The sequence below is a fragment of the Meles meles genome, chromosome 7, assembly GCF_922984935.1.
Source record: "Meles meles chromosome 7, mMelMel3.1 paternal haplotype, whole genome shotgun sequence".
Taxonomy (NCBI): Eukaryota; Metazoa; Chordata; class Mammalia; order Carnivora; family Mustelidae; genus Meles; species Meles meles.
In genome coordinates this window covers 53908829-53980917 of record NC_060072.1, presented here as the reverse complement: position 1 = coordinate 53980917, position 72089 = coordinate 53908829, and the positions used below count along the sequence as shown (strand labels likewise).

Sequence of the window (72089 nt, the reverse complement as noted above, 5' to 3'; positions counted from 1 at the left end):
TGGACAACATACACTTTCAAATGTTTTTAGTTAAATAATTTATATTGTCTTTTGTAAGTAGAATCCACAGTGGGAACTTATCTGTGAATGAAAACTTCTGGAAGTACTATTACCACATCATATCAAAATATAAGAAGCAAAAAAAACAAAAACAAAAACAAACGAACAAACAAAACAAAAAACAAACAAACATATAACCTCTCCACCTAAAAACATATTGAGTTTTGGGACTTGAATTAACAACATATATTAGTTCATCTTTAGGGGGATGGAAAAAAAATGGTATCAAACACCTATAATTGCCCCCCATTCTTTCCTTCTTTGGTTAATTCAAATCACTTTAAAGTTGTATGTGTAGTCAACAAAGAATATGGCTCTTCGTTGTAACAACTAACATTAATTTTCCACTCACTTTGTTCCAATCAAATATTTCAGTACCTTTACACATATTGACTTATTTTTTCTCACAATAACACTACAAATCAGAAGCTATTTGTATCCCAACTTTATAAGGATAGAAATGAGGCCCAGAGAAATTAATTAACTTGCCTATACTGATAATATGTGTCAGCATTGGAAATAAAATCTAAGAAGCCTCACTTAAAAACATATGTTCTTGAGGTGCCTGGCTGGCTTATTTGGTTAAAGATCCACCTCTTGATTTTAGCTCATGTCATGATCTCAGGGTTATGGGACTGAGCCTCACATAGAACTCCATGCTCAGTTCTGACCCTCCCCCACTTGTGAGTGCTTTCTCTCTCTCTTTCAAATGAATGAATAAATATTAAAAAAAAAAAAGAGGGCTAGCATTTAGAACATAGGATCAATCTTCAACAGCTGAAAAGTGGACCTTCTACTAAGAAGGGAAACAGGATACTGAAAAAAATGTGTCCTTCATGAGAGAACCCCAATACATTTATAAAATATCACTACAGCAGCTTGTGATTCAATCATTAATTTCATTATATACTTGTATTTCAAAAAAAAAAGATGTTCTTAGAACTCATGAATATTTCATTTTAAACCCATTTGGCACCTAGCAGATATGATGCATAAATGAAACATCCTTATTTGAGATAAGGGAAAAAAGAAAGAGAAATAGCAAGCTATTTTTAGTTTCAGCTTCATGTCAGTACTGGCTAATCTATGACAGGTGCCTAAACCACAAGACTCATGAACTTAAAATATTTTAGAAAAAAATCTTTCCTTAAGAATTTAATTGAGGGGGAACCTGGGGGCTCAGTAGGTTGAACCTCCAACTCTTGACTTTGACTCAGGTGGTGATCTCATGGGTCGTGGGATCAAGTCTTGTGTTGGGCTCTGTGCTCAGCATGGTGGGGTCTGCTTAAAGATTTTCTCTCTCTTCCCCTCTAAGAAAAGGATTTAATGGAAGAAGAGACATTAGCAGGATGGCAGAATAGGAGGTTTTTTGTCCCTTCACAGAAACACTAATTTGACCACTATCCACATATAAAAACACCTTCACAAAAGTTATAGAATCCAGGTGAGAGATTACAGCAACTGGAGGAAGCATGGAAATAAGAAATGGTGCACTAATGGGAGTAAGAAGGACATTCTCACTTTGTACATATCAGCCCTCTCCATGCCCAGGAGGTGTATACCCAGAGAGACCCTCTTTACTTGGGAGCTCTTCCATGGAGAAAGGAGAGGGGAGAGCGTCTGACTTTGTCATGAACACTGGTGTCAGGCTGGCTCCATTCCAAAGCAGACCCCTATGGATGCAGACTTCTGACCTACTTCCACAGACCCAGGCTCCAGCCAGCTGTCATAAACCCATGTGCCAGGCTCAACCAAGTAGTAGTAAGGAGAGCATTGATGATCCATGATGTGATATGGCAATAGCTATGCAAAATTTCACCCTTGTGTACTCATAATCAATCACTTAAAAAAGCAAGAACCATAAGAGACTCTTAACAATAGGGAACAAACCCAGGGTTGCTGAAGTGAGTGGGAAGATGGGGTAAATGGATGGTGGGCATTAAGGAGGCACTTATTGTAATGAGCACTGTGTGTTATATGCAAGTGATGAATCACTAAATTCTACCCCGGAAACTATACACTACACTATATGTTAACTAACTAGAATTTAAATAAAATCTTGAAAGAAAAAACAAAAACAAAAACAAGAAGCTGGGTGATTACTTTCAAACATTTGTGAGAAACTAACAGATAACAATGACACTGGCTGGTTGTTTCTACTGGACAAAGTTGGGAAAGAAAAGGATGACCTCAAGGATTTAAACTCCCAGCTCAAGTGTTGAATAAATGATCTAAAAACTTGATGTATGCCATGAAAGACACCCTAATATTCCCTACCTATAGGGTTGGGATTGCTGAAAATCAAACCTAGAATCTCATCCTATGATCATTTGAATTACTACAGAAATTGAACTTCCGGTCTCAGAAATCTACTAGTAATGTGAGAGCAATTGACTGGGAAGGAATGGCTCCTGAAAGTTGAAATGGGGACATGTGGGAAGATCCTGATGAAGCTGGGGATATTGAGACTCTAAATTCTGATGAGTCTTTTTTGAGACTGGAAGGAATCTCCCCATTCCCAAAAGAAGAAGCCTTTGACCCCCAGTGGAAGTAGCCCCTTTATCCCCTTCTAAGGAAATTAACCCTGCAATGCTGAGGAAACTGCATGGACTCCCTGTCTTGCTCGGCAAGACAATCTGAATAACTTCAGGACTTCACTTTTGTTTCCCTTTCCTTCTAAACTTATAACAAGACTCAAATCTGAGAAGGCCCCAAAAGGTAGATGTACAAAATGTGACCCATGAAGAGGTGAGCTCTACTTCAAAAGAACTACTTGAGTTTTCTGATTTATACAGACAGAAATCTGGGGAGCATGTGTGGGAATGAATACGAAGGATGTGGGATTTCACCATTAGGTGAAAGGAATGTGAATTTCAGTCAGGCCAAGTTTGTTAATATGAGTTCACTAAGTAGAGATTATGCATCTAATACTGTAGTCTGGGGTGTTAGGAAGGGCTCTAACAATTTGTTTACTATTTCCTAGGTACTTCTAGTAATTTCCATTTGGGTTCTCCCACCATAATAGCACTCACTCCACAAGTCTGGGAACTTATGTGAGGAGTCTGCTTCCCCCTCTCTCTCTGCCTGCCTTTCTGCCTACTTGTGATCTCTCTCTCTGTGTCAAATAAATAAATAAATAAATTTAAATTAAAAAAATAAAGCTTGACAAAGGGAGGAGAGATTCACAGATTGATTAATAACACTTTATAAAATTAGGTACGTGTACTGCTGACACCAATAGACATGGCCAATCTGGAAATCATTGATGCCATTTGAAAGCACAGTTGCAGTCTAGTGATAAAGGCTGAATTCAAAAATTGGTATGCAAATGAGTAAAATAATATTGAGAAGTAGAGACAGCAATAAAGTGCTTTCCAGGTTCTTGCCTATAAGACTTTACCTACCTTTCATTGGAAATATCCCTGAAACTAATCTTATATCCCCATGTAATGCACTTATGTTATTACTGAGGTTTTAGTCTACGTTAACCTCTATTCCTTCTAGGTTAAACTCTATTCCTTCTAGTAAGCACAGACATTTCAGAGCCAATAACAAAAAAGCCTGGAGACACAAGATCATTTTTTTTTTGACACAGGATCATTTTACTGAGTTCATATTTCAACTGAGTGAGTCCTAGAAATTTCTAAACAAATACTTTCCTAACAGACTTTTTTTTTCCTTTATAGCCATCCTTACTTCTATTGAATAAATGGAATCTTGGAATGATATGTAGCTATTATGCTCCAGTAACTCCCATTTTGTAAATTCTATAGTAATGTAGTAAAGTAGGGAAAAGACAGAACATTGAATCATAAGACTTATCTTGGCCTAATCATGTATTAAACACAATTTAGGCATAAAACCTAAATTGTGAAACTCAATTTCTTCTCTTCAACTGTGAGAATGATTATGTTAATCTATACAAATCATAAGAGTCATGTAAGCCTTATAAGAAGAAAATATCTAAAACTCCATTTTTAATGTCATGGGCTATACAAATAAAATCTTTTCCTTAACATCACCTGCTGCTCCACCCTTTACCGTAATGCTTAAAAATTACAACATGCATAGAATTCCCGTAAAAAAGTGTAAAATTAGAGGTAGTTCTTGGTGCATGAGGTAGTTCATTATACATGAAGCTAAACTTTACATTCTAAATGTAAAGCTAAACTTTACAGTCTAAATGAGAAAATTAAAATATTAGAGAAGATGCAACATTAAGCATATTTTTTCAAAGAACATCATAGAAAATAATTAATACATGATTGATAAACTGGGAGAATGTATGTTTAATGTTTAAAGATACAGAGCATGGTAATTTTTGTCCATTTAATTTACTATTGTAAATTTCTTATCTTTTCAGGTCTTCAGCAAAGTTCAGAAACTTCACTTCTTATGCTTCCATCCTTAGTTGCGATTTAAATTTCAGGTTGTAATCACCTTTCTCATCAGTAATTCTTCGCACCTTGTCTTCTTCCACCTTTTCCTTTTATTCTATTCTTTATGAAGATAGGAAGGATAGTCTTGATTTAAGGACAAAGGCTAAGATCTAAAATGAAAGCTGATCATGGGAAACACATTTTTCTACTTTCTCTGAGATCAGTTTGTTCTACCACTTCACTAAAACTTAGTATCATTAAAAAATTCTATCATCACCCAACTCCTTAGAAAAAAAATATTATTTCTTAATGCTGAAAAAGTTTTCCAAACTCTGCTAAAGCTGTCATGAATAAGATAGAATTCTTAGATTTTATATCTATGTGAAGCCCATGACTCTTCACATAGGACTAAAGAATGTACAGCACAAGATGCTATTTAAGAAATGTAGAGTAAAATGTATGAATTCCAATAGTTGTAAAGGAAGAAATGAAGATTATAAGTATAGCTTTTAAAGAACAGCTGTGAGAAAGTTTTCTGTGAAATATATCTATAATAGAATATTTGACCTACTGAGAATATGTTAGATAGAAAACTAATATAAATAACTCTAATCTGTAAAAAAAAGAAAACTGTTCTTTCCAATCTTTTATATTAAAATCTTGCATTTTTAATACCCCAAAGAAAATTTGTTCACTTACTTTACTTGAAAGCAATATAAATTCATTTGCAAAAATTTATTTTCATACTTATCTTTAGCCTTAAATATTCATTCTTCTCTCTGCTTATTCTAAATTGTATGCATACTGTAAGGGAATTTCCTCAGACAAAATGAAGGTATTGGTGTAAGAAAAAGATTAAGTCATCAAAGACATCCTCTGTGCTAATTTCAAATTTCGTAATACCTTGAGTTAGTGTCTGTCTTCTGTCTTCAAAACCATTCTTTGAGAAACAAGAGAAACAAGTATTTCTAAAGGACTCTACTAGATCTGACTAAGGCAAACATATAGCAAAGGTTTTCTGGACTGAACTTAAATGCATGTTCTATTTTTCCCATTCTTAAGAATTCAAGTAATAGCAACAAAATTGTATCTATATTTTTTTTGTTTTGTTTTTAAAAGATTTTATTTATGTATTTGACAGACAGAGAGCACAAGTAGGCAGAGAGGCAGGCAGAGAGAGAGAGGAGGAAGCAGGCTGTCCGCAGAGCAGAGAGCCCGATGCGGGGCTCGATCCCAGACATGACCTGAGCCGAAGGCAGAGGCCTTAACCCACTGAGCCACCCAGGCGCCCCTGCATCTATATATTTGTTTGTAATCAACAAAGAGCTTGCCTGAATTGGGATGGTTGGAAGGTAGATAGGTAAAATTAAAATAATTCAAAAGTCTTCTTTATTTAAAATTAAAAATGAAGTAAAGTTTTTTTTTCTTTCTGTTGCTGTTGCAAGAGATCATCACTCTATCTTTTCTCAAGCATTAATTATTAATTGACTTGTTTATTTTGATTGGCCACATGATTTTGACATGTTCCACTAACATTAAATCACCTTCACTAGATTTGGAAGGATGATTAAGAATTAATCAGGCAAATATATAGTATTAAAGTTGCAAGGAGCAGCATAAGCAAGGGCTTATTGGAGGCGAGATATCTATTTGGTAGACTTTAGGAAAGTAAGCATGATAAGAACTTACTTTATGAAGCAGTGTGATACATAAGAACACTGGGAATTTGTTTCTTTCCCATATAATTGAGAGCTTTATATACCAGATATACAGAATGTGCACTCCTTATAAAAATTGCTAAAAATTAAGCTATATCTAATGAAATATCTCAATTAGAGATTTTAAATTTTCTGATTTTTAAAAAAAGGATTAATAAATGGGAGTTAGGATAGAGTAGACATGCAGAGCTGCATTATTAATGGCGAGAGATGATTAGGACTTAGAATAAGCTAAAGTGGAGAATGTTATAAGATACACAAAGATAGAATAAACTTCCTAAATTAGATAGTATTTGGCTTGCTACAAGAGGAGGTAAAAGTGAGGTAGGACTTCTCATATTTTTACACTGAAAAAATAGGAGTTGGTATAATAAACTTGTCTTTATTTAGTTTGGTGTTCCTTTGGATTAATCAGAGAAAACGTTTAATTGGGTAGATAAAAATCTTGCTTTGGATGTTAGGAGAGAGGACTGCTTGAGATAATGAAGTGAGCTTTATCCACATTTAAATAAATGTTTATATACTAGGCATATTAAGAAAATAGCATTTGTAAAAAGAAAAAAGTCTAAATAGAACTTCAAGGAAAGACTGGAGAGAGAGAGAGGGAGGGAGAAGTCCAACGAGACAGAAAAGTAGTGAGTAAAGCAATATGACTACCATGAGTGAGGTTAAAAAGGAGAATTTCAAAGGGGCATGAGTTATCTGTTGTTATCTAAGTGTGAAATGCTCTAGGACTGAAAATTGCTTACTTCATTGGCAATTTTATGACCAATGGTGATCTTAAGTATGACTGAAGTTCCCTTACTGTTACTTTAAAGAATTTTACAACTTTTAGTTAGCTTTTAATATTTTTCAGATTTTTATGACTAGAGCAGCCAGTTATTACTAGAAACTGGAAGTATCCTTAGAAACTTTCAGTTTTTTAGTTTTTAATTAATTAATTTATTTTTAAAATGTGTTGTTTGACCATTTTTGCCCCCAGTTTTGTTTTTTTGTTTTTTAAGATTTTATTTATTTGTCAGAGAGAGAGAGAGAAGAGCACAAACAGGGAGAGCAGCAGCAGAGGGAGAAGCAGGCCCCTCGTGGAGCAGGGAGCCAGATCATGACCCCAGCAAAGGCAGACACTTAATTGACTGAAACATCCAGGTGCCCCAAACTTTGTTTTTTTAAAGTACATTTTTCATGAATATTATTTTCAAATGTGATACTGTGGTTTATAATAAATATATATTTTGGTCTTCCATCTAATAGTTCCTGCTTTACAGCTCCTAAATTCCTTGGAATTTCTTAAGTGATAAATGCAATGGGAACATCCAAAACATGTGGTCTCTCTTCCCCATTTCCTGAAATCAAGTGACCTTAGAGCCGAAAGGTGAAATGGGTGTTTGTTATTCATAACAAGTCTCTTTCAACCAGGACTTGCAAGACAGAATTTATGTTACTGAAGTGAGTTTTGGAAATCCCCCAGGCTAGGGTTGGGGGTGGGCGGAGGTTGCCAGGGGAACCAACCGGTGAAATTCGGTTAGAACTTTCAGTCCCACCCCAGATTTCCGGGGCGGGTGACAGGCTGGAGGTGGAATCTACCTATGGTCAATGATTTAATCAAGCATGTCTAAGCAGTGAAGTCTCTGTGAAAACTCAAAAGGAAGGAGTTCCAGAACTTCCGGGTTGGTAAATCGGTAAGCTTCCACCTGGCACTATGCCTGGCCCTAAACACCAAATGCCACAGGAATAGAAGCTCATTTGTTCCAGATCTCGCCATATGTATCTCTTCATCTGGCTGTTGACCTGTATCTTTTAATATCCTTTGTCATAAATCGGTATCTTGTAAGTAAACTGATTTCCTGAGTTCTGTGAACCGCTCTAACAAGTTAATGGAACCCAAGAAGGGGATCAAGGTAACCTTTGATTTACAGCAAGTCAATGAGAAACATAGGTAACAACCCAGGCCTGTGATTAGCATCTGGAGTGGAGACAACCTTATGGGACTGAGCCCTTAACTTGTGGGATCTGAGAGTCTCTCAGGCACAAGGTGTCAGAATTGAGTCAGGTTGTAGGACATCTGCCTGGTGTCCAATCACTTGGTGGTATGGGGAAAACCCCACCACATTATAATTGGTGAGCACAATTGCAATGAATATGTTGTATTTTTTTATGGTTATTGCTATTCTGAAGGACACTTCAGTAGTTCTGAAGACAATAAAGTGTTTTATTCTATCCCAAGTCTTGGAGTAGAATCATTTCTATGAACATATTTCCTATTAAGAAATTATCCTAGCAGGACTGGAAGAAGCACTTGTGGTAATATTGTCTTAGTCTTTCATGATTCTGAAGGATTACATTTGCAAATGCAGCAGAATCAAATTTTCATGAGAAAAAAATGAAATGTGTGAAAACATCTTTCTATAATTTAACTTAACTTTCAAGCTCCGATTCCCCTAAAATACCCAGAAAATCCAATCATGCAAATTTTCCAGATAAATCAAAATATATCTGGGCTTTTCTCATCTTACCTCTCATTGGTAAATATTCAGTAAATTCACAGTTTTCTCATTTTTTTCCTTATGATCTATCTCACCAGGGAGTTACAGCCAAATACTCTACTTTAATAAAACTTAAATTCTTGTCTGGGTGCTTATGCTGCAAAACTGGTATACGTTTAAGATTATTTACTTCAATTGGTCCTTTTTTTTAGGAATTGTCTTTTTAATTTTGACATATAGAACATTTATAGGTCTAAAATCAAAACTATAATGCAAATCTAGCTTTCATGATATTCCCTTATCCTTTCCTTGATTTTTATTAGTTGTGGTTTATCCTATAATTTTTTTTTCATTTTATTTTTTTCAGCGTAACAGTATTCATTGTTTTTGCACAACACCCAGTGCTCCATGCAAAACGTGCCCTCCCTATTACCCACCACCTGTTCCCCCAACCTCCCACCCCTGACCCTTCAAAACCCTCAGGTTGTTTTTCAGAGTCCATAGTCTCTTATGGTTCGCCTCCCCTCCCCAATGTCCATAGCCCCCTCCCCCTCTCCCAATCCCACCTCCCCCCAGCAAACCCCAGTTTGTTTTGTGAGATTAAGAGTCATTTATGGTTTGTCTCCCTCCCAATCCCATCTTGTTTCATTTATTCTTCTCCTATAAAAAAATCTAAGAAAGTACCCATATGTATGAGTGTATGTATATCTGTATTTAAGTTGTAGTCCTCCCCACATTTTCCTAAGCAAAAGGTTGCACACTATAAATATCGTCCTCCTTCTTGCTGCTTTCATTTAATGATATCTCTTGAAGGTAACCGATAACCACGTAAGCAAAGGGCTTTTCTTCATTTCTTTTAAGTAGCATATTACTTCATTGTATGAATTTACAAAGTAGAGTTACTGCTACTTTTCTTTTATATATATATGTGTGTGTGTGTGTGTGTGTGTGTGTGTGTGTATTTTATTTTATTTTATTGTAATTTTTTTCAGTGTTTCCAGATTCATTGTTTATGCACCATACCCAGTGCTCCATGCAATATATGCCCTCCTTAATACCCACCACCAGGCTCACCCCACCCCACACCCCTCCCTTCCAAAACCCTCTGTTTGTTTCTCAGAGTCCACAGTCGCTCATGGTTTGTTTCCCCCTCCGATTTCCCCTGACTCACTTCTCCTCTCCATCTCTCAATGTCCTCTGCATTGTTCCTTATGCTCCACAAGTAAGTGAAGCCTTATGACAATTGTTACTTTTCTTATTGCGAAGAACCAACAACGCTCTTAGGAACAGCCTTATGCATACAGTCTCTTTCTTTCTTTCTCTCTCTCTCTCTCTTTCTCTCCCCCCCCCTTTATTTTTTTTTCTGTTTGTCACTCTACTTTAAGTATAGTTTCCTAAAAGTAGAATTTCGGGCTCAAAGAGTAAATTCATATGTCATTTTACAAAATTCTCATCAGCAATTTCACCATCTTTCAGTTCCTCTAGCCATGCATGAGTTCCCTGTTACCCCACAATCTCACCAGTGGAATATTTGCCACACTCAAAATATTTGTTATATACATTTTTTCTTATTAAGTGTGTGATTGAATTTTTTCATATGGAAAACTTAATTTTAGTGAATGAGTGAGGATATTTTTACCATAAGAGTAATAAGAAATAGGATTAGGGCTAGATCATGAATTCCTTAAGTATCAACCTTATTATCTTGAGAAAGCCTTCATAAATTTCTCATTGATGAAAATATGTAATGGTCTGGAGAAAGAGGATGACATGATTACAAAACAGAGCACATTTCAGATGTTGACTTTTATTTATTATTTGAACTTATTTTTAAATGTCAGAAATAGCATGTGTTTACTCTAGAAAACTGTAGGATATACATGTGATGTTGATGAAACTAGTCTGCTTCCTAGCCAGAATCAGCTTGGAATTACATCTGAAAAGAATTAAATTTTCTTAGTTTTTTTTTAATAGTTTAACTATTAAATAATAATAGTTTTTTAATAGTTTAACTATTAAATATTAAATAATAGTTTTTTAATAGTTTAACTATTAATAGCAAACTTACAGGAACAGCACAGGAGACAGACACCATTAAAAACATGTACTTGCATGTAGGACAAGTCAGTTAGAAATGTATACTGAATGTTTGGAATCTACTGCATGATAGAAATGTCTCAAACACCATTTAGTTGCTGCCCATACCAAATTTACTTGTTTTAAAAAAATTAAAAAAAAAATTCCAATGCTGGCATTATCCAGAAAAATTTAACAGGTTTATTTATAATTGTTATAAAGTTGAACTGCTGAAACGTGTTGACTAAAACATTTTGACTTGCATTAACTCTTTATGTTCCCACATTTATATTAAAAATTCACACACAAATAAAAATGGGAAAACTGCCAATACCTGATTTCTGTCCACTATATTTCCTCTTTTTTTAAAAAAAGATTTTATTTATTTATTTGACAGACAGAGATCACAAGTAGGAAGAGAGACAGGCAGAGAGAGAGGAGGAAGCAGGCTCCCTGCTGAGCAGAGAGCCCGATGCAGGGCTTGATCCCAGGACCCTGGGATCATGAGCTGAGCTGAAGACAGAGGCTTAACCCACTGAGCCACCCAGGCGCTCCCACTATATTTCCTCTTGTAATCATATACTTGGGTAGCTTTTGACCCCATGGGGAAAAAAAAATCTAATGTTCAGAACTACTAGTAAGAGGAAGAAGAGGAAAAAAAAATTTTTTTTTTTTAATATTTTATTTATTTGACAGAGAGAAATCACAACTAGGCAGAGAGGCAGACAGAGAGAGAGGAAGAAGCAGGCTCCCCACAGAACAGAGAGCCCGATGCGGGGCTCGATCCCAGGACCCTGGGATCATGACCTGAGCTGAAGGCAGAGGCTTTAACCAACTGAGCCACCCAGGCGCCCCGGAAAAAAAATTTTTTTAAAGAATGAAATGTTTTCCATCATAGTGGATTCTTAAGCATGTTCTCCAGTAAAAAACTGAAAAAGTAATATTAATTTTATGGATGTTTTCCAAAATATATATTTTGATTGCACTTCATTTATTGATGAATCTGAGAGGAGTAATACATTTAGAAATTTAAAATTTCTGTCCAAGAATAAGTTATATTACATCTTTTTGTTCAAGTCATCTTGTTTCTTTTACTACAGTTTTAAATCTTTATCACTTCATATTCACTATTAATTTTTTCATATGAGTGTTATATATTAGTTGTTATGTTGGTCAATGCCTTTTCTCTTATTAGAATAATTTGCTATTCTGACAGCTTTTTATTTATATATAATAAAGAATATGTCTTGGACATTTGTCATGAGAGTGGCCAATTCAATAATTTTATGTCATAACTTTCAGCTATTTTTTTTCAACAGTACATTTTCTATGAATCCACAATTAATATTTGATCATTTATACTCAGTTGTGACTACTCTTTTAATTTTTTTCTCTTTCAATTACTAGATTTCCAGGGCAATGTTAGATAATAATGGTGATAAACTCATTTTGATGATTACAAAATACACAGAATCACTATTTTGTTTCACATTGGTGACCAATAAATATATGATCATTAGCATATTAAGGAAATAGTCTACCATCCTAATTCACTTAGAATTTTTTCCTTTTTCTCTTCTTCCACCACTTTTTCTTGCTTCTTCTTAAATCAGAAGTAGTTATTTAAGTATATCAATTTTTTTCCTTATCCATGACGATACCAGATATAATTATTCAGAAAGATACACTTAGGAAATGAACAGGTGCTAGTACAGTAAGACAGGGAGATGAAGTATGATTATGTAGTAAATGTTAGAAGTCCTCAGTGTCATGAATTGTTTGCCTAAGTTCCCAGGAACATGAATTTCTGAAATTTATATGAAGTTTACAGTAGCACAAAGAATGAATACTAGTAAAAGAGAGACTGAAAAGAAATCAAATAGTTTTTAAACAAACACTGAAGCATTTTTAACTGAGTTGCATAATATCTGAGTTAAAGGTAAATAAGAAATTATTTTTTTTATTATATCTTATAGGTGTATACTGAGAAGCTTGTGGGAAAATACAAAGTCATTACTTCTATATCCGGTATTCCATAGAAACATTATAGTGAGATTAAGGTAGACATTAATTGAATTTAAAAATTGCTATAATATACAGGAGTCAATGGAGGTATTCAGATTATGCAGTAACAGATTGTATTGGAAACACAGATAGTTCTTGCTTTACATGGTTCCCATATACAGATTTCAGTGGTCATGGTTCATTCAAATAACACTAGCTCCCCAACAACACAGTTCAGTTTTCATTTATTACAACATATGGTGAGTAATTGCATAAAGTACAACATGCTGCTACATAAGTAATAGATGCTCATTATGATAAATGACCACTCTTGTCACTTTCTTCAAGGTCTGTCCATGATTGGTCACCGAGAATCTCTTATTTCATTTACATATTGATAGTAAAGCATACAGTTGTTTTCCCTCTTTGCTTCTCAGTTGTAGAGATACTTTAGGAAGATCATTTTTTCAAAACACTTCTACTGTTACATAATACTCTAGATCAACCTGATTTATATAAGATCTTGGGAAAAAATGAAAATTTGCTTTCTATCAGCAATACAGCTTCATTAATCTAAGGAGTTTTTAAGCTTTTAAAATGCAGACTATTGACCCTGTAACTGGAACTCATGCAATTTCTTTAGCCGAGTTTTAGAAGAAATAGTATTTAAAAAGCATGCAGCTGAAAATATTCAAACATCTTGTCAGAAGGTAACAGAATATCCTTATAATAGACAAGATCTTTTTCCACACCATGTGACTGTCTTTGCAGAATGTGAGTTAAATAAAAAACAGAGTTAAAGAAAAAACAACTGTCAATGATACTTCAATAACAAAAAAAATTTAAATAATGGGTAATAATAAGAAAAAATAGCTGACCATGAAAATATTGATACTGCCATCATTTCAGAGTCTGAGAGGACTCTGTAATTCCTGAAGAATGGAAGAGCCTGCTGAAGAAAATTTCTTGGCAAAAATGAGGAAGGGAGACATGTTGGAGGAAGTGAAACTGCCTACAGGAAACTTCACATTAAAGGAACTGTTGGAAATCTTTCATGTCTTTGACATCACAAAAGCTAAAATGTTAAAAGCTGATCCCAAACTTAGAAAGGAATATGATATATGTGCTATGGTGAATGCTGTGAAGTGTGTAAACCTGGCAATTCACAGACCTGTACACCTGGAGCTAATAATACATTATATGTTTATAAAGAATTTAAAAAAAGTTAAAAAAAAGAAAGAAAGGACTATGGCAAATTGCCAAGGAATGGATAAAAAGTTCAATCTGTAGAGTAAGTTGTATCACAAAAAGGAGTTATACCATTCCTCTTGCTTCCCCTAATAATTGGGAGAAACCACTTTAATACTTAATGTTTCTAATATTTGGAATTACAACATATTAAGTAGTATTGTTTTACTTTTTTCCACTTCCCTACACATTTATAACCAATAGTAAGACATTTTTAATGATTTGACCAAAAAAGTTTTTAAAGTCACAAAACAATCAAAAAATTTTCTCTTGGATTCTGAGATCAAACTTTTCCAAAGTTTCAGCTTACATGGTCACCTTTATCTTGCACACTAATACAGTAAACTAGGAAAGTTTGCATTTAGCTACAATTGAAAATTTGATATAGCTACTTTATTTTCACAAATATGATAACTACTAAAGGTATTAAATTTTCCAATCATTTCATTTCTTTTGAATGTCATATACTTCACTTTTTTTTATTTAAATTCAATTAGCCAACATATAGTACATCATTAGTTTTTGATATAATATTCAATGATTCATCACTTGTGTAAAATACCCAGTGCTCATCACATCACATCCCCACCTCTGGGCCTCTGGTTACTTTCTGTAACCCTGCTTGTTTCCAGGAGTTGAGTTGTATTTGGTGTGTGTTCCATTGTCGTGTTTTTTACTTCACTGTTTTCAGCAAGTGTCAAACCTGTGACCAGAAAAAAAAAAAAGTTATGTGCTTTAGTTTGAAAAATAAACAGTTACCTCATGAATCTAATCTATTATTGCCAAAGTTTATTATTTTCTTATCAGATTATTTTAGTTAAACAAGACCAAAGTGATAATAACTATGGTGATTTCTTACACTACTGCAAGAATTTAATAGAATTCAACTGTCTATGGCCCAAGGCTACCTCTGGGTCTTTCATTGACAATTTCACCCAAGAAGCCATTGAAAAATCTGGGTATGCCCAGGGCACTTCAGATTCATGCTTGATGTTGTAGTGCAATTATTGATATTGATTTCTTTTATTCTCAAAGTGTTCAGGTTTGGAAAATAAATCATATGGTTACCCTGATTCCCATTCTATTTTATATTGCACAAGGTATTATCCTTGACCTTGATTTGACTTTATCTTTGTAACTTCTGTCCATTCCTTAGGGGCTTAGGAAAGCACAGGGGTGTATAAAGAAGGACAGGGAAGCATAACAGTTTCTGAATTTCTATCTTCTATGTTCTCAATTCTATGAACTCCTTCTATATAGAACAGATTTTTTGCTGAAAAAAGTATTGCCTGAGCTACAGGCAAAGGCTCCCAGAAATTTTTTACCTTTCTTGATACATTTTGGCCACATGTGGAGGGTGGCTTCAAAATTAACAAACTAGATTTCCTTTATTATTGACAATAAGCAAGTGGCAGATTAACTCACAGGTCACAATGCAAAATTTTAAAACCATTCCTTCTTCCCAATTTGCCTTCTTGAAAGGAGAATCCAGATCCACCCAGGGGATAGGTAATGGAAAACATCTAAAGAACACCTATAAACAACAATTAAAAAAATCAGTTACTGCTCCTTTGTACCACTGGGAGCTAATTCAAGTGCCACAGAATCAGATTAGTATCATCAAAATTCCATTCAATAATCCTTTCATTTCTTGTTTCCTTGTCCCCTTTCCCTCAATGGAATTTTAAAATCTTTATTCTTCTCAAGCTTTCTCTTAACACCACTCCACTCTAACACTGAGCAGATGATAGGCAAAAAGAGAAGCCATCAGATGAGCTAAATCCCCATTCCTCCAGACACCACCATGGCTGTATTGACAGAAGTTCTGCATTGACTGTGAGTGGGATCCCATTCATTTGGGACTAGCCTTTCCAATGAGGCCCTTCACTCTTTTCCAATTTACCTATTTCTAACCTACTCTTTAAATCTTTCCCTCTTCTTTGGGCACTGCCCTGAAGTGAATAATAATGTCTTGAAAACCCTTCCTAGTTCTGTAAATTTTTTCTTAAGATATCAAAGATAGCTTATCTTCCATTAACATTCAAGATGCTTAAGAGAAAATCTTGAGTTTAAACTTAATTTTATCGTTTCTTTATCCTTTGGATTTTAAGCCATTTCTAACTATCTCCTTTGAGCACTGTCTTTTCATTTTTTTGTATATGTAACAGTTTAATAATTTGCTAATTACTGATTTATTGTCTTGATTCACCTTAGATTATAAGCTTCTCTAAGATTTATAAGGGTATAGATTTTTGTTATGTCCTCAGTATATACTCCATGCTGTAGACTTGAGTAAAAACTTAAGAAATATTTTTTTTAAATAATAATGTTATCAGCATGTACCCCATATTACTTCATTTGTAATACTCTTGACAGGGTCATTTTTTAGTTGTCAACTGACTCTTTACTTTTAAACATATCGTGGGCTTTGAAGATAGGCAAACTAGTTTTTGAGTCTTTGGTCTGCTACTTATTCACGTGACCTTAAGAAATTTACTTATCTCCTATGAACTTCAGTTTCCTAACCTGAAATTTAGATGTAATGGAACTGATACTGCAGATTGTTTTGTGCCTCAATAAAGCATCTTTTTCAGTTTGTGACTTATAGTAGGCATGTAATGAATAGTATTTGTCATTACTTGTATGTACTGTTTAGCCTCTTGGAGGTGTTTTCACTGTTAATTACATCATTCTTTTTTTTTTTTTAAGATTTTATTTATTTATTTAACAGAGAGACACACCAAGAGAGGGAACACAAGTAGGGGGAGTAGGAGAGGGAGGAGCAGGCTTCTTACCAAGCAGGGAGCCCAATGTGGGGCTCAATCCCAGGACCCTGGGATCATGATCTGAGCCAAAGGCAGACTGAGCTGACCAGGCACCTCAAATTACATTATTCTTGAAACACTTCTCTCCATCAGCTCCCTGGTATCACATCTTCTTTGCTCCCCTTCCTTCTTTAATCACTTATTCTTAAACACTTGTGATAGTTCTCCTAATTTCCTGCCCCATTTATACTGTGGATATTTAGGATTCTATCCTTTGGCTTCTTCTTAATCACTAATTTATTTTGGATATTATCACCTAATCTATAGATTTTATTTTTATCGATCAAAACTTACCAGGCTTAAATTCACCTTGTACATAGTAGAAGTACATAGTAATCATTAGTAAATATTTGATAATGACTGTTTAATAAAAGTATGGGTGGGCAAATTTTTAAAATCTTCAATACAGTCATCTCCCATTCAGCTCCAACCCCCAAAGCATTATATGTCCATGTCATTCTCACAAGCACCATAATTTGACCTGTTAAAATTTACACTCAATATCAGTCTCAAACACAAAACTACTACATATATGACTGATCATTTTTCTTTGTGAAAAATTTCAAGACAAAAATTTAAATTCTCATAATCTGCTTTTTCCTTCATACCTCATTTTCAATTAGGTTGTGGCATGAAACAAATTTATTTTTTCTTAATTCCTTAACTGTTAACTGTTTCTCTTGATTCAGATGTCTATTTTCTTAAAATGTAAATTAGCAGGGGAGGAGTCAAGATGGTGGAGAAGTAGCAAGCTGAGACTACATTAGGTAGCAGGAGATCAGCTAGATAGCTTATCTAAACATTGCAAACACCTACAAATCCAACGTGAGATCGAAGAGAAGAAGAACAGCAATTCAAGAAACAGAAAATCAACCACATTCTGAAAGGTAGGACTGGTGGAGAAGTGAATCCAAAACGGGAAGATAGATTGCAGGGGGAGGGGCCGGCTCCCAGCAAGCGGCGGAGCAACGGAGCACAAAATCAGGACTTTAAAAAGTCTGTTCCACTGAGGGACATTGCTCCAGAAGCTAAACCGGCATGAAGCCCACGCGGGGTCAGCGTGGCCCCAGGTCCCACAGGGTCACAGAAGGATCGGGGGTGTCAGAGTGTTGCAGAGCTCGCAGGTATTAGAACGGAGAAGCCAATTCCAGAGACAGAGCCGAGGACGGAGCTCTCAGCTCGGGGTTACCTTGAACCGGTCGCAGGCTGGGTGAGCTCAGAGTTTGGCCAGAGGCCAGGGATACGGGAGTGATTGGGTGCTGTTCTCTGGGGGCGCACTGAGGAGTGGGGCCCTGGGCTCTCGGCTCCTCTGGGCCAGAGACTGGGAGGCTGCCATTTTCATTCCTGTCCTCCTGAACTCTACGGAAAGCGTTCAGGGAACAAAAGCTCCCAAAAGCGAACCTGAGTGGATTACTTAGTCCTGCCCCCGGTAAGGGTGGTGCAATTCCGCCTCAGGCAAAGACACTTGAGAGTCACTACAACAGACCTCTCCCCCAGAAGATCAATTAAAAAATCCAGCCAGGATGAAGTTCATCTACCAAGGAAAGCATGTTCAATACCTAGGACAGCAATGGAATTCCAGAGGAGGAGAAAGCAAAGCACGGAACGCATGGCTTTCTCCCTATGATTCTTTAGTCTTGCGGTTAATTTAATTTTTTTTTCAATTTTTTTTCTTTCTCTTTTCTTCTTCTGCTAAATTATTTTTAACTTTTACCCTTTTCTTTTTTAACGCTTTTTTAACTAGTTTATCTAATATATATATATTTTCTTTCTTTTTTATATTTTTTCTTTATTTGTTTTCTTTTTTAAATTTTTTTCTTTTTTTTTTTCCTGAACTTCTTTTTAATCCCCTTTCTCGCCCCCACAATTTGGGGTCTCTTCTGATTTGGTTAAAGCGCATTGTTCTGGGGGCTTTTTCACTCTTTTAGTATTTTACTTGCTCCTTCATATACTCTTATCTGGACAAAATGACAAGGCAGAAAAAGTTACCACAAAAAAGAGAACAAGAGGCAGTAACAAAGGCTAGGGACCTAATCAATACAGACATTGGTAATATGTCAGATCTAGAGTTCAGAATGACAATTCTGAAGGTTCTAGCTGGGCTCAAAAAGGCATGGAAGATATTAGAGAAACCTTCTCTGGAGACATAAAAGCCCTTTCTGGAGAAATAAAAGAACTAAAATCTAACCAAGTTGAAATCAAAAAGCTATTAATGAGGTTCAATCAAAAATGGAGGCTCTCACTGCTAGGATAAATGAGGCAGAAGAAAGAATTAGTGATATAGAAGACCAAATGACAGGGAATAAAGAAGCTGAGCAAAAGAGGGACAAACAGCTACTGGACCATGAGGGGAGAATTCGAGTGATAGGTGACACCATAAGACGAAACAACATTAGAATAATTGGGATTCCAGAAGAAGAAGAAAGAGAGAGGGGAGCAGAAGGTCTATTGGAGAGAATTATTGGAGAGAATTTCCCTAATATGGCAAAGGGAACAAGCATCGAAATCCAGGAGGTACAGAGAACCCCTCTCAAAATCAACAAGAATAGGTCCACACCCCGTCACCTCATAGTAAAATTTACAAGTCTTAGTGACAAAGAGAAAATCCTGAAAGCAGCCCGGGAAAAGAAGTCTGTAACATACAATGGTAAAAATATTATATTGGCAGCAGACTTATCCACAGAGACCTGGCAGGCCAGAAAGAGCTGGCATGATATATTCAGAGCACTAAATGAGAAAAACATGCAGCCAAGAATACTCTATCCAGCTAGGCTATCATTGAAAATAGAAGGAGAGATCAAAAGCTTCCAGGACAAACAAAAACAGAAAGAATTTGCAAACATCAAACCAGCTCTACAGGAAATATTGAAAGGGGTCCTCTAAGCAAAGAGAGAGCCTAAAAGTAGTAGATCAGAAAGGTACAGAGACAATATACAATAACAGTCACCTTACAGGCTAATAATGGCACTAAATTCATATCTCTCAATAGTTACCCTGTATGTTAATGGGCTAAATGCCCCAATCAAAAGACACAGGCTATCAGAATGGATAAAAAAACAAAACCCATCTATATGTTGCCTACAAGAAACTCATTTTAGACGCGAAGACACCTCCAGATTTAAAGTGAGGGGGTGGAAAACAATTTACCATGCTAAGGGGCATCAGAAGAAAGCTGGGGTGGCAATCCTTATATCAGATCAATTAGATTTTAAGCCAAAGACTATAATAAGAGATGAGGAAGGACACTATATCCACTCAAAGGGTCTGTCCAAGAAGAAGATCTAACAATTTTAAATATCTATGCCCCTAATGTGGGAGCAGCCAACTATATCAACCAAATAATAGCAAATTCAAAGAAAAATATCAATAATAATACAATAATAGTAGGGGACTTTAACACTCCCCTCACTGAAATGGACAGATCATCCAAGCAAAAGATCAACAAGGAAATAAAGGCCCTAAATGACACACTGGACCAGATGGACATCACAGATATATTCAGAACATTTCATCCCAAAGCAACAGAATACACATTCTTCTCTAGTGCATGGAACATTCTCCAGAATAGATCACATCATGGGTCACAAATCAGGTCTCAACTGGTATCAAAAGATTAGGATCATTCCCTGCATATTTTCAGACCACAATGCTCTGAAGCTAGAACTCAATCACAAGAGGAAATTTGGAATGACCCAAATACATGGAGACTAAACAGCATCCTTCTAAAGAATGAATGGGTCAACCAGGAAATTAAAGAAGAATTGAAAAAATTCATGGAAACAAATGATAATGAAAACACAACAGTTCAAATTCTGTGGGACACAGCAAAGGCAGTCCTGAGAGGAAAATATATAGCGGTACAAGCCTTTCTCAAGAAACAAGAAAGGTCTCAAGTACACAACCTAACCCTACACCTAAAGAATCTGGAGAAACTCTAAACCTAGAAGGAGAAGAGAAGTCCTAAAGATCAGAGCAGAAATCAATGAAATAGAAACCAAAAAAAAACAATAGAAAAAATCAATGAAACTAGGAGCTGGTTCTTTGAAAGAATTAATAAGATTGATAAACCCCTGTCCAGACTTATCAAAAAGAAAAGAGAAAGGACACAAATAAATAAAACCATGAATGAAAGAGGAGAGATCACAACTAACACCAAAGAAATACAGACAATTATAAGAACATACTATGAGAAATTCTACGCGAACAAATTCGACAATCTGGAAGAAATGGATGCATTTCTAGAGACATATAAACTACCACAACTGAACCAGGAAGAAATAGAAAACCTGAACAGGCCCATAACCAGTAAGGAGATTGAAACAGTCATCAAAAATCTCCAAACAAACAAAAGCCCAGGGTCAGACGGCTTCCCAGGGGAATTCTACCAAACATTCAAAGAAGAACTAATTCCTATTCTCCTGAAACTGTTCCAAAAACAGAAAGGGAAGGAAAACTTCCAAACTCATTTTATGAGGCCAGCATCACCTTGATCCCAAAACCAGACAAGGATCCCACCAAAAAAGAGAACTACAGAACAATATCCTTGATGAACACAGATGCGAAAATTCTCACCAAAATACTAGCCAATAGGATTCAACAGTACATAAAAGGATTATTCACCATGACCAAGTGGGATTTATTCCAGGGCTGCAAGACGTTCAACATCCTCAAATCAATCAATGTGATACAACACATTAATAAAAGAAAGAATATATGATACTCTCAATAGATGCTGAAAAAGCATTTGACAAAGTACAACATCCCTTCCTGATCAAAACTCTTCAAAGTGTAGGGATAGAGGGCACATACCTCAATATTATCAAAGCCATTTATGAGAAACCCACCGCAAATATCATTTTCAATGGAGAAAAACTGAAAGCTTTTCTGCTAAGGTCAGGAACATGGCAGGGATGTCCATTATCACCACTGCTATTCAACATAGTACTAGAAGTCCTAGCCTCAGCAATCAGACAACAAAAGGAAATTAAAGGCATCCAAATTGGCAAAGAAGAAGTCAAACTATCACTCTTCGCAGATGATATGATACTATATGTGGAAAACCCAAAAGACTCTACTCCAAAACTGCTAGAACTTGTACAGGAATTCAGTAAAGTGTCAGGATATAAAATCAATGCACAGAAATCAGTTGCATTTCTGTACACCAACAACAAGACAGAAGAAAGAGAAATTAAGGAGTCAATCCCATTTACAATTGCACCCAAAACTATAAGATACCTAGGAATAAACCTTACCAAAAAGGCTAAGAATCTATATGCAGAAAACTATAAAGTACTCATGAAGGAAATTGAGGAAGACACAAAGAAATGGAAAAATGTTCCATGCTCCTGGATTGGAAGAATAATATAGTGAAAATGTCTATGCTACCTAAAGCCATCTACACATTTAATGCAATCCCTATCAAAATACCATCCATTTTTTTTCAAAGAAATGGAACTAATAATCCTAAAACTTATATGGAACCAGAAAACACCTCGAATAGCCAAAGGAATATTGTAAAAGAAAGCCAAAGTTGGTGGCATCACAATTCCGGACTTCAAGCTCTATTACAAAGCTGTCGTCATCAATACAGTATGGTACTGGGGCGCCTGGGTAGCTCAGTGGGTTAAGTCACTGCCTTTGGCTCAGGTCATGATCTTGGGGTCCTGGGATCAAGTCCCGCATTGGGCTCTCTGCTCGGCAGGAAGCCTGCTTCCCTCTCTGCCTGCCTCTCTATCTACATGTGATCTCTCTCTGTCAAATAAATAAATAAAACCTTAAAAAAAAACAGACAGTATGGTACTGGCACAAAAACAGACACATAGATCAATGGAACAGAATAGAGAGCCCAGAAATAGATCCTGAACTCTATGGTCAACTAATCTTTGACAAAGCAGGAAAGAATGTCCAATGGAAAAAAGACAGCCTCTTCAATAAATGGTGCTGGGAAAATTGGACAGCCACATGCAGAAAAATGAAATTGGACCACTTCCTTACACCACACATGAAAATAGACTCAAAATGGATGAAGGACCTCAATGTGAGAAAGGAATCCATCAAAATCCTTGAGGAGAACATGGGCAGGAACCTCTTCAACCTCAGCTGCAGCAATATCTTCCTAGGAACATCAGCAAAGGCAAGGGAAGCAAGGGCGAAAATGAACTATTGGGATTTCATCAAGATCAAAAGCTTTTGCACAGCAAAGGAAAGAGTTAACAAAACGCAAAGACAACTGACAGAATGGGAGAATATATTTGCAAATGACATATCAGATAAAGGGCTAGTGTCCAAAATCTATAAGGAACTTAGCAAACTCAACACCCAAAGAACAAACAATCCAATCAAGAAATGGGCAGAGGACATGAACAGACATTTCTGCAAAGAAGACATCCAGATGGCCAACAGACACATGAAAAAGTGCTCCACATCACTCGGCATCAGGGAAATACAAATCAAAACCACAATGAGATATCACCTCACACCAGTCAGAATGGCTAAAATTAACAAGTCAGGAAATGAGAGATGCTGGCCAGGATGCGGAGAAAGGGGAACCCTCCTCCACTCTTGGTGGGAATGCAAGCTGGTGCAACCAGTCTGGAAAACAGCATGGAGGTTCCTCAAAAAGTTGAAAATAGAACTCCCCTATGACCCAGCAATTGCACTACTGGGATTTACCCTAAAGATGCAAATGTAGTGATCCAAAGGGCCATGTGCACCCAAATGTTTATAGCAGCAATGTCTACAATAGCCAAACTATGGAAAGAACCTAGATGTCCATCAACAGATGAATGGATAAAGAAGAGTGGTATATATACACAATGGAATACTATGCAGCCATCAAAAGAAATGAAAGCTTGCCATTCGCGATGACGTGGATGGAACTAGAGGGTATCATGCTTAGTGAAATAAGTCAATCGGAGAAAGACAACTATCATATGATCTCCCTGATATGAGGACGTGGAGATGCAACATAGGGGTTTAGGGGGATAGGAGAAGAATAAATGAAACAAGATGGGATTGGGAGGGAGACAAACCATAAGTGACTCTTAATCTCACAAAACAAACTGAGGGTTGCTGGGGGGAGGGTTGGGAGAGGGGGAGGGGGTTATGGACATTGGGAGGGTATGTGCTATGGTGAGTGCTGATAAGTGTGTAAACCTGGCGATTCACAGACCTGTATCCCTGGGGATAAAAATACATTATATGTTTATAAAACAATAATAATAAAATAAAAATTTTAAAAAAATGTAAATTAGCAAAATTTTAAAATGCACCAAAAATACACTAAAAAAATGAAAAATCTCTTCTATGACATTCTAAGTATGCTCTGCCTACAGAAAGAAAAACAATTAAACAATCAAGATATTGAAGAATACTGGTACTTTAGCCAAACTTAACGTGTTTCCAGTATCATAAGTGGATATACAATAATGGGCACGACATGTTTTCTACCTTCAGGGAGTTAAAACTCTAACAGAACAGATGCACTCAATGCTGTTAACTAAAAATGTAATGCTAAGGGGAATATGAAAGAGAAAGACATTAATTGAGCTTGTTTAGAAGCAAAATTTTAAAGAAACAATGAGGTTGAAACTTGAGAAGTGAATTGGATTCATCAAGTTCAAAAGGGACAGAATAGCTCAGGTAATAAAACTATAAAGAGAAAAAAATCACAGAGGAATGAACCACATTCAAGAAATGTTGATGATAAAATCTGGTTGGTTGGAGCATGATATATATACATTAAACAAACATACTGTGCTGGATTGCAAGGGTTTTAGCATTCTACATTTGGAAATTTTTTTTCTATACTCAAATATTAAGAAAACCAGCAACAAAATAATCATGAGCATTGCAGTAAGTTTACCTGATTTGTTTCTTTGTATTTTAACTAATAACATTAATTAGGGTAGTGATGTGTGATGATAAGAGGTCATTGCAGCATTGTGCCACGTATATTATGATTGAGAGTATAATTTTTCATCAGAGGACAGCTCTAAGGGATAAGAGAATCCCATGATTTAATTTGTATCAATGGCCAATTAAAATATGCCTCACACCTGGAATAAATCGTTGCTCTCTCCTTTCTGATTCTACAAGAACCAGAACACACAGGGAATAAGAAATCCTGAGGAAATAAAGTTCCATAGCTTACCTTTTGTGACAGGTCTCATGGACTCATCAATGTAATAATTGTATATATTTGGCATTTCAGCCTGTGATAGCGGAATTCCCGAATAACTGCTCAAAAGGTAAAGGACTTGGAGGCCATTTATTAGGAAGAGCCAAGGACTAAGGTCATTATCCAAATTCTCCTTGCCTATATCTTAACAATACCAAAAACTTTCTGTAGATCATAACACATACCTGGGTATTGTTGCAATTTTTCTTACTGTTCATATTCATCTGGGCATGATCTTGGCTTCCATTTCCATACCACATCCATGATTCCAAACATGAGTGAAATTGAACATCTGAAAAAAACATGAGTAAATTTTATAAAGATATGATTCTGATACACACATAAGCATAATATGTATGCACAGATATACTATGAATTAGCATATGTATCAAAATTTACAACCATTTGCATTGCCTATTGAAATGATTAGTCAAAGTTACATATTGAGTGAGATGACTGCTTATAATATGAGAGAAGGAAGAGAATGGGATCTGAAATGGTGTGGGATTTGGATCTAGAATAATCTGAAGAAAGAAGGAAAATCATAGAGAGGAAGAAAAGTGATGAAGGGCTTACTAAAAGCACTCAAAGAAACTACAACGTTTGGATTGCTACAGCAAGACTGTAGTCCATCTCTAGTCTGTAAAATATATATATATATAGATATATAGATATAGATATATACTTTTTTACAGAAATCTTAGCACCTCCCTGTTTCCAGTGATTTGATTTTTCTATCAGACTCTGCTTTAAGTGGTCTAATATTTTTTTGTAGGGAAAAATTCAAACCCTCCCCATTATCTATGGGAACACAAGTGACAGTCCAATCTTGTCTCCTAGTTTGTTTAGGTTCCTGTCAGCCATTCATTTTGAATACCTTGAAATTTCTGAGCACCCCATGCTACCCCTCACCAATTTTATTACAATATGCTTCCAGTCCCAGCATTGAATATTATACCTCCACCCAATCTCAACTTTCTTTCAACTATTGTTTCTTGCATTACATATTTACTTTTATGAGCACTCATTACACTGAATTGTAATTTTCTGTTTACTTGTCTGCTTCTTCCATCATGCCATGAGTTACTTAAGGTAAGGGATAGTTATTATTGTTAGGCATAAGACTTAATATTCTTGAAGGTCTCCCAAGTGTTGACACATAGTGTGAAGTGACTTTCTTTCTTTCTTTCTTTCTTTCTTTCTGTCTGTCTGTCTGTCTGTCTTTCTTTCTTTTCTCTCTCTCCCCCTCTCTCTTTCTTTCTTATGAAAGAAGATAAGAAAGGAAAAAGTGAAGAAAAGAGGGAAGAAAAATGACTGAGAAGCTATAGGATTTTCGGGACGGGAAAGGACACGGTTCCTCTCTGAAGAAATTGGATGAACTGTCTGGCAAAGCCTAGGTTTCCACTGTGATTGTTGTGATTATCATTTATGTCCAGTCTCATTTGAAAAGGAAAGTTGCATGTTCATATACTCCGTCTTGGTCTTCCACCCTTAAACTATCCAGACAGATTTGTCACTTTCAAAGAAATCTAATGAAAAAACTATCTCTTTGAATAACAATGGAGTGAACCCATAATATCTATTCTCTTAGTATCATAGTGTATATAAGAGCACCCTTGCATGAAAGAGAATTTTTAAGAAAAATATTTTAAAAAGAAGAAGAAGAGAGAGATAGAAAGGAAAGGAAAAAACTCCCCCTTCGTCCTCAAAAATGAATTTAGGAAAGAGGAGAGTGATATTTTAAAATACCCCTCTAATTAGTATACTTACAGGATTCCAAAAGATAGATATATATATATATATATATATATATATATATATATATATATATAAAGAATAGGATGCTACAAAAACTCTCAAGAATCATGTAAGGTTTTATCAGATTAAAAATATGATTGTTGAAATAATGATCAGTAGGAAGATTCAAAAAGGAATCTTTAAAAAAAAGAAAATACAGAGAAAAGAGACAATCTGCAAATTTTAACATTTGAAGGGAAGTCATGGAAAGAACAGGAAATAGAACTCAGAAGTAATAGAGTGTATTTTTCCTAAATTTGAAAGACATAAACTTTCAGACTGGTAAGGCTACAGAGTGCACAGCAATTAAAAATCACTTATACCCAGAATATCCTAATATTTCAGCTCCCACAAATGAATAAAATATCTTAAAAGCTGAAGTCCAGGGTCCTGGGTGCTTCAGTTCATTAAATGTCTGCCTTCTGCTCAGGTCATCATCCCGGGTCCTGGGATTGAGTCCCTTGCTGGGCTTCCTGCTTAGTGGGGAGTCTACTTTTCCCTCTCCCTCTGCCCCTCCCCACCTCCTCTGTGCTCTCTCTTTGCTCTCTCTCTTGCATAAATAAAAAACATATTTTTTAAAGATTTTATTTATTTATTTTACAGACAGAGATCACAAGTAGGCAGAGGGGCAGGCAGAGAGAGAGGGGGAAGCAGGCTCTTTGCTTAGCAGAGAGCCCAATATAAGGATCGATAACCCAGGATCATGGCCTGAGCTGAAAGCAGAGGCTTTAACCCACTGAGACACCCAGGCACCCCAATAAAAAAAAAAATCTTAAAAAAAAAAAGCTAAAGTCAGATCATTTTTATGGGATGAAATCACCCTGGAAACAGACTTCTTAACAATAATGTTTGCTAGAAACAGTGAGAGAACTCTCAATACTTTCTAAGAAATTAATTTTTAACCTTTGAATTTATACCTAGCTAAAATAAAGACCTTTTCAGACATGGAAGAAGACAGAACATTTATCTCCCACATACTCAGCAAACTCCATTATAGGTGAACTTCATTAAAATCAGAGTGAAAAATGTGAGTGTAAAAGAACAAAGAAAGAAGGAATTAAAAAACAAACTGATGTAAGGTGGTATCTCAATGTGGTTTTGATTTGAATCTCCTTAATGGCTAATGATGATGAACAATAAGTGTTGGAGAGGATGTGGAGAAAGGGGAACACTCTTATACTGTTGGTGGGAATGCAAGTTGGAGCAGTCACTTTGGAAAACAGTGTGGAGATTCCTTAGGAGATTAAAAACAGAGCTACCCTATGACCCTGCAATTGCACTACTGGATATTTACCCCAAAGATACAGATGGAGTGAAAAGAAGGGCCATATGCACCCCAATGTTCACAGCAGCAATGGCCACAGTTGTCAAACTGTAGAAAGAACCAAGATGCCCTTCAATGATCAAATGAATAAAGAAGATATGGTCCATACATACAATGGAGTATTATGCTTCCATCAGAAAGGATGAATACCCAACTTTTGTATCAACATGGAAGGGGACTGGAAGAGATTATGCTGAGTGAACTAAGTCAAACAGAGAGAGTCAATTATCATATGCTTTCACTTACTTGTGGAGCATAAGGAATAACACGGAGGACATTGAGAAATGGAGAGGAGAAGTGGGTTGGGGGAAATCAGAGGGGGAGACAAACCATGAGAGACTGTGGACTCTGAGAAACAAACTGAGGGTTTTGGAGGGGAGGGGAGTAGGGGGTTGAGTGAGCCTGATGATGGGTATTAAGGAGGGCATGTATTACATGGAGCACTGGGTGTGGTGCATAAACAATGAATTTTGGAATACTAAAAAAAAAAAAAGAGAGAGATTAGTTTGATAAAATAATATTTAAAACATAACATAAACTCAATCAAAAAAGACAAAAGTGCTTTTTTGATACAAGAATTTGTAAAGTATTACTGTATTTCCATGTTTCTTTATTTCAGATATATTTCAAGATTTTAAACCCAGTAAAGTGTCTAGGAAAAAATGGAGAACCTGGTCAGGGATGAGACTAGATGAATTAAGAGAGCATTTCACTCACCTTTTTCCTTCTTCATTAACTCTTCACAGTATTCTGAGGTAAAGTTTTTCAGCTCTTTTAATGTGTTTTGTGTCATATTTTCAAAAATGATAAGCTCATTTGAGACATTATTATACATATTCATGCAAAGCGTTAAATTTTCTTCCAATTGTTGTATTTTGCTTTGCTCAATATCATTTGTTGTTCTGTTGTTGAAGATGAGTTTCCAATAATCTATAATTCATATAGGAGATTAATGACTTTAACATAGTCAAAGTTTTCCAATAAATTATATTAATATCACAATTATTACTTAATAATTTAATGGAATACTCATATTAAAATGATACTTATATATGTATAAAATGCTAACTGTATGTAATTTTAAGATTGAAATTTATTTGAGATATAAAGGTATGTTACACAATAGAGAACTAGTTTCTTATTGAAGAAAATGCCCAAAAATGTCTAAAAATAAAAAAACAAGAAACATCCATGTGAAGCAGGATCTCAAAATAAAAGATGATGCAGTTCAGTAGTTAGTTTATAGAAAATTCACACATGTGAAGTTAGGAGGTATTATAACACACCAGTGAGCTTATGTGTTGTAATTTTTGAGTTTCTTGAACAGACGTAACCATAATTTAAGGACGGGCAATTGGTAAATGGCAACCTCAGGATTAAAAAAAAACAAAAACTCAGAACATGGGGATCACGTCTTTAAGAACATCAGGAGACTCAGAAAACTTCATAACTTCTTTATTTTGTGGATTGTTAAAAGTAAATTGTTAGGTAAATTGTTAGTTTACCTGAGAACCCTGCAACTTAATAGAATATTTACTTTTTAATTTAAGTTTTATGAGGATTAAATTAGATAAAATCACAAAGGATGGGTGCTCAAGAAAAGTTAACAATTATAATATTCCTCCTATTTTCTCAGTATGCCTTTGTACTCACTATTGTAGGAGGGAAGAGAAGGGGGAAGAGAATCACCCACTAGCATCCAGGGTTGAGAAGAGATGCTTCCAAAATACGGAGTTCTTAAAAGAGTCTTTTAATTATCAAATAAGTAACTGATATTTAAAGAAGAAAATCATTATAGGGCCTGTAAAATGCAGTAGAAGAATAGAAGACAACCAATGTAGCAAAGCAGAGAAACATAACGACATAAGGCAAAGGGCCATTAAAACCATAAAGTATAAATGGAACACTATGCAGCCATCAAAAGAAATGAAATCTTGCCATTTGCAATGACGTGGATGGAACTAGAAGGTATCATACTGAGCAAAATAAGTCAATCAGAGAAACACAATTATCATATGATCTCTCTGATATGAGGAATTTGAGAGGCAGGGTGGGGGCTTGGACGGTAGGGAAGGAAAAAATGAGACAAGATGGGATTGAGAGGGAAACAAACCATAAGAAGCTCTTAATCTCGTAAAACAAACTGAGGGTTGCTGGGGAGTGCGGAGGTAGGGAGAGTGTGGTTGGGTTATGGACATTGGGGAGGAAATGTGTAAGCCTGATGATTCATGGACCTGTACCCCTGGGACAAATAATACATTATATGTTAATAAAAATAATTAATTAAAAAATAAAATAAAAACCACAAAGTATAAAATGAAATGATAGATGTATTAATCAAATACTCCTCCTGATCACTTACAGACCATACGGAATTGGAGAAGTTTTTTGGGTTCTTTGACCTGGAAATTGAGTGTAAACATGATTATAGGACATGATTTGGGTAAAGGCTGAATGAGATCATGACCCTATCTGTTGCAATTTGAGTTTCTTGGACAGATATAACCATAATTTATACGTGAAGGGCTTGGGAAAACATTAGTACTCAAAAATGATAAGTAATATAACACTATAAGAGTATTTAAATTATTAAATAAAATATTGATATAAATTGATATCTACTCTATGACTCCAGAGATATTAATGCTGTTTTTATATTTTAATTGCCTTTAACTTCTGTTGACAGATACCACTTGCTTTTAGTTTCTTCTCTTTCTCTGTATTTTGAAGTTTTGGCAATTTATATGCATTAGATCTTTATTGAGAAAATATATTTTTAAGCACTTGCAATTCCCTTTTTTATTATTCGTGGAACAAACTGCTAGTAAGGGTGGATTGAGAGTTTTCCTTTTCTTATAAAGATACTTCAGCTTTGATATTCAAAAGCCTACTCATTTCTTTTTATTCACCTATTTGTTCCTGAATTCACTCATTTATTCATTTAATACATTCATTCAGTCAAAGAATACCAAGGATGAATAAGCCATAGTCTGTGCTCTTATGAAGCCTGCATTTTATTGGATGAAAAAACCCTGCCTACCAATTATTATGTTATTGTCAAGAAGAGTTATAGAAGTTTTAGGAAAAAAGTAATCATCTGGGAGAAATTATCTTTCAAAAGACAGCACCATGAAACCAGCTCATACTCACCTGAAACTGGTGTGATTCCTAGGACAAAGTAACTGGCTATTAATGGAGGAATTACAGAAAAACATCAAGTATAATAATGCCATTTTGAAGTATGTTTGCAATTAGAATGAATTAGACAAGAAGAAAATGCACGAAGAATGGAGAATTTGCTTTAAACATATGAAATTATCATGAAAACTCTCAGGCTATAATTAATTGTGATTTTGTTGTATTGATTTCATAATTTCTAGAAAAATGGGTTTACATTACAATCTTTAGCCTTAGTTGTCACTGAAGGAATTTGTCATTAAAATATCCTTGAGACAATGATGAATATGATATGGTCCTACAGTAATGACACATATTTTTTCCTCTATTAATCTGGAAATATTATACGGATATGTCTTGGGACTTGGATTTATTTGCAATGTGCCTGATAAAACCAATCCACAGGCTCAGAGAAAAGTGGAAACTTACACATCAGGCCCAGTGTCCCCAGTCCAGCCAGCACCAACAGGTTCACAGTCAACGAAATGAAAGCAACAGTGCACCACACTTTTGACTGAGTGCTATGTCCTGTGAAGAAGCACCAATTTAGAAAAATGACATGAAGCAACATGTTTTATGTTGTTTCCTTTTTCCATAACCCTCTCCAACACACCTGCCCCTTATGTATAGGACTATTGGAATTTTTTAAATGAAAATAATTGCTTGCAACATCAAGCAAAGTCCTCATTAAATACATCTTTACATTCACAATTAACACTGAAAACACATAATTCTAAGTAAATGTGATCATAGGACATATTTTGGATACTTTCATTGACACTCTCTTGTTCATCTTTTAGCATTGACTTTTCCCCTCCTACTTTCCCCATCTTGCCATTTCCTCATCCTTCCCATCTCCAGGAAATCAGTGTTGGCCACCTGATGGATATTCTTACCTAATTTTTCTATGCTAATATTGAGATCTATTATTTAATATGATTATAATCCATTCTGATGATTGCCCTTTCAGGTTTTCTCTTTAATATATTATTAGGAAATCATCTACTTCCTTTAGACTATCAAATTTATTGCCATGAAGTTACAGAGGTTGGAGCTTTAAACATATTTATCCCCTCCCATTTTATTTATTTATTTATTTATTTATTAAATGAGTGGAAGTGGATATGGGATTTCTGGGGTGTGCTCCATTTTTTTTTAAAGATTTTATTTGTTTATTTATTTGACAGACATCACAAGTAGGCAGAGAGGCAGGCGGGTTGGAGGGGGCGATCAGGCTCCCTGCTGAGCAAAGAGCCTCATGTGGGGCTAGATCCCAGGGTCCTGGGATCATGACCTGAGCCAAAGGCAAAGGCCTTAACCCGCAGAGCCACCCAGCCTCCCCTATTCTCTCCCATTTTAGTTACTTATTTAAACATATTCCTTTTTTAAAAAGATTTATTTATTATTTTAGAGTAGAGAGAGAACATGGGGAAAGGAAGACAGAGGGAGACAGAGAGAGAAAGAATCACAAGCAGACTCCCCACTGAGTGGGGAGCCCAACAGGGGGCTTGAACCTAGGACCCTGAGATCACAATCTGAGCTGAAACCAAGAGTTAGATGCTTAACCAACCGAGCCAACCAGGTGTCCCTAACTTGATATCTGATACCTTTGTTTTCTCCATTTTTCCTTAATTTGGCTATTAGGTTTTTTTAAAATAAAACCAGTCTCAGATTAACTTTTCTCTTCAAAACCTTCTTATTTATTGATTTAAATATATCAATTCTCTTAAATTCTTTTGTGATTTTATTATTTTTACATTAAGATGGGTTATTATATTCTTTCTTCTCTGATCATGAAAAACTGGGATGAAAGTTTTTGGTTTTTTTTAAGATTTTATTTACTTATTTAACAGACAAGTAGGCAGAGAGGCAGGCAGAGACAGAGAGAGGAGGAAGCAGGCTCCCCACCGAGCAGAGAGCCCAATTGAGGGCTCCATCCCAGGACTCTGGGATCTTGACCTGAGCTGAAGGCAGAGGCTTTAACCTACTGAGCCACCCAGGCGCCCCTGGGATGAAAGTTTTAGCTGTTTCCAAAAGGAAATGTTTTCCTTTGCATTATATTCTTAATATCTGTAATTTTGGAACAGCTAAATTTAGACTCTCCCACCTAGACTTTACAGTACTTTTATTCCCTTTCCTCCTCTCACCTAATGCTGGGTTTTACTGTGACAGTTTGGTAAAATTTGTCCTAGAATACTATTGACTTTCTCTTGAAGTGTATCTATTTTATAGCAAAAATGATTTAGCACTTTCATTATCACAATTACCATAATATTTACTCCATCATCAGCTATTACTTTTTGACTCACCTTTAAATTTTCCCTTACATCGAGGTCTGATTAATTCCTTGTATGTCTGGAAATTTTCTTGAGTATTTTTCTTAAATGGAGTTTATGGTGAACTTTTATTTTTTGGGGATGGATGATTTATATCTTTTCTGAATTCGAGATGGGAGAATGGCAGTTTTTTTCCCCTCCATATATATCCAGTACTAGACGATATCTAATTATTCTTTACTTATTTCCTTTTTTATATCTGTCCTTTTTCCTCTTTATGAAATCTTTTTTACATATTAGATCACTTGGATATGTTATCCAAGCCTATTGTGATTTTTATTACTTTTATAACTTTGAATAATTTCTTCTGTCTGATCTTCCAGAATATCTTGTTGGGTCTTAATGATCTTTGCTCTTTCTTTTAACTCATCTGCTGAAGTTATTGCTGTCAAAGTCATGTTTCAATTAAAAATTTTTTGATTCCATAATTTAATATCTTAAAAAAATCTTATTATGCTGGTTTTTTAATTGGTTATCTGTCCCTTTCAGGCATTCAATTTTACTGATAATTACCTATTTGGGACTTTTGTTTTTTTCTCTCCTTTGGCCTCTGGATCCCCTAAAATCAATAGCTATTTTTGTTTTCCCTTAGTTTTATTTACTCTGGAGTTTGAGATCAAGATTTGGGATACTTTGAGAAGCATCACACCTATGTGTAATGGAAAGCACAGTTGTTTCTTCCACTATATGTCAATGGCATGCCAGGTGACAAGCTGTTAATTAATTCTATGTTCCATAAAAAGGGACAAACTTGGTCCAGTGTCTTCTTGGATACAAAGTCTAGTACTTTCTCTGATTTAGAATTACAGAAGACCTTTTTTGCCTGTCTGTTCAGTTTGCAAATGAATGGTCTGAGACCAGGAAGATAAGCAAGCAAGTCCTTGTAGGACCACACAAGAAGGTTGGTATAATATCTCTGCTATGGAGTTCAATAATCTCAAGAGAATAGGAACTTTCCAAGGATGAAAGAGGAGGCTTAAATCTTCTCCTAAGCTCTTCTTATTCTTTTTTTCCCCTGTGAATCTCCACACTCTTAAGTAACACAGAGGCAAACAAGTGCATCACCTCTTCTCTTCATTGGAACCCCATAAGAGTTTTGGTATAGACATACTTCCTATGTCTTTCCTATTTCTTCTAGTTTCTTTTAGGAGAGGCACTTACTGGTAGGAAATGGGAAGGAAGGACAGAATAAAATTGCATTTGGACTGACTGAAATATTGATTAAAAATCAGTCTGGAATTAATCTTAGAGATATAGCTCATTCCTTTACCTTTTTTCTCCCTAAAAATTCTGATAAAATAGAAATAGAGAATTAAAAAATGCATAGATTCAAAATAATGAGAAAGGAAACTACAGAAATGGCATTTGGAGGGTAAAGAACAAAAGTTGCTAGTAACTTCGTGGGCCTTGGAAAAGTGAAGCAAAGTCAAAATTCTCATTTAAGAATCCCAAAAGTTGCACTCGGGTGGCTCAGCTCATGACCTTCAGCTCAGGTCATGATCTCAGGGTCCTGGGATCAAGTCCTGCATTGGGCTCTTGCTCAGTGTGGAGTCTGTTTCTCCCTCTCCCTCTTGCTTGCATACTCTCTCTCTTGCACTTGCTCACTCTGTCTCTTGAATAAATAAATAAAATCTTTTTTTTTAATGTTTTGCTCATTTCATTTGTTTTTTTTTTTAATTATGCTCAGTTAACCAACACAAATACTGTCTCTCAAATAAATAAATAAAATTTTAAAAAAGAATCTTGAAAGTTCTGTAAGTTGGTGATAACCTCCTACTTTATCATCTCAAGTGGAGGTGTGGAGGAAGCCTGAAAACTGAGAAAATATCTGAAAGTTTACATATGATTCAGATAGACTCCTAACCCCATATTTTCTCCCCCATTTCATACAACGAGTTACCCTCTGTAAGATAATAGGATATATCTCTATACTGTATCTGTATCTATATGAGTTTCTATCTGTTCTGCTTCCTGTCACAGAGCTTCTAAAAACGCTGATATTTTCTTAAGTGGTAAGAACACTAGGAGCATCTCTTCTTCTAGTATTTGATCCTTGACCCTGAACCTCACACAGGGATCTTAAACCCTTATAGATTCCTAAATGATAAGGAGCATCTTTGCTCTTATTATTTTTTAAAGATTTATTTATTTATGAGAGAGAGAAAGAGAATGCACACATGAGTGGTGGGAGGGGTAGAGAGAGAATCTTTAAGCAGACTCCCCACTGAGGAAGGATCCTGGGAAGGGGCTTGATTGTAGGACCCTGAAATCATGACCTGAGCTGAAACCAAGAGTCTGACACTGCACCAACTGAGCCACCCAGGTGCTCCAGGAGCATCTTTTGTTCAATGAAGTAAGTCTGAGTGGGCATGTGGATGGGCTCCTGGATGAAAGGGATGAAAGGTGGTCAGTAGAAAGACCAGCCATGACAAAAAGCTTGGAATTTTCAGGCATCCCCCCCCCACTTCTCTTGAGCAGGGAAAAAGTCTGAAAATGGAGTCATTAACTCCATCAATCATGCCTATGTAAGGATACCTCCATAAAAATCCCAAAAGTATAAGGTTCAGAGAGCTTCCAGTCTGGTGAACATAATATCAGAAGGGTGACCCACCCCTGCTTAGGACCCTCCCAAATCTCACCTTATGTATCCTTTATCTGACTGCTTATCTCTATCCTTTATCATATTCTTTAATAAAGTGGTAAATGTTAAATGGTTCTCTGAGTTTTATGACCTGCTGGGGAAAATTAAGTGTACCTCAAGAGGGGATTATGGGAAACTGTTTTATAGTCAAATCTGAATGAGGTTGTGGGTAATTTGGAGACATACTTCTTGCAGTTGTCATTTTAAGTAGGGGGTGGGGCGCCTGGGTGACTCAGTGGGTTGAGGCCTCTGCCTTTGGCTCGGGTCGTAATCCTGGCGTCCTGGGATTGAGCCCCCCATCAGGCTCTCTGCTCAGTGGGGAGCCTGCTTCCCTCCACCCTCTCTGCCTGCCTCTCTGCCTACTTGTGATCTCTGTCTGTCAAATAAATAAAATAAAATCTTTTAAAAAAATAAGTAGGAGGGGAGCAGTCTTTTGAGACCGAGACTTCACCCTATAGAATTTGACACTATCTCCAGGTAGATAGTAATAGAACTGAGCTGAATTGTAGGACATGGCAGCTGCTGTCACAGAGAATTGCTTGATGTGGGAAAAATGCCCATGCATTTGATGACAGAAGTATCAAAAATGAACTGTTCTGTACGAATAGTAAAGGAGACTCGCAGGGAAAAAACTCACGGTAGAGAAGAAATTTCTTTTTATTTTTTTTCTTTTTTTCCTACAACAAATGGAAACAGGTTTTCCTTAATATCTTCTCATAGTCATTCTGAGAGAAAACTGTCTGGGACAGAGTATTGGAGGAATCCTCTCCAGAGCAACTAACTGACCTAAGAGGGGAAATTCAAACAAACAAACACATACAAATATTGACAATTGGTTTCTCAGAGAATCACCGAAGTACATGAAGGGTACATATATACCCTCATATAAACTGAGACCCCACTCAATTAACTTGGCATAACACTCTTTTTAAAAATATATATTTTATTTATTTATTTGACAGAGAGAGAGAGCACAAGTGGGGGGGGTGGAAGAGGGAAAAACAGGCTCCCTGCTGAACAGGGACTCCAATTTGGGGACTCCGATCCCTGGACCCTGAGATCATGACCTGAGCCAAAGTCAGATGTTTAACCAACTAAGCCACCCAGGTGCCTTTGGCATCTCACTCTTAAATGAGTACAGGCAACCAAATATCACCATATATTCAAATAAGCTGCCAACATGAAAGACTGAGAAAAAAAAATGTAAAACAGACAAAATGAAAGCAGAGATAACACAGTGAGAACACTTAAAAAGTTCTGTAAATAAACTAAGATCTTTTACATTTCTATTGGAAATGTAAAAATGCAAAATAATTTTCACAGTTTCTTGTAAAGTAAACACACCCATCTAACCCAGAATTCTACTCCTATGTATTTACATGATAAGATTTTTTTTATTTTATTTTAGGGGCGCCTGGGTGGCTCAGTGGGTTAAGCCTCTGCCTTCAGCTCAGGTTATGATCTCAGGGTCCTAGGATCAAGCCCCACATCGGGCTTTCTGCCTAGCAGGAAACCTGCTTCCCCCTCTCTCTCTGCCTGCCTCTACCTCCTTGCGATCTCTCTTTCTGTGTCAAATAATTAAATAAAATCTTTAAAACAAACAAACAAAAAAAGATTTTTTATTTTAAAGTAGGTTCCACACAACCCTGAGACCAAGACCTGAGCTCAGATAAGGATTGGACATTCAACCAACTGAGCCATCCAGGCACCCCGACTCAATAAGATTTTTAAAAAATATGTCTACACAAAGACTTGTACATCATAGCTGATTTATTTACACTAGTCCCAATATGGAAGCCACTGAAATGTCCATCTACAAGTGAATGGATAAACATTTTGTGTATTCGTACTATGGAATACTACTCAGCAATGAAAAGGAATTAACTATTGAAAACATACAATATGAATTAATCTTAATAACATTATGCTTAATGAAAGAGGCCAGTCATAGAAGACTACATGGTATTTGAATCCATTTATATAAGATCTGAAAGCAAACAGAATAATGTAGGGTGGCAGAAAGTAGATCAGTGATTAGCTCAGTCTAAAATTGGTGGTGGCGATAACTTAGAGGAGAAATATTTTTGTATTTTGTTTTTACTTTTTGGGAACACTGATTAAGAAAGTTTATTATAGAAAATGAATGCATCCAATATCCCCAAATACATTTGTAACAACAGACACACAGGAAACATGATAATAGTTGCTACATAATAGCCTTATTCTTTACAAAGAATAAAACATGATGCAAAAACAGGGAGTGAAGGGTGAAAGAGAGAGTTTGTTAGAGAAAGCAGGTACTGTCCTTTTGATTAAAAGACACAAAATAGGGTGCCTGGGTGGCTCAGTGGGATAATCTGCTGCCTTCGGCTCAGGTCGTGATCCCAGGGTCCTGGGATCGAGTCCCGCATCGGGCTGTCTGCTCAACCGGGGAGCCTGCTTCCTCCTCTCTCTCTCTGCCTGCCTCTTTGCCTACTAGTGCTCTCTGTCTGTCATATTAAAAAAAATAAAAATTAAAAAAAAAAGACACAAAATACTTTTGGGGGTGACAAAAATAAATAAACTGTACACTTAAGGTGGGTGTATTCTTTTGTATTTAAATTGTACTTCAATAAAGTTGACTTGAAATGAAATTTTTCAAAAGTACAGGAATTCAGTAAAGTGTCAGGATATAAAATCAATGCACAGAAATCAGTTGCATTTCTGTACACCAACAACAAGACTGAAGAAAGAGAAATTAAGGAGTCAATCCCATTTACAATTGTACCCAAAACTATAAGATACCTAGGAATAAACCTAACCAAAGAGACTAAGAATCTATACACAGAAAATTATAAAGTACTCATGAAAGAAATTGAGGAAGACACAAAAAAATGGAAAAATGTTCCATGCTCCTGGATTGGAAGAATAAATATTGTGAAAATGTCTATGCTACCTAAAGCAATCTACACATTTAATGCAATCCCTATCAAAATACCATCCATTTTTTTCAAAGAAATGGAACAAATAATCCTAAAATTTATATGGAACCAGAAAAGACCTTGAATAGCCAAAGGAATATTGAAGAACAAAGCCAAAGTTGGTGGCATCACAATTCCGGACTTCAAGCTCTATTACAAAGCTGTCATCATCAAGACAGCATGGTACTGGCACAAAAACAGACACATAGATCAGTGGAACAGAATAGAGAGCCCAGAAATCAACCCTCAACTCTATGGTCAACTAATCTTCGACAAAGCAGGAAAGAATGTCCAATGGAAAAAAGACAGCCTCTTCAATAAATGGTGCTGGGAAAATTGGACAGCCACATGCAGAAAAATGAAATTGGACCACTTCCTTACACCACACACGAAAATAGACTCCAAATGGATGAAGGACCTCAATGTGAGAAAGGAATCCATCAAAATCCTTGAGGAGAATGCAGGCAGCAACCTCTTCGACATCAGCCGCAGCAACATCTTCCTAGGAACAACGGCAAAGGCAAGGGAAGCAAGGGCAAAAATGAACTATTGGGATTTCATCAAGATCAAAAGCTTTTGCACAGCAAAGGAAACAGTTAACAAAACCAAAAGACAACTGACAGAATGGGAGAAGATATTTGCAAACGACATATCAGATAAAGGGCTAGTATCCAAAATCTATAAGGAACTTAGCAAACTCAACCCCCAAAGAACAAACAATCCAATCAAGAAATGGGCAGAGGACATGAACAGACATTTCTGCAAAGAAGACATCCAGATGGCCAACAGACACATGAAAAAGTGCTCCACGTCACTCGGCATCAGGGAAATACAAATCAAAACCACAATGAGATATCACCTCACACCAGTCAGAATGGCTAAAATTAACAAGTCAGGAAATGACAGATGCTGGCGAGGATGTGGAGAAAGGGGAACCCTCCTCCACTGTTGGTGGGAATGCAAGCTGGTGCAACCACTCTGGAAAACAGCATGGAGGTTCCTCAAAATGTTGAAAATAGAACTACCCTATGACCCAGCCATTGCACTACTGGGTATTTACCCTAAAGATACAAACATAGTGATCCGAAGGGGCACGTGTACCCGAATGTTTATAGCAGCAATGTCTACAATAGCCAGACTATGGAAAGAACCTAGATGTCCATCAACAGATGAATGGATAAAGAAGATGTGGTATATATACACAATGGAATACTATGCAGCCATCAAAAGAAATGAAATCATGCCATTTGCGACGACGTGGATGGAACTAGAGTGTATCATGCTTAGTGAAATAAGTCAATTGGAGAAAGACAACTATCATATGATCTCCCTGATATGAGGACATGGAGAAGCAACATGGGGGGGTAGGGGGATAGGAGAAGAGTAAATGAAACAAGATGGGATTGGGAGGGAGACAAACCATAAATGACTCTTAATCTCACAAAACAAACTGGGGGTTGCTGGGGGGAGGTGGGATTGGGAGAGGGGGAGCGGGCTATGGACATTGGGGAGGGGAGGCGAACCATAAGAGACTATGTACTCTGAAAAACAACCTGAGGGTTTTGAAGGGTCAGGGGTGGGAGGTTGGGGCAACCTGAGGGTTTTGAAGGGTCAGGGGTGGGAGGTTGGGGGAACAGGTGGTGGGTAATGGGGAGGGCACGTTTTACATGGAGCACTGGGTGTTGTGCAAAAAGAATGAATACTGTTACACTGAAAAAATAAATAAAATGAAAAAAAAAGTAAGATATAAATTTGTATCTATGTCTGAAACTGTAGTGTTATATTAGAAGACTCGAGGGGGAAAAAAAAGTTCATTGAAAATGAAATGATACCAGGAACATGTTTGTACTACATAAATTAAAATATAATTTAAAAAAATAATCTATGAGGGTAACTGGGTGGCTTAGTTGTTAAGCGTCTGCCCTTTGGCTTAGGTCATAATCCCAGCACCCTGGGATCGAGTCCCACATTGCAGGGTTATAAGGAGGGAAGGTCCCTGCTCACTGGGGAGTCTGTTTCTCCCTCTACCCTTTCTCCCTGCTCATAATATCTCTCTCTCTCTGACAAATAAATAAAAGAATATTAAAAAAAAAAAAGAAAAAGAAAAGAAAACCATCCATGAAATTGAACAAAGGGATGAAATGATGAAAATGAAATACGGAGCTCCTATGTGATACAGACTATTGAGCAACCTACTCTTCATTTTGGTTCAGGTAGTAATCTGAGGGGCCTGAGATCAAGGCCTGTACTGGGCTCCATTTTCAGCACAGAGTCTGCTGATGTTTCTCTCTCCCTCTCCCTCTGCCCCACATCTCTCTCTCTCTTTCTAAAATAGATAAATCTTTAATAAAGAAAAGAAAAGTGGAAGGAAATAATATTGTAAAATAGGAAAAAATCTAGAAAAAGACAAAAACACTGCAGATGGATGGAGAAAATAAAAAGAAGATGTTTTCCCATAAGTAAAGGATATGACTTTTCATCACCTTCTGTTTATCCTCCTTATTTCCCTTTTCAAAAGTTTTCCATCTTTATCTTTAAAAATAATCTCTAATTGTTATGTCCTGGTGTCTCCCACAATGCCTTTCTTAACTTTCTCCTAGACCCAGTGGCTACATTTATTCACATAGGGCTTACCTGCCACAGCTCTGCTCTCTGCCATCTCGGGTATGCTCTCAACTCCCTCTGCTCTATTTTCAGTTTCACCATCCATTTCCATTTCAGGAACTTCATGATTGTCTTTAAAAAAAAAAGTGTTTTGTTTTTTTTTTAAAAAGTCATTTTTCTCTATTCTTTACTTTCTATCCAGATAGTACCAGTGTTCCTGGTCTGATGCTGATTCTGATGGTAGATATTTTAAATAGACAAACCCTGGGACGCTTGGGTGGGTCAGTTGGTTAAGTGTTGGACTCTTGATTTTGACTCAGGTCATGATCTCAGGATGGTGTGATCAGTTCCCCTGTGGGGCTCTTTGCTGGGCACATAGCATACTTAAGATTCTCTCTCTCCCTTTCCCCTCCACCTCCATGCTCACATGCTTTCTCTCTCTCCCTCCCTCTCTCATTAATTAATTAATTAATTAATAGACAAACACTGTGTGATCCTTTACAAAAATAAATTTCAAACAACCTACGCTGCTGAATAAAAAAAGATAAAATTGTTTTGTAAGGAAACATGTATTGGAGAATATGTAACAGAATGTAAATTGGATCTCCCAGTTTATGAGCACTCTAAGTCAGTTTCCCATGGATGACAAGTATGTAATACTTCTCCCCAGTACATACAATGCCTTTGTCAATATTATAGACACAGAGAAGAGGACCCTATTTAGGGGAACTGGTCCCTAAAACATTATCCACTAACTTGATGCCTCAAATTATATAACCAGATACATGTTACTAGAAGTGATTTTTCTTCCTCATTTGAATATAAAATTCTTTGGGGTAAATTTATAAAGTAAAAATTCCATATATATATATATATATATGTATATATATATATATATGAATGATATAATTTTATAGTAAGATCAAAAAGACTGAAAACAAATACAAGGGAATAAAAATAATATAAATAATAAACTATAAATAACAGAACATAATCCTGGGGATGGCACAAGAAACCATGTATCCTATAGCAATACAAAAATTTCAATAAATACAATTTTGATGTTCCCCCAAATCATCATCTTACTGTTTCACTGTTACTTCTTTCTAGGAATTGAATTCCTGGATAAAACAGACTGGAATTATATGGCCTGGAATGATATTATATAGAGATAAAGACACCTTCAGTCTTGCTCCTTCACAGAAAGAAACAAATGTTTAGCACACCATGACTGACTAGGATCCCAGGGTCCTTTAAATCTCATAGCATATTTCTATATTATATCTTTCAGCAGTTAAATAAAAATCCTAGATAGCTGTGTTCATACTATTACTGTTTTTCCTTCCCATAATAACTTGTATGTGGGATCATCCAAAAATGTCTAAAAAACATAAATGTTATTTTCGTGACACCAGATATCTGGATTTCCAGAGGCTTAGACCACCATGTTTGTTTTGTTTTGTTTTGTTTTCCACAAACTATGATCTTACAACCTAATAAGACAGACAACACTAAGCTCTGGCATAGCAACTTCCCTGTGGACTGGCACTCTGTCGTCAAAATCATCAGCCTTGAGTTGAAGACGAGGAGAACTCACCAGTGTAGTTAAATAGCTCTCTTTTCTGGTATGTCTGATCCTACATAGAGGCTCTTACCTGTTCTCTTGAGACTGTAGCTCTCCTGGGATGTCTTCACCTGGGAAGCATTTGGAAATTTGAGAGTAGCATAAGTCACTTCTTCAGGCATACTGAACAAATACAACACTGTTGGTCACTGGGTGTGGTGCATGTCTCACTGAACTTCACAGAAGCTGCTCCTGTGGCATGATCTATGCATGTGGCGACTAAGTTCAATGATCTACCTTTGTAAAAACCAAGCAAAAATATAGTGTCAGAAAACAGAACTGATCCACTGAGAATTTCAGAATTGCTCTATTCTCACCTCCACACACATCTCTTATCTTTCTTTTCTTAACTTCCTCCAGTAAACACCAAGTTGAAGAAATGGTCCTGAGAGAAAAATGTGGGTTTTAAATATAAACATTCTTTTTTTTTTTTTAATTTGTGGGAAATGGCAGTGACCTCCCGACTTAAGAAGGCCCTGTGGAAAAAAATACAAATAAAAGTATCACCATTTCTGCTTACATAAAGTTGTTAATCAGCATGTGCCTGTGAGAACAGTGTTGTAATTGAAAACACTTAACTCACTACTAACTCCCAGAAAACCACAACTGAGTTAGTTCTCATCAAAATATTGTTCCCTTTCTTTTTCCTTCCTATTTTTGTGGATTGAAAAAAGTCTTTAGAAGTTAAAAGAAGAATACTGGGGCACCTCGCTGGCACAGTCAGGATTGTGAGATCAAGCCCAGTGTCAGGCTCCCTGCTCAGGTGTTGTGTGTTGGGGTGGGATGTCTGCTTGGGATTCTCTCCCTCTGCCCCTCCCCCCACTCTCTGTCTCTCTAAGATAAATAAATAAATGTTTTTAAAAAGGGAATATATTAATCGATCAATACAAAATCAAAGAGTGACAGAGAAAGAGTAGGAAAAACTACATTTGAGCTACATTAAATAGAGATTTTTCCTCCTCACCCCTACCCTCCACACAGAACAGCCCCTGAAAAGAAGGGAGATATATTTTAGAAGTGGAAGTTCTTTATTTAGAGTGTGTCTGTCAGGTTAGGATCTGAATTCTAAGAACTTGAATTTGGGAGGAATGTAGGGTGTATGTGTACATTAGCCTGTTCTACAGACTGAGGAGTTATAAAGTTCAGGGAGCTCAAGTGCCTTGGTCATAGTCCAGCAAAGATTAGTCCATACAGAACATACTCTGCATACTGAATATCTAGCATAGTGGCAAATGTGTACCACATATTTACTCAGTATCTTTAAATGCATAAGTTATTAACTCATTCAGAAATAATCATAGTATTGCTCAGTGAAAAGCACCTGTTAAATACTAATATTAATAAGAACACCTTTATTGACATTTAAGAATGACTGGGACATTGTGCAGTAGGCACAGAGTCTGGAAAAAATGGGGTTAAATCACAATACTACAAAGGTAGAAATAAAGAATATTTAATGTGGTATTGAGAAAGACAATATACATATTTTTTAGGAAAACCACATTCTGATACATAAACCTTGAAGAGATGAGAAAGACTAAAGACTTCCATAAATATAAATGTAGTACAATTCATTTCATAGGTGGATTCTACCTATTTGAAAAATAAAATGAATATTTTTGCTTGGAAGTTCAGGAACATTAACTTATTTATGTATTCATTTCTTTATTCAACAAATTAATCAAGTATTTACTATATACTATACATTATTCCAAAGGAAATGACAGGCACATTTTCTTCCTTAATGTAGTTTACATTCTACATTTCATATATTTGTTTGTATACATTAATGTTTTATGTTATTTATTCATGGATAAGTAATACAATGTAATGCATACAATGCAATGGTCCTATGCATAGGAATAAAGCAGGGAAAAGTAGGGGTGCCTGGGTGGCTCAGTGGGTTAAGCCTCTGCCTTCAGCTCGGGTCATGATCCCAGGGTCCTGGGATCCAGCCCCGCATTGGGCTCTCTGCTTGGAAGTGAGCCTGATTCCACCTCTCTCTCTCTGTCTGCCTCTCTGCCTACTTGTGATCTCTGCCTGTCAAATAAATAAATAAAAATCTTAAAAAAAAAGGCAGGGAAAAATAGGGTGGCAGAGGAAGGAGAGGAAGATTTTATGTTAAACAGAGTAATCCTGGAAGGCCTCTGTGGAGGTGTCATTTGGCACAGAGAATAATAACAGCAAAAATATCATTGTACAAAAATATGCTCATTTAATGTCTTAATATTTACCATCTGTTTTAGTTACTGAAATCATGAGTCAGAATAATTTTTTGAAGTGAATTATTTGCTCTTTCAATTTCAGAGTTTTCAGGATTTTTAAATTTCCCCTTTTTTTCTAGTTTCCTTGTAATATGTTCCCTCTTTTCAACTTCTGGGCCAAACTTGATTCCTTGACAAATCTAAATCTAACCAAGGAAAGAAATATGTTAAATACTGTGTCCTCCTCTTATTTGAAAAGGAATTAATTCAATTCTCCATCTCTGGACCCACCGGGCTAATCCCAGTAACTTGATTCACATAGACTTCTTGGATTTGTTTTACTACCAGTAAGACTTTATTCTGAAACCCTGATTCAGAGCCCTTTCATCAATGCTTATACCCACTCTGACCAAATCACAAAGGACCAGCTGAAAAAATAATAACAATTCAGCAAATGAAGACAGAAAGCCAAAACTGACAGATGGAGGACCTGGCTAACAATACTCAGGAGAGCAGTGACAAAATGTCCAGGGTGAACATTGTAACAGCACTTGTATAATGCTAGTCCAGAATGGAATAGAAGGACTGGAGACACAGGAAAAGACGACTCTGAGAGGAAAGGACACACCACAGAAAGTAAAATATGGCAAAGAATCTAAAAATCTGGAGGGTATCTTATACATAATTCAAGGAAAGAAGAAAGAATTAGATAACCAAAAGACAAAAACAAATAACTTGGTAGGATAACTATGTCCAAATGTGGAGCAAATGCAAGTTTGGGATGACTTGAACAATTAATGAGGCAAAATTAAAAAATTCCATTTGAGCCTTATGCTGAGAATACTGAGATTTGAGTGGCATGTCGGAGATGTAGAGAGAGATTTCTAATTATCACAAAGGAATTAATCATCATCCAATCATAATAGGGTAAATAAATGCATTTTTAAAATTAAACCAATGGTTTAAAATTTTAAATTTAAGTTTTAAAGTCAACCAATGGTAAAATCATGAAATAGCTGTGACTATGGAACATATGCACACTTCAGTATTAGCAGTATAACAGTAAAGGATCATATGACAGGGATTAAGAAAGAGCAAAATGAGAAGAGAAGAGTGGAAGGCAGAAGAAATAGAAGGAAGGGTGATAGTACCAATCTACACCTCCTATGCATCGGAGAAATTAGAGATACACTCTGTGTATCTCCAGTTAGAGATCTAGATTAGAGATCTATATCTAGTGTTTTCTAGATTAGAAGTAAAGGTTTATGTTAAGAGGCAAGGGAAAGGAAGAGAGATGGTGGCTTTAAATCATCTATCAAAACAGGAAGGCAACAGATAATTTCTGAAGTTGATAAATCCATATGGAGTAGCACAAACTATTTAATGATATAAAGATGATCATCATAAGAAATAAAAACAAAGAATTGAAAAAAAATTGCCTCTAAGGAGCAAGACAATCATTTGAGGAGAGATGTTTTTATTGACTAATAAGCTTTTCTGAATTATTTTGTTTAAATGTGTAAATATATTATTCTGAAAAATGAAAATAATAATAATTGTCTTATTTGTGGTTGTTCATGCAGTATGTATTCATGGCTATTAATTAAGGTTCTCTCTCCAATTTCATAATTTGTCTTCATTCGAGCCCTGTCCCAACTGATTTCTTTACTATTGACGCTGCCCTCAATTAAAAACCCATTAATTAGTATATTGTACTTTCTGCAGTGAAGTATGGACATAGATTTTAATTTTATATATGTCTTATTTCTGTACGTAGGAAGCTGTACGTAGTCAAATTACATTTAAATAATTAATATAGGTTTGTAAAAATACAAATGTTATTACATAATGAATAACTTTTTTTTATTTCTTATTTTTCTATAAACATATAATGTATTTTTATCCCCAGGGGTACAGGTCTGTGAATCGCCAGGTGTACACACTTCACAGCACTCACCATAGCACATACCCTCACCAATGTCCATAACCCCCCTCCCCCTCTCCCAACCCCACCTCCCCCCAGCAATCCCCTGGACGAAGTTCATCTATCAAGGAAAGCAGGCATAATGAATAACTTTTAAACATAAACATTTTATTAGAAACATATCCTACTGTGTACTTTCTGATTCAACCTATCCTCTGCATCCTGCTCTCATTCTAAAGCTTTTTTAAAATTTTTAAATTATTTTTTATTTATTTATTTGACAGAGAGAGATCACAAGTAGAGAGGCAGGCAGAGAGAGAGAGAGAGGGAAGCAGGCTCCCCGCCGAGCAGAGAGCCCGACGCGGGACTCGATCCCAGGACCCCGAGATCATGACCCGAGCCGAAGGCAGCGGCCTAACCCACTGAGCCACCCAGGCGCCCCTCCTGCTCTCATTGTAATATTTGACATTTGAGAATTATTTTAACAAAATAATCTGTGACAGAGGCAATTAAATTGAACAGGTTGCTATGCTTCCTTTGAAATGAGCCACATAATTTGACAAAAAATCAACAAGTATTCAGTAGACTTGAACAAATCTATCAACCAACTTGACCTGATGGACATCTATAGAACAAATGACAATAGTCAAAACATAGTGAAATGTAGTGAAAAACACATTGAAAAAGAAAGACAACTTGGAAAACTTACTCTACCTAAGACTTCTTATAAAGCAACCATATGTAAGACAGTGTGATATTATTGTTTGCTTTAGATAAACAGGTCAGTGAGAAATATTGAAGCCCATAATAGACCCATATATTTTTGATCAGTTGATTATTTTTACCAAGATACAAAGGCAGTTCAGTGAAGAAAGCATATTCATTTCAAAAGTTGGATATTATTATGAAAAAGTTAGATTTTTATCCATATTTCATACCACAGAAAATAATGAACAACAAAAATTTGGAACAATAGACCTAAATATAAAACTTAAAACTATAATACTTCAAGAAGAATAAAAGGAGAAAATATTTATGATTTTGGCTTAGGCAAAGATTTCTTATATACAACACCAAAAGTGTGATCCATGAAATAACAAAATAAATAAAAAATTTGAGCTGATGAAAATTAAGGGCTTCTGTCTTTGAAAAAGAGTGTGTGAGGACATAAAGAACAAAAACAAGACAAACACTGGAAAAATATTTTTTGTTCACATATTTCAAAAATTAAAAAAAATAAAATTAAAATACACACTCACACCCACACTAAAACCATGCTTTGTGTTCCATGCCCGAGTATCACAGGATAGCTGGTGTGGGCTTGTGGAAATTGTATTCTCTGAGACCACAAACTCTCTGAGACAGACCCTGCTCCAGTCTGTGCTTTAAAGGAGAAAGGGGAGAAAAAGTTCCTTGAGCTCCTGGTCCCTTCTAAGCATGGTTTTTCCGTGTCCCAGTGCACCTAGGACTAGTATGGTCTTGGGGACCCTGGGCTTGCTGAGATCATAAATTTCTGTGCCAACCTGACCCAGCAGTTATGGCGTTAGGAGCCACTAATTATGGCATTCCAACCCATCCCTTCTGATATCCAGACCCTGCTCCAGTCTGGGCTTTTAAGGTAGATGAGAAGAGAGCTTTCCAATAGCTCCTTAGCCCTTTTAAACCCCAGGTTCTTTTTTTGTGTCCCAGCACAACTAGGGCTTGTGGAATCAACTCAGCTGGGGCGTGTGGACCATGAGCTCACTGATGCAACCAGACCTGCCCATTATGGTGTCCAGATCCTGCTCTGGTCTAGGCTTTTAAGGTGGGGTGGGAACATAAACAGTGTGTTCTCCAGTCCCTCATACTGGGAGAGTATCCCCTTAGCTACTCCACAACCTGGTAGACTTCTAGTGTTTTCTATATATATGTTCTTTTAAATGGAGGGTTTTTTTTTTTTTTTTCTTTTCATACCACAAGACAGAGGGATCTATTCCCAGGCTGTCCCTCCTTATAGTGTTTGCAGCCTCAGGTGTGGAGTTTCCCTTTGTTACAGTGTCTCCATCTCTCTTGCTGTTCCATTGCTGTTCTATCTATCTGTGGTTGTTCAGTAGTTGTTTAGTCAGCCTTCAGTTCTTCAAGAGGAATTGTTCTATTAATGGGTGTATTTTTGTGTGTTCTGTGGAGGATGTGATATCGGAGTGTTCCTGTGTCACTGTCTGGAGTCAGGACCCTCCTATTAGAATGGTTTTAAAATAAACTGTATCAAGTCTTAATAAAAATGGGATGTATAGGTTCAGTTGGTTAAGCGTCTACCTTCTGCTCAGATCATGATCCTAGGGTCCTAGGATCGAGTCCCGCTTCAGGCTTCCGGCTCAGCACAGAGTCTGCTTCTCCTTCTGCTTCCCCGCCTCTCATTCTCTCTCTCTCAAATAAATAAATAAAATTTAAAAGATAAAATGTGATGTTTAAATGGAATTATTTTTTTCCAGTTTTTTTGAACTATAACTGACAGACAGCAATGTAAGTTTAAGGTGTACAGTATAATAATTTGACTTACATATATTACGATTGCCACAATAAGTTTAATTAACATCCATCGGGCGCCTGGGTGGCTCAGTGGGTTAAGCCGCTGCCTTCGGCTCAGGTCATGATCTCAGGGTCCTGGGATCGAGTCCCGCATCAGGCTCTCTGCTCAGCAGGGAGCCTGCTTCCCTCTCTCTCTCTCTCTGCCTGCCTCTCTGCCTACTTGTGATCTCTCTCTCTCTGTCGCTGTCAAATAAATAAATAAAATCTTTAAAAAAAAATTAACATCCATCACTTCATATAGATACAAAAAATAGAAAGGAAAAACTGTTTTTTTTTTTTCTTGTGATGAGAACTCTTAAGATTTAGTCTTTTAAAAACTTTAAAAACTTCTCTGTCCCATTGCACCTAGGACTAGTATGGTCTTGGGGACCCTGGGCTTGCTGAGATCATAAGTTTCTGTGCCATATAAAAACTGTATACCACTGGGGCGCCTGGGTGGCTCAGTGGATTAAGCCGCTGCCTTCGGCTCAGGTCATGATCTCAGGGTCCTGGGATCGAGCCCTGCATCGGGCTCTCTGCTCTGCAGGGAGCCTGCTTCCTCCTCTCTCTCTGCCTGCCTCTCTGCCTACTTGTAACCTCTATCTCTGTCAAATAAATAAATAAAAAAAAATTTTTAAAAAAACTATATACCATATAGCCATTTTAAACTCAGTCATTATGCTGTACATTAGATCCCTAGTATTTATTTATCTAATAGCTGAAAGCTTGTGCCTTTTGGCCACTTCACCCAATATCTTCTTCCCCAACCCTCTGTCTCTGGTAACCACTAATCAGATCTCTTTCTGTATATATATCTATTTTAAGGTTCCACGTGTAAGTGAGATCATAAATTATTTATCTTGTCTTTATCTGTCTGACTTATTTCACTTAGTCTAATGCTCTCAAGGTCCATCCATGTTGTTATAGTTGGCAGGAATTTCTAATTTTTTATAGTTGAATAAATTCCATTGTATACACACACACACACATCAAACTTCTTTATCTATCCCACTGTCAGTGGACACTGGGGTTGTTTCTGTATTTGGACTATTGCAAATAATGCTTCAATGAACATAGGGGTACATAAATTTTTTTGACACAGTGTTTTCATTTCCTTCTAATACATTCTTAGAAGTGGAATTTCTGGATTATATGGTAGTTCTTTTTTTTTAAGATTTTATTTATTTATTTGACAGAGACCACGAGTAGGAAGAGAAGCAGGCAGAGAGAGAGGAGGAAGCAGTCTTCCTGCTGAGCAGAGAGCCCAGTTTGGGGCTCGATCCCAGGACCCTGGGATCATGACCTCTGCCAAGGGCAGAGGCTTTAACCCACTGAGCCACCCAGGTGCCTCTGGTGGTTCTATTTTTAAATTTTTGAGGAAACTCCAAACTGTTTTCGACAGTAGCTGTAGCAATTTTCAATCCTATGAATAGTGCACAAGTGTTTCCTTTTCTCCACATGCTTGTCAGCATTTGTTATCTCTCATCTTTTTGATGATAGCCATTCTAACAGGCATGAGGTGATATCTCATTGTGGTTTTGATTTCTATTTCCCTCATAATTATTGATGCACAAATGGACCCTTATACACTGATAATGAGGATGTCAAATTACACAATGACTTCAGAAAAGTGTTTGGTAACTTCTTGAATTGTTAGGCCTATACCTACCATCTGATCAGTCTCTATATTCCTAGATATTCACCAAAGATAAATAAAAACATGCCCATAGAAAGACTTATGTACAAATGCCTACAGTAGTGTTAATTGTTACAACCAGGAGTAACCTAAATGACCATCGGCAAGTGAATGGATAAACACATCCAAACAATGGGACAGTACTCAGCAGTAAAAAAGTGAACTGGTGATATAAACAGCAACTTACAAAAATCACAAAGAACTTATTCCGATGAAAAGAAGTCACCAAAAAGCACACATATTCTATAATTCCTTTACTCAAAATTTTGGAAAATGCAAACTGATCTATAGTGACAGAAAGGATGTCAGTGGTTGCAAGGAGATATGGTGGCAAAGAACGTTGAGGAGGAGAGAATACACACCATCAAAAGCAAACTTTTGAGGATATGGATCTGTTCACTATTTTGAATGTGATAATTATTTCATGAGTTTATACATATGTTAAATATTAATAAATTGTTAACTTTAAATATGTGCCATCTATTCTATATTAATTATAGCTCAATAAAATTACTGTTGCCAGAACTTCTTGCAGGATATTCAATTTGTTTATTGAGAGTTATTTAAGAGTCTTAAAGAAAAGGAAAGATATACCACATTCTTGGACTAGAATGCTAAATATAAAGTGGTCAATTCTGAAATTTACTTAAAATGTGATATAATAAGCATCAATACCAAATACCGAATACCAAAGTAGCTAATTGCAGACATTGAATATCAACTAATTCAGCCAGACTTTATGGGTATCAAGATAGTGCATCTAAAGAGAACACTTTACGCTAACTCTGATGTTCATATTTCCACATAACTGATTCCATTTTTCTCAGGGCTAAATCCCAAGCAGAAAAAAACAGCTCCAAGTTTTAGATAGCCTTAATGGATGTAGAGAGATGACACTGGAGTCCAGCAAAAAATTAGATGATGAGGATTGAAAGAGACAATGTAACAGAATAAAAGGAATTACAGAGTAGTGAGTGATGTTCTGAGCCACTTTTCTTCTTCAAGCCTTTCTCTTCAAAGTCATCATGTATAGGGCACAGGGTCAAGAAGACAAGTGAAAACAATAGCAAAAAGCCTTAGAAAACACATAAAGCCTGAGTGACTCAGTGGGTTGAGTGACCAGTTCTTGATTTAAACTCGAGTCATGACCTCAGTGTCATGGGATCGTGAACCACATTGGGTTCTGCACTTGACAGGGAGTCTGCCTGAGATTCTCTCTTCCACTTCCTTTGCGCCTCCCCCTCTACTCATGCTCTCTCTAAAGAATAAAAAAATAAATAAATAAATCTTTTTTTTTAAAGAAAATACCTAGAGATTATTAGTCTCATAGTGTGGTAGTAACAATAAAAACAGAGTCCTACAGCTGAGACCCATACAGTTGACACCTTATAAGAGACCCTTTTGAAGTAAAAATCAGAGAGGTATCACTCTTTGCAATGACTGAAATACAACCTTAAACATCTCAATTCCTGATTAGGGCAGTGATCCTCCCCCATGGAAAATCTCTGCCAAAACAGGATTAAATCCATTTTTTGAAGAAAGATAGCATCACCAATACCTTCTACAGATTTTTATTCTGTAGGACAACTATTGAGTGAAAAGTATTCAGGCTTCAAGTCCAAATGATAGAAGAACAAGAGAAAAAAAGACAACAGAAAGAGACCCAGGGGAGAAATAGATATTGGTGTTATTAGGCATAGACTTTAAATTTCTTTTCTTATTAACACGTGCAACAATATTGGTTTCAAGATGGGGAACATTACTAAAGAAATGGGATCTCTACAAAAGATCAAATAGAAATTCTGAAACTAAGAAGTGTAAAGACGAAATCAAAGGGTTCAAAAGATACATAGAATTAGTTTCTATTGACTTAGATAAGCCAATGAAAATCATTCAGATGGATACAAGGAAGGAAAACAAAAAAGCTTTAAAAACTTAGAAGAATTTGGGGCACCTGGGTGGCTCAGTGGGTTAAGCCTCTGCTTTTGGCTCTGGTCATAATCTCAGAGTCCTGGAATAGACCTCCGCATCAGGCTTTCTGCTCAGCGGAGAGCCTGCTTCCTTCTCTCTCTCTCTGCCTGCCTTTCTGCCTACTTGTGATCTCTGTCCAATAAATGAATAAAATCTTTAAAAACAAAAAAAAAACTTAAGAGGAAGGAGCAGAGAGTTGGGGACAGTAAAATCTCAAATGATGGAAGCTCTCAAATGGTGTGATTAGATTTAGATAAACCAGGATAATCCCCGCGCCAGATCCTTAACTGAATCACATCTGCATCATCCTTTTTCCTTATAAATTAACAGGTGAGGGCTCTAGGGATTAGGACCTAATATCTTTGGTTTGTTGTTTTTCACTCTACCACAATCTGGAAAGGGTAAAACCAAGTGGTCATGGTCATCTGGATTCCACAACAAGTCTTTCTGCCCGTTTTTTAATTAGAGCTTATTATTGATTTGTAGGAGTTAATTCTATTCTGACTACTAGTCCTGTATAAATTTGGATATGTGTGTTATACTAATTCAAATTCAAACTGAGCTTTTCAAAGGCTACCACTTGTATCTTTGCTTTCTTAATACTATTCTTATTTTGAATGAAGTCTAATTTTCCTATATTTTTTATTGTTAGTGTTTATTTCATCTTGTTTAAGAAATCTTTGTCTGCCATAAAGCCATAAATGTATTCTGTTAGGTTTTAACTAGAAAGGTTATACATTTGTTTAAAGACTTATTTATTTGAAGTGTGCCCGTCCAGCTCAAGGTTGGGCTCCCTGCTCAGTGGGGAGTCTGCTTTTCCCCCTCTCTCTCTTTCTCTTTCTCTCAAATATAGATTTATTTATTTGAGAGAGAGAACAAGTTGAGGGAGAGGTCGAGGAACAGAGAGAATCCCAAGCAGACTCCCTGCTGAGCTCAGAGCCCCAGAGGAGCTACATGGATCCCTAACATGGGGCTTAACCTGGGGCTGGATCCCACCACCCTAAGATTATGATCTGAACTGAAATCACAAGTTGGATGCTTAACCGACTGTGCCACCCAGGAGCCCCTAACTAGAAGCTTTGTATTTTGAACTCTCATATTTAGTTCTATGATCCATTATTTTTAAAAATGTCTATATATGGTACAGGGTAGATACGAACTTTCACTTATTTCCATGCAGATATCCAATTGATCCAGCTCCATTTATTGAAAAGACCACCACTTTCTACCTCTAATGGCAGGGACAACTTTTTTAATATATAAGTAAGGTAATTAAATGCATGTCTTTTTTTTTTCTGGACTATATCTGGTCTTGTGGATGTATATCTATTATGGTATGAAATCAAACAGTTTTTATTATTATAGCTTTAAAGTAAATCTTGATATTCAGAACCATAATTTTTCCAAAAATTCTTCTTTCCAATGTTGTCTTGGCTATTCTAAATCCTATGCATTTCTATGTTAATTTTAGAATTAGCATATCATTTAAAAAAAACCTATCTATTATATTCCGGGATTGTATTCACTCTCTAGGTAGATTTGGGAGACCTTATTATTCCAAGAATAGAGAGTTCCAATTCAAGTACATGGTTAATTCTCCGGTTATTAAGGTTTTCTTTTATTTTGTCAGCAACACTTGAAGGCATGGTTTCCCAGCAAGCAGATTCTGAAATCAAGATTATTGTGTTGGAGGTTTATTAGGGAGCACTCTTGGTATTACCACCTATGCAAGAGAGTTGAAGGAAGCAGGACTGGCCAGAAAGTTTTTTCTAATTTTATTACATTTATTACTATTTTATTTTTGGATCCTCTTATAAAATTTTTCATTGTTTACTGCTAACCTTCAGAAATATAATTGATGTTTAAACTTTGAGATATTTTAAGACTTTATCCAATAATCTTGATAAAATATATATTTTAATAATTTATGTTTTATCATTTATATATAGTATACACACAATTACATTAGCTACAGATAAAAATGTCTTATATCTTCCTTTTTAATATTTTTTATGTTTTTAATTTTTAATTTTTTGTATTTTTTATATTTTTAAATTTATTTTTCTTGCCTTACTTTACTTCTAGGACCTCTAATAGACAGTAGAGGTTACTGAATAAAATTACTGATAAAGAACATTCTCATCTTGTTCAGAGCTCAAAATAAGAAACATTCACTTTTTTACCAGAGGTAATTTATTAGGTTTAGAGTTTGTTGGTCGTTTTTCCTTTGGTTGGGTTTTTTCTCTTCTTTTAATATGAATATTTATCAGATTAGGGACACCTTGTGTTTCCAGTTTTCTTACAGATTAGCTGTTAAATTTTATCAAATGCTTTTCTACATCTATTAAAATAATAGATTTTTTTGCTCTCTTATTTTTTTTCTAAAATGTAAATCAATTTGTATCGCTAAAATAAATTCCAGTTGGTCATGTCGTCATGCTTTCTATATATTCCTTGATTTCATTTTCCCTGGTGTTCTATAAGGTTGGTATTTTCCTTGTATATCCCTGGAAAAGCAGGAAAAGTTAGTTTCACTTTTCTATATGTTCACCCAACACACTGTATTTATGGTCAACAGTATCAGGACTGTATCCAGATAATAAGGTATGACTTTGAGTTCCATTCACTCAGCAAACGAGAAGAAAGAAATGTACAGAGTTAGTAGAAAGATTTAATCTCACAGCATCTTTATTCCCTTTGTGTGACCTGCAAGATATATGATCCCTAAAGTTGCCATAATCACAGGATAATAGAGAAATACCTGCACTAACTATATTTTCCATCTGGTATTTCACTCAATAATGTGCTCGTAACTTCCACTGGATTAGCCAGCTTCTCGCATATAAACTTCATTGTGGAAGTACAGTCTGTATAGTGAACATATGCTGTGTCTATATACCCACAAAACATCCTATCATTTACATCATTTCTCCTTCTTGTAATCCTGAAAGAGAAAATAAAGAATTACAATTAGCAAGTCAAACATTTCAAACATATTCACAGGAAAAAATCGCTTTTCCAATATATCATTGCTTCTGGGTCTGCACTGTCTAAAATAAATTTTAATTATTATTGGGACTATTGAGAGTGTCCAAGTTAATTATATTCATCAACAAATATGCAGTAACAAACACTGACTTACTTCAATCTGCCTTTTCCACTTTTTTACATCTGGACTATTTGCTCTTCTTTACTCCCAGATGTATAACTTCCCTTCCCCAATAGTTAGTATGATTTAGAATAATGCAGTTCTATTAAATTTTCCAGTCTGGCTCCTGCAGCAAATCTTTGACACTATCTCTTCAAATATTTTTTGTAATCACCCAAGCTTGTAATTAACCTAATATATGACACTTTCAGTTCAACATCACTTCCAAGTAACATTTCCTTCTAACCATTTTTCAAAGATTTTATTCTGACATTCTGAATTATTACCAGCCCCTAAAACAAGATTACTAAGCAGGGACTGGACATCAAAGGCAAAATTATAAATTGAAAATACTATCTTTTGGGAAAAATGTAGTATTAAATATTTGGGTCCATAAATAATGATCATTAATAAGTAAATAAGTTTATCAATTAAATTTTGAAAAGTGGGGGCGCCTGGGTGGCTCAGTGGATTAAGCCGCTGCCTTCGGCCTTGGGCTCAGGTCATGATCTCAGGGTCCTGGGATCAAGCCCCGCATCGGGCTCTCTGCTCCGCAGGGAGCCTGCTTCCTCCTCTCTCTCTGCCTGCCTCTCTGCCGACTTGTGATCTCTCTCTCTGTCAAATGAATAAATAAAATCTTTAAAAAAAAAAAAAAAAAATTTTGAAAAGTGAGATTTCCTATTTGAAGTGGCATAATACAGATGTCATTGATCACAACACCTTTGAAGAAACAAATCCCAAGATAACATTAAGAATAAAAAACAAAAAGAAATACATATATAATAATATATTATACACATATATAATGTATTATATATGCATATATTATTATATATTTTTATTTTGGAATTTTTTTAATAATTTGAAATATATACTGTGCTTTCTATTCCGCTAAAGATTACCTTCCCATTAGCCATAATACAAATAAACACGTGGAAATTCTACTTTTTCAAAACAAGATTCCATCTGTACTCTCCGTGATGTGCCCACACTACCCTCACTTCTAGTCCCTTCTCTCCAGATGAGATCTTTAAAATATACCTCCTTTTGTCCTCCATTTCTATACATATTATCCCCTCTTCTGTCCCATCATTGTTAACTGCACATACAAAGCTGCCTTGTCTTTTGGACCCATATTCTTACATTTACTATTTCTGTCTGAAGGAAAATGCAAACAAAACAAAACAATCAAAACTTGTATTTGCTTCTCGCCCACAGTGGAGAGTGTGCAGGAATTTCAGGGTTAGATTTAGTGGTAGTTTTTTGTGTTATTAAACATTAAAGAAGCCTGATAGAAAAGAGTTATTTAAGGACATAATTTCAATTGAAGCTAGTTTTAATTGTAATCAATACTGCTCCCAGGGAAAACACCTTTACTCAAACCAACCAGAAAAATTCAATAAGAATAAAGACTTACCAGTTGGAGGAGATAATTTTCTCATCCAGGTACTGGTAACTTTGACGTTCTTCATTAGATAATCCCAGCCAGTATATACGTAACTTCTTGGATTTTATAAATTCCTACAAGAAATAGAGATGTTTAAAAAAATTGTCTCCCCCACAAAATAATAACTATCTCCCATTTCTGTACATTACTCCACAACATAATTTCTTACAAATTACTGTTTTAAGGTAACATTTCCGACATTACACTATTTTTGATTCCATTATAAAAAATCAAAATGAAGTGCTCCTTATTATAAGATTTCCTCCAACAGTTATTTATTAGATACTGTTTCACAAGGAAAACTATCTACCAAACCATGCATTTCTTTAACTTAGGGGCAATGAAGGTCACAATCTTCAAGATTCAAGTATCCCGCAGTAGTCAGTCCAGGAGCAAAAAAGGTATTAATTACTACATACACAAGTTAATAGAAACTGAAAAAGTAGGAGAAAAATGTGGCAAAGTCAGATGAGAAGTGGTATAGAATAGAGATCTAGTCCAAAATTTTATATGCAACGTAAGTTGTTTTTCCCTCATATACCAGACATTTTTTTGAGTAAATAACTAAGAATGGATCAGTTGACAATGATGAGAGGAGGAAGAAACTATGGTTTGATTTTCCCTGCAACTATAAAGGAGGAACCAGATTCTTACAGTAGGGAAGCTGACACTTTTGTGAAAATGAATTTTTTCCTTAAATAATATGGGAATACTATTTGAGAGACCAGAAATGCAGAGGAATAAGTAAAATATAGAGATACTACTTAAATATTAGAAAAAAGAAAATAAATAAATACATATAAACATAAATAAATCTTCCAGAGAACTCATTTTCCTGGGACCCAGGGAGTCAGTATAATATGTCTGCTTGATGCTTGCCTTTGACATCCCATCTTAATTCTACCTTTTTATACATATTTTATCCAACCTATGTTTTTATTCTAGTATATGTTGGCTTTTTCTGTTAGTTAAAAAAAGACAAAAATGATAGAAACAAAGAATTTTCTCCTATCTAAATTTTATAGAATTGGTAACCTTCAGGAATGATATCCAGATCTCCCACTTTTAGATAAATTCTCAGAAACTGTTCTGAGAGTTGATCCTAAAGTTCCAGTCTGGAAATGCTCACAGACCTAAAGATTCTGCATACCCCATGTCTACCCACCTGCCCATCCGCTGAGATTCCACTGATAGTTAAGTACCTAAGCTAACATTTTATTTTATTTTATTTTATTTTTTTAAAGATTCTATTTATTTATTTGACAGAGATCACAAGTAGCCAGAGAGGCAGGCAGAGAGAGAGGAAGGGAAGCAGGCTCCCTGCAGAGCAGAGAGCCTGATGCGGGGCTTGATCCCAGGACCCTGGGGTCATGACCAGAGTCGAAGGCAGAGGCTTTAACCCACTGAGCCACCCAGGCGCCCCTAGGCTAACATTTTAGATGATACCTTGGCTAACCTACACGGTATGGTAAATGTACTAAGTCTCAGTCACTTCGTACCCTAACTTAAACAGGCCCGTGTCTGGATTAGTACAAATCTTCCCCAACATGCTTCATTCCTCTCTATTCTATGATGGGAAGAGTGACTTCCTTCTTCATAGGCAGAGATCCATGGGACCTTACCAACACACTTTTGTTTTTAATCGTCAGCAGGCTGGCATTTTGAGCAGAACAGAACATGACACTCTTTTGCCACGTTTCATAATGGTCACTTAGTTTGTAACAGCTGTCCTCATGCCACATCCATGCCTTTGGACAAGGTTTACATTTGTGCTCTGGAAGAAAAACATAGTTTCATTTGGTTTGTGTTGATAATCCTCATTATTCTTATTATTCCCATTGTCCTCTATAATAAGTTAACAAGATTTACCTGTCTTTCTTCTTCTTACCTGAAAGGTGAAGAAAATGCATCCTGTATTCCTGGTCCCTAGATACCACCACAGTATGTCCAAAACATAATCTGAACAACACATTCTGAATTAAACGTCTGGTGTATTGCAGTGTGTTTTCTTACCTCAGGAGTCCTAACAATGATTAACTTATTTTTCACTATTTTTTTTTTCATTTTTATACTACTACATAGCAATAAAAGCTAATCACAAAAACATTGTGTGGTAAGAATCTACCGCCCAAACCTACATCAACCTTGCCTTCTCCAACTACAGCATTTCTGGCTGCCTGATGTTGAATAATGGGAGAGTTCTCAAGAGCACAAAGAATATATTTTAGCTATAATAGCTATAGAAACTGTTAGAGATAATTCAAAAGCCAATTCTTCCTCATCCCATAGGCAAGGCCTAACTATTTCTTTTCTATTGACTCTCCTCAAACATTGACTGAAACGTAGGATAAGGTCACCTATAAAGATGAGACCTATCTTCTCTTCTTATCTTTTAAAAAGGGTATAAAGAGGTGCCCTCTCCTCCCTAACTTCTATTAGCCCCAGTGCCCAAAATAACAGTAGTAGATGTAAGATTAGAGAAACTTGTAACTGCACAGAAATATCAGTGAGTCCTCTGTCAACTACATTTAATTCCTTTCTCCAAATAATGGCATCCTGGGAGAAGGCTGCTAGCTATTGATGAATGATTCTCAAGTAACTCCTAGGTTTTGTTCATTGTCTAATAAATAGCTTAAAGAGGAATATAAGATTACCTGGTTCTCTTTGATACAGCTCATGACATAATTTGGTGGCTATTTCCTGCAGTGTGATCGACAGGTCCCTGATCATCTTGGAACTATTCTTGTTATGTATCAGTTGTAGAGAAACATTTCTCTGAAGTTCTTCTTTGAAATTTTGAATTTTATTCAATTTTCCTGTTTCTATCTTCAAAGTTATGTAAACTCCAAATAAAAAAAATAAAAAATTTTAATTCTTCAACCCAACCATTATCTCTTTTCTGCTTAACTAGTATTACAAACATTAAAGGTCTTGGGAAGCAATCCCTTCACAGAAGGGAGGAAAACAAATTACTGTGTTTAAGTATTCAGTTATCAATACCTTTTGGGTTATATAACCTATAATCATTCCAAAGCTTCAATTCAAGAATAAACTTTCTTGTAAAATTCATGTAATTCTAGGTGTTTTCCCTTTCAGTCCAAACATGGGTAATACATACATATGCTTCCTAAGACTCCTAGTCCAACCAGCAGCAGAAGACATAGAAGAGTCAGAACCAAGGCTCTCTGACGCCATCCATCGGAAGGAACAGGTGGTGCTGTGGAAAGCAAAATAAGCAGGCAGGCCTGGAAGTGGTATACATCTTAATTTCATTCATTCATTCATTCATTCAGACTTTATTTCTTTCCTAACATGTCTCTGGTAAAGGAATGTGTTTTGCTAGAAACTCAAGGACATTTTAAAAATGTCTTTTTAAAGAATAAGTGAAAAACACTTTGTTAGTTGTTTTACATGCAAACTGGTTCTTACAGGAGAGGTTGTTAATTGGTAGGCTGAGTCAAGACACAAAGAGGCAAAAATGGGCTCTGAAAAGAATTGAGAAAACCTATCAATCTGGATATGACATATCTTTTCTGTACAAATTGGGGAAATGAGTAGCTGGCAGCTAATAGAGAGGTCAATCAAAGTATCCCTTCCTCCAGTGGACAATTCTGAGTGCCAAAGAAAATAATGTCATTACTTATGTCCTTCCTCACAAATCCTGAGAGTTTGGTTGTAGAATATAAATGATATGGTGTCTTTTGTAATGTTTTTGTGTCCTTCCATCAGCCAGAAACTTAGGTCAGATCAGTATCATTTCCTCATCAGGATTTCTTCATATTTTTAGCAACAAATTTCTGTTGGACTTTTTTTTTTTTTTTTTGCTAAACACTAAATCCCCCAAACAGATCATTTCTCTATTAAAAAAAAAAGAATTATAAACTTTATATTATAAATTAATCATTATTAAATCAGTATCTGATTTAAAGTATCATCATCTGTATATATGGGTACTAGCTATTTAAAAAGATATAATTCAGGAATAATGTGATAACCAATTATACTTCTTATCTGTGTCCTACATCTCTTAGCTGGTGATATAATATTGTGAAATATGTAGAGAATTGAAAGCAAAATGTAAAACAACTTTTTAGACTTTGAACAATGGCTAATAGTGAAGGAACTATATAGTCAAGATCTTATCTAAGGTTAGAAGTATGACTTCAAGTTCTATCTTCCTAAGAATTATGTTCTCATTTATTTATAAATTCAATTAGACAAAAGTTATCTGTTGGTACCTTCTATATCCTAGGCATCATTTGGGGTTCTCACAATACAATACACAAGTGAGCAAGAGATACAAGTTCCTGCTCTCATAGAAAATACATTTTAATTGTGAGAGAAAAAAAAATGGATAGATGATAGAGATAAATAGTATCTATCTATAAGTAGATAGATGATAGATAGATGATAGAGATCTTAAATTGTTCTATGGTATGCACAGATTCAAAAGTTATATTATAGAGAACAAGTAGTTCTGATCTTATAGCCAATGCAAATGAGCCTGCAAAACCAGTGGGAAGAACATTATAAGCAGCAAGATTGTCTAGTTCAAAGGACTTCATTTGGGAAAGATCTTTACCTGTTTGAAAAACAGAAAAAATTCAGTGGCTAAGAACTGTGGCCAAGATGAGAAATGATGTTTGAGGAGGTCAAAAAGAAGTCAGGAGACAGGTTATATACAGGCTTTATTGGGCCAGAGTGAGGGGATTGGAGTTCTTTGAGAAACCACTGGGTTTAATGAAGACAGAATAATAATTGAGATGTTTTTGTTTTTTGGTTTTTTGGTTTGTTTTGGAAGGATCACTATTACTGCATATGGGCAATGCATTAATTGTAGGGCTGCAATGTTGGAAGTAGGAAGAATAGCAAGAAAACTATTGTAGTATGCCATCCAAGAGAGAACAGTAGTTTGCTTTACTAGGACTAGAGAATACAAGGAAGTTAGACTCCATAGTACAAATTTATGAAATATTTATGAGAAATCTTTTACTTGATAGATGTGGAGGATTTAAATATACACACTTGTAGGCAGTATAGCATAGTGATTAAAAAAAGGAAGAAGAAGGCACGCCATGCCTAGGACTAGTATGCCTGGGCTTGAATGCTGGATCTGCTTATCACATGAGACTTTGGACAAGTCACTTGACCTTTCTGTGTCTTAGTTTTTGCATTGGTTAAAAAAGAAAGCCATAAAATATCAGAGAGTAAGTGAATTAATATTCGTAATAAAATTAGAACAGTGCTGGCATATAGCAAACTCTTGGTGATTGTATTAAATATGTATCTATTTTTATATTTAATGAGATGAGGATGATTGGGGAAAGGAAACAGTTTTAGAGGAAAATTTTTTAAAAAATACAAAACTTTCAGGTACAGTGTGGTTTTGAATGTTATAGCTTCCAATATTTCTTTACCTCTTTTCTTCCTTTAGTCCCCTGGGTGTCTTTTCATTTAACTTAACCTCAAAAAAAAAAAAAAAAGAAAAGAAAAGAAAAAAAGAAAGAAAGAAAAGAAAAAGAGAAATTTGGAAGTAATATATGCTTGACTTGGTAGAATACTAAATGACATTTTTAAAAGTTCTCTTTGTCTCTCTGTCTCTGTTTCACATACACATACACACACTTCATTTCTTTCTTTCTTTCTTTATTTTTCTCCTTCCTTCCTTCCTCCCTCCTGCCCTCTCACTCTCTCCCTCTCCTTTTCTCTCTATCTCTCTCCTATTCTTTCTTCCCTATATCTGGGCTCAACATATGGGAATTATGGTGTGTGTATGTATCTAAGTATTTTGTAGCCTCCAATAAACTTTATTATTTCCTTTTCTAAATAATGAGAAACACTAATCCCATCATATTTCTGCGAGAATCGTTTTAAAATAAAGTATCAGACTATAAGTTTTCCTCGACAGTTCAACCAAAGCAGTCACTTCTTAAATACCATATTTGAGTAAATTTAGTTCAAAATATATCTCATACCTAAGGAAACTAAATTAATTAAAGATTTATTAAAAAGACCTGTATCCCCATTAAACAATAATATTCTCTAAGCTATTATTTTCTAATCATTCAAACAGTTTATAGACCTAACAGCAAGCTAAAGAGAAGTGATATAGGGGCGCCTGGGTGGCTCAGTGGGTTAAGCCGCTGCCTTCGGCTCGGGTCATGATCTCGGGGTCCTGGGATCGAGTCCCGCGTCAGGCTCTCTGCTCGGCAGGGAGCCTGCTTCCCTCTCTCTCTCTCTGCCTGCCTCTCTATCTACTTGTGATCTCTCTCTGTCAAATAAATAAATAATCTTTAAAAAAAAAAAGAGAAGTGATATAACGTGATTTTATGCAAGTGAATGAATAATATGTCTAAGAGTATAGTAAAATTTTCATTCACAAAATTTCCATTTATAGGACTGAATATTATTATCTCACTCTTTATCTCTAGTGAGTTTAATATGAAAATAAAATTCCTGCTGTTTAGTTTTAAGTTCATATTCTTCCACTTAATCATATGTGCCTACAGAGGTTAGTATCTTTCTCTCTGCTTAGAATCTTTCTCTGAACAAAATTTGATTTGTTTGATAATAATGGTCAAAATGGTCAAATTGAGTGGCTTAAAAGAACTTTAATTCATTCTAATATCCATTTCTGAAAAATATTCTCAAACTTATTTATTACTGTCATTCTTTTTGATATCCTTTTATTTTTATTTGTGGTACCCAGAACTGAAAATATGATCAATTTTAAATATTAAAGACATACCTGCTAGACTAAATGTATAAACAAAAAATGATTACTGAACCTAGATGTCCATCAACAGATGAATGGATAAAGAAGATGTGGTATATATACACAATGGAATACTATGCAGCCATCAAAAGAAATGAAATCTTGCCATTTGCGACCACGTGGATGGAACTAGAGGGTATCATGCTTAGTGAAATAAGTCAATCGGAGAAAGACAACTATCATATGATCTCCCTGATATGAGGACATGGAGAAGCAACATGGGGGGTTAGGGGGATAGGAGAAGAATAAATGAAACAAGATGGGATTGGGAGGGAGACAAACCATAAATGACTCTTAATCTCACAAAACAAACTGGGGGTTGCTGGGGGGAGGTGGGGTTGGGAGAAGGGGAGAGGGTTATGGACATTGGGGAGGGTATGTGCTATCGTGAGTGCTGTGAAGTGTGTAAACCTGGCGATTCACAGACCTGTACCCCTGGGGATAAAAATACATTATATGTTTATTAAAAAAAAAAAATGGAAGGGGAGGCGAACCATAAGAGACTATGGACTCTGAAAAACAACCTGAGGGTTTTGAAGGGTCAGGGGTGGGAGGTTGGGGGAACAGGTGGTGGGTAATAGGGAGGGCACGTTTTGCATGGAGCACTGGGTGTTGTGCAAAAACAATGAATACTGTTATGCTGAAAAAATAAATAAATTAAAAAATGATTACTGAAATCCTGACCAATTAAAAAAATATTGATATATTTCTCATCTTCATCTATTTTTAATTTAAGCTTCACAAAGTAATCATTAAATATGTTGGTCTTTTCCAAAATGGCACAGGCAGCATACACTGAATTATGGCTGTAATCTCATAATAAAACGGACCTTCTTATCTCCACTTTCTAGGTGAGAGCTCAGAGACTTCAAAAGATCAAAGGATCTATTTAAATGGCCTGTACACACCCAATGGACTCCAAACCCTCTCCTCCATAATTCTGGCAGCTCAATAGAGAGTCTTTTCCAAGCCACACTCATGTATGTAACACTCAAGCACAGCATGTACTCACTGAAGTCACTGTTGCTCTCCTGCAAAATGAAGATGCCTATTTCTACCTCATAAGGCAAGAAGGATAGTATTTGTCACATAGCAGGAAAGATAGCCTGTTTTACTATTATCTAATAGTATCTCATTAGCTGGAAGTGGCTAGTGCTTTCTTATTAAAAAATAACTTACAAAATCATGATTTTCCTGGACAACATGTACTCTTTGTTGTATGGGGGGAAAATGTTATATAATCCAGTAAAATCAAACTATCATCCCAACCTAATTATCTTGACTGTGATATTAAAACAGAAACATTGTAAAAGATCAAGTGTTCAAGGCACCACCACCACCTTTAAAAAAAAATTTTTTTTTGTAAAAATGAGAGGCTCAACCTACAATACATCCAAAGTTCAAAATCTTACCTTTTATCCCAACTCTGTCAAACTCGTGGATATTTTCCTTTTTGCTGGAGTCCTGAAATTTTAGATCTGCATAAGTAATTTCTTCAGACATTGATGGCTGTGAAAAGAAAGCCCAGCAAACTATTAAAAAAAACTATTAAAAAAAATAAGATGAAGGTGAACTAATAGAGTTGAATTTAGACAGGAATTGTAATTTCAGACATCTGTTTACAAACCAAAGCTTCAATGTGTAAGCTTTAACTTCTCTTTTCAGTGTCGCAATCCTGTCTGTATACAGAGGAGCTGCAGCCTACCAGAGGCCTCAGATAAGTACAGACATACCTGCAAGACTGAAAGTCTTTCTTCCTCTTATCTCTCTTCCTTTTTTCTCATTTCTCTATAACCCCCAATGAGAGGAAGTTTTAAAAATCGTTTTGGTTAGTGTCAGGCAAGGGGACACAGATCCCTAGCAACACATGTGCAGATACAACATAGAATTTGCTGGAGAATAATCTTCAAGCAGAGAAAGACTTAATTTCAGTTGTTATTTATTTCATTTCCAGAGTTTTCATTTGACTCTTGAATTGCTTCCATGTTGCTGAAATTCTTTATACTTTTTTTTCTCTTTACTTGAACACACTAATCACTTTTGTTTCAAATTTCCTATCCAATACCATCAGTATCTGAAAGCATTTGCGGCTCAGTTTTTGTTTATTTGTTTTAATTTGGCTTGTCAGTTGCTTTTTTGCCATTTAGTCTTTTTTTTTTTTTAGGATGCCTCATTATTTTTGATCAAATGCCAGACATTGTATGTCAAAACAGTTGAGATTATGAATGATATCTTTAAAATTATTTTTGTTTGTTTTCCTGGCAGGCGGGTATAATAAAAGCAGTAAGCCTCAATCAGTTGGAGTCTTTCAAGTTTCATCTTTTTTTTTTAAATAAATTTTGTTCAAGCTTTATACCAATCTTTTTGTAGGAGGCTTCATGTGATATTAGCCACAGTTCTATGGTCAGAACTGGAGATCTCCCAGCTGTTCATCATATAAAACCTACTGCGCATATGTACAAGAGCTGATGGCCAAGCAGTACCTTTACACCAGTTTTTCTGAAACAACAAAGATGAGGACAGTATCATAGATGCAGAAGCAATAGCAGTTGCTGAGTTTCCCTCTCAGCTGTCCCACTACAGGGTAATGCACAGGAATCAAGCAGCTCTGAGTGTCAGACTCTAGGTAAGAGATTCTTTTTTTTAAAAAAAGATTTATTTATTTATTTGAGAGAGAGGCAGAGAGAGCATGCACAGGGGAGGGGTGGAGGGAGAGGGAGGGAATCTCAAGCAGACTCCTTCCTGAGCATGGAACCAGACCTGAGGCTCAAGGCCAGGTCCAGGTAGGCTCCAGGCAGGGTTCAGTCCCAGGACCCCCAAGATCACAACTTGAACAGAAGCCATATGTTTAACCGACTGAGCCACCCAGGCTCCCTCCAGGTAGGACATTCTGATGCTGCTCAGCGGGTATTTTATGTGCATGGCTGGGGAACGAGAAGCTTCTTTGCTGGCATTATAAAGCACTATATTTTAAGCATTTCGGTCATTATGTTGTAACACGGGGAAATCTTACTTCACCCCTATGCTGCTGCCTCGGTATTTTCACCACAGAAATCACCAGCCCACTCCTTAAATCTGTAACCATAAAATGTGTCAGAACCTGTCATGTGAGTCCTCACTTGGGCATGTTATCCAAATTGACTATCCGAAGTGTTCAGCTAAGCTAGTTACATTGGAGACTTACAGGGGCTAAATCTCTAGCAAATCCATATTGGATGAGTTAATCCTCTCCTCTCGTTCTAGTCTTGACTCTAAACTGTGGCTGACAGATTTTCCACCGCAGCTGAGCGAACACTTCAACCTGAAAAGGCTGTGAGGTTCGATCACTAGAACAGCAACCACTGGAGAGACAGACTCAGTTTCACTTAGCATGTAGAAAACCGGGAAAATATGTCACTTCTGCTGTTATTAATCGGCAAATTCATAACTTCTCTGAAACTCCTCAGAGATCTGAGGTCATGTGGCAGCTGACTAAGCTAACATCTAAGGAAAGAGACAGGGCTTGCTTACTTGGGATAAATATGCAACTCATATAAACTATTATAAAGAATTAGGGTAAAGCTTTTACCAAGTTGCTAAAGGTAGATTGTGGGTTTGTATGACAGCATAGGACCCCTGATTGCTGCAAACACAGCAATCACATGCTCCTGCAGACAAGTTACAGACGTCACTGGATCCTGAAAGTTTGAAAGTGATGAAGGATTGGGGCAGATGAACAGAAGTCACTGTGCAGAGGACTTGAAGTCCCTTATGTCCTTAGACATAGGAAGAAAAAGTCTCCCTCTCAGGCCATTGGGGGACTCATTACAGCTGGAAATGAAACAGAAATGTTTCTATACTCCTGGCAGGAAGACTGGAAAGCATACTGAAAAAGTGTAAATACTTTCTCACTGATTGCCAGACGTGATCTGCTAAAGGAAACTGATTATTCACACTTGCGGCTTGCTTGACACACATCCTGTCTCACCTCATGAATGTTTCTTTGCTGTTTCTTTCACCTTCCAAATAAACAGCCTGTACTAGATCTTCAGGTCTCATGTTGTCTTTTTCCATTTTCCCTTTCTTTAGTCCTTTCTGCCCTTGAAAGAGCAGCAATCTATTTTTCCTTTGTTGCACATTCCTCTCCTAGTCTCAGCCTCTTGGCTGTATGGCTACCTAAGGGTTCCCAGACAGGCGTAAGCAGGGATCAAGCAAAACCCCAAACCAAGCCCTAGAGCACTTACCGATTTAAAAGATAAGAAAAAGTGTTCTGACCTAAGTAGGGTTTTCAGATAAAATTCAAGATCTCTAGTTAAATATAAATTTGGATTAAAAATGGTTTATTTTCAGGGTAAGTATGCCGCCGTCAATGTTTTTATTTGTTGTCTTTGCAACATTCGTTGTTGATCTGAAATTCAAATTTGACTGGGAATTCTATATTTTAGTTTGCTAAATCCGGTCATCCTACAAGCCCAAGGAGTGGATTGGCTAGAAAAATGGAGACAAATACGTATAAGTAGCAAAAATTCTTTCAGTGAGAAGGAAGGTTTATCCTGACCACCCACTCAGAAGTATGTTCTCACCAGCCCTCTGCACACATATCAGTTGACCTACCCACTCATTCCTCAGTCCCATGTGTTTTCATCAGATTTAATCAAGTATTTGGGTGTCCAACTAATATTTTTCAAATGACTGAAAGGCCTTGGCGAAGTCATTGTGTTTATGGAATGGCTTCCTGGTACTTTAGACTCTGGCCATCATAAGTCACAGAAAACTGACTGAATGAAGCAGACGCATAGCCACCGAGGTATCTGCCAAGTCAGTTTGCTAGGAAAAGAAACTTCATAGCACAAACCTCTAAATCCAGGTGGCCACAACAAGTGGAAGAATAAAATAGTACGAAACTGAAGCATATGTGCTTATGTACCAGAATGCTTTATCCAGTAGTAAACATCTCCACCATTATTTATTTCTCAAGACAACTGGAGATCTATTGGGGAAGAAGTCATCTGTAAGCTCAGTGCAGTGGTTGCTGGAGGTGAGAATGGCCAAGGAAATGTTGCCAGGCAACAAACTCAAGCCCAGATCCTGTCTAGATCAGTACTCTCTAGACACTGGTCGGGTTTGTTGCCTGGCAACATTCTCTTTACCAATCTCACTCCAGCACCTGCTGCACCGCCATATTCTTGGTAACTACACTTCAAAGCCTTTGGATTCCAAATATCACAAAATATTATATTAATAATAAAATTGTTTTATATTTTCTATTTTACATCTAAAACATTAAATTCTCAACCTGAAGTAACTCATCTCAAAATCAAATACTAGAAACATGAGCAAAATGAGGAAAAAGGTTTAAAATATACAGTACATTCTGAAAAAAATGAAAACACTTCCTTGAAGAAAAGTTAATGAAATAAATAAAAGAAAAACTCAGCCATGAGATTCCTGGAAAACTATTTATTTAAAAAGCAATTTGTATGGCTGGGATACTTCTTAAGGTTCTGTGTCCCTCCCTTCCCACCTAACAAGAACTGATCCCCATTCATGATCAAGGAAGAACTATTAACCCTCAACCTTCAGTCATGTTTATGAAAATGCAAAGAACCCACAGGCAGGGATCAGAGGATGGGGAAACAGGTGGATCTGGTGTTTTGTAAGGACTGTAGCCCTGTAAGTACACACAGAACTTAACTTTCTTTCTTTCTTTTTTTTTTAATTTTATTTATTTGACAGACAGAGATCACAAGTAGGCAGAGAGGCAGGCAGAGAGAGAGAGGGGGAAGCACAGGCTCCCTGCTGAGCAGAGAGTCCGATGCAGGACTCAATCCCAGGACCCTGAGATCATGACCTGAACTGAAGGCAGCGGCTTTAACCCACTGAGCCTCCCAGGCGCCCAGAACTTAACTTTCTTATTTCATTTCATTAAACTTTCTGAGACTTTCAATTCTCTATACCTGGATAGTTTGGGGATCATTCTCATAGCTTTTGTGGTTCTTTTCAGTAATAGGAATAGTCTCATTTCAGAAATTATTATGTCCAGCATAATCTCAAAACTCCAAACTCTTCAATTAAAACCTAAAACTCAATTTGAAACCACCGCCCTCCTCCATCCTGGACTATTCCAGACCTGGTAGCTACAGAAAATGGGATGTGCTGTTTTTTTCTGACCCCACATGGGGGAAAGAAATCTGAAGAAAAAGTAGCACAGCTGTGTGCTGCTGATGGCTTCCTTAATGAGCGACTTTATGGTTTGGTCTTTTTGTTGTTGTTGTTTTTAGAAATCACCTTATTTAACTGCTTCTTACTTCCCATCAGAGATATTTCTCTTGAGTTGGAAGATATTTCCTTTACTCCCCATTTGTGTGGGTTCTATAGATTCCCACTTATTAGGGCTTTATTGCCTAGAGTTCTCGTGGATACTATTCTTTAAAAAAATGTGGCTAAATATACATAATTTAAAATTTCTTGTCATAACTATTTTGGAAGTGTACAGTTTAGTAGTGTTAAGTACATTCACATTGTTGTGCAACTAGTTTCTAAACTCTTCTCAAGTTGCAAAACTGAAACTTAATGCTCTTTAAACCACAACTCCTCTTACCCCCAGTGCCTGGCAAATATCACCTGACAAATATTCTACTTTTGTCTCTATGAATTTGACTAGTCAGGACCCTCATGTAAGTGGAGTCATACAGTGTTTTTTTGTTTTTTTTGTTTGTTTGTTTGTTTTGGGTTTTTTTTGTGACTGGCCTATTTCACTTAGCATTTTGTCATCAATATTCACCCATATCATCAGAATTTTCTGCCTTTTTAAAACTGAGGAATATTCGGTTGTAGGTATTGGTCACATTTTCTTCATTCCTCCATTAATGGATCCTTGGGAAGCCTTCACCTCTTGGCTATTGTGAATAGTGTTGTTATGAACATGAGGCTTATAAGTATCTCTTCAAAATCCTGCATTGG

At 36.2% G+C, this 72089-nt stretch overlaps 2 protein-coding genes across 4 annotated transcripts; both read right to left on the bottom strand.

Annotated features, from left to right (window-relative positions):
• Positions 1-12649: 12649 nt before the first annotated feature.
• On the bottom strand, positions 12650-43666 carry LOC123947631 (C-type lectin domain family 12 member B-like). 2 transcript variants are annotated; one of them, XM_046014012.1, is made up of 7 exons: positions 43467-43666; positions 41842-41943; positions 31700-31798; positions 28811-29023; positions 25158-25264; positions 15394-15502; positions 12650-14671 (listed from the first exon to the last, which is right to left on the bottom strand). In XM_046014012.1, exons 1-7 carry the CDS (start codon positions 43555-43557, stop codon positions 14541-14543), a joined length of 852 nt encoding a protein of 283 aa, XP_045869968.1. In that variant the 5' UTR covers positions 43558-43666; the 3' UTR covers positions 12650-14540. The 2 variants fall into 2 exon arrangements, with proteins under 2 accessions (XP_045869968.1, XP_045869969.1); XM_046014013.1 differs by having other exon boundaries at positions 14645-14671; positions 15294-15502.
• Positions 43667-56452: 12786 nt separating this feature from the next.
• Positions 56453-66874, bottom strand: CLEC12A (C-type lectin domain family 12 member A). 2 transcript variants are annotated; one of them, XM_046014074.1, is made up of 7 exons: positions 66775-66874; positions 66560-66656; positions 61491-61589; positions 61027-61215; positions 59995-60146; positions 58343-58446; positions 56453-56721 (listed from the first exon to the last, which is right to left on the bottom strand). In XM_046014074.1, exons 2-7 carry the CDS (start codon positions 66648-66650, stop codon positions 56544-56546), a joined length of 813 nt encoding a protein of 270 aa, XP_045870030.1. In that variant the 5' UTR covers positions 66651-66656; positions 66775-66874; the 3' UTR covers positions 56453-56543. The 2 variants fall into 2 exon arrangements, with proteins under 2 accessions (XP_045870030.1, XP_045870028.1); XM_046014072.1 differs by lacking the exon at positions 66775-66874 and having other exon boundaries at positions 66560-66767.
• Positions 66875-72089: the final 5215 nt, after the last annotated feature.

Bases quoted from the DNA above. Each gene is read 5' to 3' on its own strand.
- LOC123947631 (XM_046014012.1), bottom strand. From the start codon at position 43,557: ATGCCTGAAGAAGTGACTTATGCTACTCTCAAATTTCCAAATGCTTCC. The intron at 41,944-43,466 runs GTAAGAGCCTCT...TTTTTTTTAAAG, and splicing joins CTACAGTCTCAAGAGAACAG to ACAATCATGAAGTTCCTGAA. The intron at 14,672-15,393 runs GTGAGTTAATCT...TTCTGGTCACAG, and splicing joins AAAATTTTGCATTGTGACCT to GTTTGACACTTGCTGAAAAC.
- CLEC12A (XM_046014074.1), bottom strand. From the start codon at position 66,650: ATGTCTGAAGAAATTACTTATGCAGATCTAAAATTTCAGGACTCCAGC. The intron at 61,590-66,559 runs GTAAGATTTTGA...TGCTTTCCACAG, and splicing joins TGACAGAGTTGGGATAAAAG to CACCACCTGTTCCTTCCGAT. The intron at 58,447-59,994 runs GTAAGGTCCCAT...TATTTCTTGTAG, and splicing joins TTAAAAACAAAAGTGTGTTG to GAATTTATAAAATCCAAGAA.